General features: G+C 50.2%; 1 protein-coding gene and 3 long non-coding RNA genes across 4 annotated transcripts; all 4 read left to right on the top strand.

Moving 5' to 3' along the window:
• The first annotated feature begins 661 nt into the window (after window positions 1-661).
• On the top strand, window positions 662-5,425 carry LOC123825172. Its single transcript, XR_006786853.1, has 3 exons — window positions 662-780; window positions 2,387-2,655; window positions 5,325-5,425. It is a non-coding gene; the product is annotated as an uncharacterized LOC123825172 (long non-coding RNA).
• Window positions 5,426-11,717: 6,292 nt separating this feature from the next.
• Window positions 11,718-22,455, top strand: LOC123825151. Its single transcript, XM_045848471.1, has 6 exons — window positions 11,718-11,751; window positions 14,396-14,504; window positions 16,111-16,379; window positions 19,064-19,184; window positions 20,065-20,330; window positions 21,975-22,455. The coding sequence occupies exons 1-6, from the start codon at window positions 11,740-11,742 to the stop codon at window positions 22,053-22,055; spliced, it is 858 nt and encodes a 285-aa protein (XP_045704427.1). The 5' UTR covers window positions 11,718-11,739; the 3' UTR covers window positions 22,056-22,455.
• Window positions 22,456-43,141: 20,686 nt separating this feature from the next.
• Window positions 43,142-46,943, top strand: LOC123825169. Its single transcript, XR_006786852.1, has 3 exons — window positions 43,142-43,165; window positions 45,187-45,295; window positions 46,889-46,943. It is a non-coding gene; the product is annotated as an uncharacterized LOC123825169 (long non-coding RNA).
• A 19-nt stretch (window positions 46,944-46,962) lies between these two features.
• On the top strand, window positions 46,963-48,698 carry LOC123825162. Its single transcript, XR_006786851.1, has 2 exons — window positions 46,963-47,157; window positions 48,389-48,698. It is a non-coding gene; the product is annotated as an uncharacterized LOC123825162 (long non-coding RNA).
• The last annotated feature ends 10,918 nt before the right edge of the window (window positions 48,699-59,616 follow it).

The following is a 59,616-nucleotide window of genomic DNA, read 5'->3' as shown; positions in this document are numbered from 1 at the left end:
CCCACCAGGGCCCCCTGGAAGGCTCAGCTCCCTGAGGATGCTGTCAGTTCCTGACTCTCAGGTCAGCAGCTCCAAGGGTGGGTGTCCCGGAGCCACGGGTAACAGAGTGTGAGGCGGGGCCTGTTGGGGCCACTGACAGCCAGGGCCAAGGCGGGATGGAGCCGTGAGGGTCCGTGTGTGAAGGGCAGAGAAGCTCCAGGCTCAGCTGTGGGACTGCCGGGCGTGGGCCTTAGGCCCCAGGCTCAGGGAAAGGGTTTCACGTGGTGGCTGTTGTGTCAACACCCTCTGCACATGAGCACAGTGCACCTGGGTGTGCACGGCTGTGCTCTGGTGTGTGTGCACAAGCACACAACACACATGTGCACAGCTGCCCTGTAGTGTGTGTACACGTACATGCAGCACACACACACACACCTTATACTCATCCAGACAGTCCTCGTTTCTCCCTGTCCAGACGATTATTTTTCAGAGTCCTTTCTCCTGGTTCTTCCTCAGAGGGGACTGTTTGAAAGCAAGATGGGCTTGCTCGGGCCTCAGGTGTCCTCCGCCCCCACTCTCACCAGGTGGTGACCAGCAGGAAGGCGGTCCCCAGGCCACACTGCAGCTCCCCGGCCAGCACCTCTGCTCTGGCCAGAAGTCTGTCCGTCACATCTCTGGTTTTTGTCTCGCAGTTTTCAGAAGAACCGAGGCCTGGAGACATTATTGATATTTTTCACATTGGCTACAAGGACTGGGCCATCTACGTGGGAGACGGTAATGTGATCCATCTGACGCCTCCAAGTAAGGACTGTTGAAGATATCATTTTCAAAAGATTTGTCAAAGAGACAATGAGAGCAATTGCAATGAGACCCGGCCGAGGGGAGCCTGAGTCGGGAGACACATTCTCCCTGGGCAGAGCTTGCGCAGAGGGTAGTCCCTGCCCACACACTGGGCTCCCAGGGGTCCAACAGGTCCTGACGTAGCAGACGGAGGCTCACTGCCTTCCTCTGGGGCAGCTGGGCTGCTTCGGTGCTTAGATTCCTCCAGCTGCAGGCTGATGTAGCTTGTTTTTTGCAGACTCTGATGGTATGATTTAAAGCAGCAAAGTTCATCAGAAGCTCACAGTCTAAGTCTTATGTAAGAAGGGCTCCCGTGTTGTGTTTTTCAAAAGTATACAACTTCACAAACCAGGTGTATGTCATAGGTGCTCCTTAGCACAAGCAGCTTTCACTGGTGCCCCTCCAAAAGGAAAACTCTTATGAACATCACATAGCAAGCACCTGTGAATAATTTATTTAACTCATAAATATGCAAGGGGGAGAATGACCAAGTCAGTTAAACGGGAGATGAATGAAACTGAAGTCCGCACCGTCAGTGGAAGAGAACCGAGGGGGCCAGAGCGAGCCTGCTAAATCAGATGCACCTTGGTTCCCCCCGACAGAGCAGTGGCCACATCACCTCTGACGCTCTGTTCTCATCGAGGGAAAGATGCTTGTCATCAGTACCAGAATACTGCTTTTGCCCCTTATGTATTTCCCATTAGTTATCATTTATCCTGAGGGTGTTGTGAGAACATAGGAATTGATTACTTATAGTCAATCAGGCTCATTGAATCCAGATGGCACTTAGGGGCCTTGTAAGGGGAAGCATTACTGTGAGGACCTGTAGTCCTTTTTATAGCCAATTTCCTGGGTGTGGACAGCTTTTCTGAAGAATATGGATTTCAAGTGCTTTCATCATACTTGAGATCAGAAACAAAAACTTCGCGTGCTTAGAAAATAAAACCTGGACTCACCATGACAATGGGATGGGCACCGCATAGGCTGATAGCTCTTCTGCGGACCCCTCCCTATGCCCTGCATGTGCCAGGTCATGGGAGAGGAGACACTGTGTGAAGGGTTCTCTAAGCCTTTGCTCACTGCGTTAGTAGGAGCCTGGCCTTTGTGCCATGCAAGAGGCCGTTTCACAGTCCAGTTCTAGGAGTTTCACAGCACAGAAGTGCCTGTTCACGTCTCTCTGGGCCCAATACAGGGAGAACAGTCCACAGAGGGCCTAAGCAGAGTGGGTACTAATAAAAATAAGTCTGTTTCTGAAGTTTAAAGCTGAACAAGGATATCAGTGTATTGCTAACATAACTTTTTCACGGCTAAGCTTTGGATGAACCCCAGTGCTCAGTAGAAGGGGATCGGTCAAATTTACTATGTAAATGTTGATAACACAGCACTAAGATATTGTCCTGTGACTCAGCCACTCACAACTGTGACACTTACAACATGTAAAAATAATTCATGATGCCTTGTCAACCAGGAGTTACATCCATAACCGGTAGCATTTTCCCTTTTCTCTTTTCTTCTGCCTTCTGTCTCCCTGCCTCATCTTCCCGTGACCCCTCTATGTGATTCCCAGGGGGGTTTCCCAGGATCGGCTCCTCCAATATGTTCATATTTCTGACTGGCAGAGCACAGGTGACGGAAGAGCCCCTGGGGTCGGCGGCTTGGGGCTGCTTATATCGGGTCAACAACTACTTGGATGATAAGTGCAGACCCCGGCCTGTGGATGACATCATCAGTTCTGCCAGGGAGATGATTCATAGCGAGAAGACATATACAGTTCTTTCTGATAACAGCAAAACTTTTGTCACTGATCTCAGATATGGCCGGCCCCGCCGTGAGTTGGTAAGGCCCTCTGCAGGGTGATCCTTCTCCCTCTGCAGTTCTTCTTGGAGTGGGATGGGAAGTGGGGCTTTGGGAAACCACCACTTGAGCCTGCTTGGTATTTGTTATGTTAATACTATAGCATTACGTCTCATATTAATGCTACAGTATTTCTACTGTACTTCTTCCCATTACCATTTCTCCCCTTTCTGACCCTCTCCCCTCTGCAATCACCACACTTGTTGTCAACGTCCGTGGGAATATTAATTCTCATAGCGATGATGCAACGGCAGGCACTTGAAAGCTCTTAGCTAATTAAGTCCTGACAACAAGCCAGTCTGCACATGGGGGCCTGGGCACACAGGGTTTAGGCGACTCCTCCATCATGTCCAGCATCAGATGAGCAGTGACCCAGGTGTAGCACATCCTTGAAGGGCACCTTTCAGTCTGGAAAAACATTCCAAATGATTGTCAGCATGCAGCACCGGATGTCGGGAACCATTGCTCTGAAAGTGCTGAGTAGCCAGTCCCCGGTCTCACACCGCCACTGACTGGCTGGGAGACCTTCCCAAGTCACCTCGCCCTACCATGTCTTGGTTGATGGTCTGGTCCTAAAGTCGGAGGGTGATGGGCAGGCTGGTCCTCATGCTGCTGCTCTTACCATCCCTCAGTCGATGCCAAACCCAGGGGGATGAGCCAGATAGGTACAGAAAATTGCATCAAAAGCAATCTCTGTATAGAGAGGAGGGGCAGCTGGTCCAGCTTGTGGCACTGAGGTGCCCAGGGGAGAGGGTGTCTGCTGGGAGAATAGTATTGTTAAAGGCAGAGGGTCTGGGAGGGTGTTTGGAGGACAGAAAACATGCTATCAGAGGAGCAGAGGCAAGAGAAAGCATGAGACGAAGGGGGGAAAGTTGCCCAGTAAGTGCAGAGCAGAGGGATGAGGATGAGGAGGGATGAGCGTGAAGATGGATGGGGGGGTGAGGAGCCAGATCAGGAGCTGTCTGTGGGTATGGACAGCATTCTGAGGCTCCACATGGGTCATTGCCAGATGTTCCCTTTGAAGGACCCACCGGATGACGTGAAGTGGACAAGGAGTGGTGGAAGAGTTGAGGGACAGCATTCTCTGACCCCAGTTAGAGGGAAGGAGGTGGGCAAAGATGTTATTGAAGGCACTTGGTAACTGGATGCGGGGCTGAGGGAAAAGGAGGCGTGAAGGGGTGACTCTGGGCCTCTGACTGAGCAATCTGGGCTGAGTGGCACCAGAAGGAGAGGCACAGAGAGAGGAGAGAGACAGAAAACAGGCCTCATTCCATGGGGATTGAATGCAATGTGGGGGAACGCCCACCCAGTCTCTGGAAGGGAGGGTGAATGTGCAGAAAAGCAGCCAGTAGAGGGGGAGTGCTGGTGGGGTGGGAAGAGCAAACTGCTTTCTGGCTGAGTGATCTCGGGACGTCCCTAACCTCTGCAGTCCCAGCGCCACAGTCGTGCGTGCGTGGGGATTCGTCCCGCTCTGTAAGGCCAAGGTGCTCCTGGGTGCGTGTGATGAAACGCTCCCACTGATAGCTGTGTGGTCACCACCAGGCTGGATGCTCGGCCCAGCTGCCCACCGTGTCGCCCTAAGGAGCTTCCGTTTGTGTTTCACGTGAATGAGTGCCCAGAGGCTTGGGAGAGACCCTGAGGAGGAGGCTATTCAATGAAACTGTGGACAACCTGCTTTGAAACATGTTCTGTCCAAAAAAAAAGTTTGTAGGTTCAATCCCTGGTCAGGGGGCACGTGTGGGAGGCAACCAACTGATGGTTCTCTCTCACATCAGTCTCCCTCTCTCTCTCTCCCTTCTTCTCTCTCTCAAATCAATAACCATGTCCTCAGGAGACGATTAAGAAAAAAATACCTAGAAAACATGTTTCATTAGTAGGCTATTTGAGACTCAGTAAGGACAACAGATCAGGAGACAATTTCAATGGGAAAGACAGCTTGTCACAGTTCCCAGGAGGAGGGGACACGCCACACCACACGGGCCTCATGAGAAAGTGCCGGGTTGGTGGGAGGCAGAGAAAGTGGGCGAGAGCCTTTCCTGTGGTTTCTGTGGGAAGAATGACTGAGGCAGGACAGGCAGGTTTAGGACTAGCTAGTTAGAATAATTTCTGCTGGCTCTGGGGGCAGAGGGGCTGGCCCTGGGCAGATTAGGGCACCTGAATAGGTGGCCTGGAGTATGAGAACCTCTTAGAGGAGGTCTCTGGGGCTGTGGGCTCTTTGCATTTGGTCCATTTGCATTTGAAAAGCACCTTTAGGGCCCAGTCCTTTTCTGTCATTAGGGGTTGGCTAGCCCTGGTGGGGCAGGGGGCAGTCTCTCCTGGTTCCTTAAGACTGAGGATGTCAAAGTGTCAGAACAGATCAAAGACAAGGTTAATGCCCAACAATGGGGCAGGACAAATGTGCTAGGGCCCATCCAAGGAGAAGGAAAGACAACTTTTCCCGCTAGACAACCTTTGTCTAGGCTTCCTGTCCCTCCTGCCCCCAAAGGGGGCTCTGGGAGAGTGACATCAAAGCTGCTGGTCCCAGCAGTCCCCAGGGTGTCTCGTCCCTGGGTCACCCTAGGGGTTGTGTGGCAGTGAACACAGCTCTCCCATCCAGGCCTCTGCTGTTTCCTAGAGGCCTGTCTGCACTCTCTCTGCTTCTTCTGTTGTAGTCACGCGAAGACCCGATGCCTGGAGACCTGATGGAAATATGTCGAGGCCTTTATGAACGAACACTGGGCCATCTACGTGGGAGGCGGTCATGTGGTCCACTTGGTCTGTGAAGGTAAAGATACATTATTTGTTTAAATAGCAGCTTTATGTTGAGAAGAGGGAAGAAAAGACAGCTCACTGCTGTGGGGATTAGCCTGCTTCCTTTTGAATTGTGACCTGTTTGATCTTCATTCACTGAGTCAGGGAAAGCGATGGAATGCGGACTCCATTAGTTGACAATTCTGTTGTGACTCTTAGGTGTCCGGAACTATGCCAGGTGATAGGAAGTAAGAAAATGATGGAAAGTTCTGTCTTGCCATGGAGCCACACAGTTTTTACACCATGGGGCAGAAATGGCCAGGGCTTTGGAGTTGTTTCAAATCCTTCCTCCACGACTTTTGTCTCTTGGGTGTGTTACTTAAGTTCTCTGGCGCAAAGTTGCTTTATGAAATGGAGACAGACATTTTCACCTGGGAGGCATTGTAACAGGATCAAATGACACCTGTTCCTTCCTGGGAGGCACTCAAAAAACTCAAAAACTGGTCTGAGTCAGACCCATGCCCAAAATGCATAATCTGCAAGGATTGTTACCATGTCTTTATCTTAAGTCAGGAACAAGTTGAAACAACTGAAATGCCTGGTAACTGGGGATGTGTCTGTAAATTAAAGTCACAACATCAATGGAATGCCATGGCTGCCATTCCAAGTTATGAAGTGGTTCCCCATTTGTTGCTATGGGAACATGTTTCCAATATTGTTAAGTATGTAAGTTATACAAGTTATGGATCAAGCAATTGCACTCCTGCTGAATTTAACGTCTAACAACAGGAGAGTAGGAGGAAGGGACCCCCAGAGGTCAGTAGTGGGGCTTTTCGGTTTTCCTTCTCCTCCTCCTTCTCCCGCCTGCACTGCTAAGCATGGCAGCACCTTACAGTGACTGTCTGTGATCTCAGATCAGTACTCCTGGCCTCACTCTTCCAACAACAGTGAGCATGAAGTAAAAGCTGTGGTGAAATATGAACCTCTGAAGGATGTGGCTAACAACGACAGTTACAAGGTCAACAACTACTTGGACAGGAGATATAGGCCACATCCTGTCAAGCTGGCAATGCAGAAAATTGGTGAAATCAGGTGCTGCAGTGTTTTGCAGCCCAATTGTGAACATTTTGTCACCGAACTGAGAAATGGCCACAGCCACAGCGAACAGGTAAGACCCTCGAGCGATTCCTTGTGGAGTTCAGTTCACAGAAGTTGTGAGGCAGCTGTGGGTAACTATCAGAGGTGCCCTCCTGACATCTCTCACCCAAACACCTAAGGACCAAGCACCTAACTCACCCAAGGTCACCAAAGCTAAGACACACTTCAGAATGTGAACCAATAGCTTTGACTCCAATGTTAAAAGGACTTATCTAAGAAAGAGAAGAAGCTGAAAACTATGAATAGTAGTAAGATGACAATGAACTCATAGCTATCAACAACCAAACCTAAAACACAAAACCAAAAACAAACTAGGCAAACAACTAGAATCACAGAAATGGAGATCACATGGAGGGACATCAGCAGGGAGGGGGAGGGGGAGAGAGGGGGAAAAGGCACAGACAATAAAAACCAGAAGTTGTAGGTACAAAATAGACAGGGGGAGGTTAAGAATAGCATAGGAAATAGAGAAGCCAAAGAACTTATATGTACGACCCATGGACATGAACTAAAGGTGGGCAGGAATGCTGGTGGGAGGGGCATGCAGGGTGGAAGGGGTTAAAGAGGAGAAAAGAAATGGGACAACTGTAATAGCATAATCAATAAAATATGCTTAAAAACTAGTACTTTGTCCACTGAGTCCCAGTAGTTCTCCTCTGTGGAGAGAAGTTTCAGTGGGGGGATCTTTTCCAAAGGCTCCCAGTGCATTCCGGGAGGGCTCGTTGCCCTGCACTCATGAACGGCTGACTCAGGTGCCTGCACCACCACCCATCAGCCAGGAGATCTGCTCAAGGGCCACTGTACTGACTAGACATGGATTTCTCATCTGGAAACCAGCAGGTGCCTCTGTCCCATCCACTTCACAGTCTGTTGTGACCGTTAAGTGCCTCAAAAGGTGCTGTGACAACTGGGAAGCTCAGCTCAAACATGAACTGCTGTTGCGAGCAGTTGCACCTCCCACAAGCCTGTGGGTGATCGGGTCAAGTATTTCCTGTCCCTTCTACAGAAGAGGAGCTCCGGGAAGTCACGTGGTTTACCTTAAGTTTATCAGCATCGTTCCTGTGACCCCCAAGTTGCCAAGTTACAGTTCTCCTGCCACCACCAGGAAGCACTGGGGTCCTCTGGTCCCTAATTCTGCAGCAGCCCCTCACTTGGGCCTCTGTGCTCTCAGAGCTCTGGGTCCCTTCCAAACACTGAGCTGCCTGTAAACAGAGAACACCAGAGCTCAACTCCCTGCTCAGCTTCCACCCCCTGAGGGTTGTGGGCAGGTCAATCCCCCTGTTGGGCCTCAGTTTCCCTGTGTGCAGGATGAAGGGCTGGGTAGGGGACATGGGAGGAGGGCCTGGCTGGCCCTGCCCATAGGCAATCCCTCACCTCTGGGCTCCGCTCTGAGGGTAGATCCTGGAAAGTTCTGTAGTTGTCCTGGAGAGATAGGGTCACTGTATCCCCCCGAGGGTGGAGGATGGTGAAGGCTGACCTCAAAGCTCAGGTTAAATGCCAGCAAGGCCACACTTGACCACTTGTGTCTGCAAAGCAGAGTAGGCCAGTAGCTGATGGCAGCCAGAACCTGTGTGGGTTGAGAAGGAAATAGGTAACCGCAAGATTCAGCTAAGTGTGACCACAGCTCTTGCAGAAGACGTATTTATTGTTTAGATTCACCTGGGAACAAAACGATCTTTGCCCCCAGTGTCTCCCTAAGTCTGCAAAACATACTTGACCTTTATATAACCAACCCCTACAAAATAATCGTGGATGCCATGTTCAGGGTCATTCTCTCTCCATCCAAGGACAATGGCCCCCGCTTTTACTTAACCTGTGTCCTGTTGTGTTTTCTTAATCTCCCGTCGCCCCCACTCAGGGACCTCCACCCCGCGCTGGTCGCGGCACCCGAGGGTCCTCAGAGTCAGATCTCCTGGGACACAGTCCACTGCTTCCTGGGAGAAGGCTCTGTGAACGAGTCCATGCTGCCTTCAAGGCAGTGAGTGCACCATACGATTCGGTCCCAGAGAATCAGGGAGTCACCCCGAGAAAGCTCCTTCAGAGCACCGCTCTGGACAGGAGGGTGGCAGTGCTCAGCCCCCGGGAGCGTTTGTATCACTTGGGCTCAGAGCCTGAGAACACTGACGCTACTCCCTGCGACCAGGTCTGGGTTGGGTGTCTGCAGGCGCCTCAGAGAGCAAGACCTAACAAAGCTGCCGCCCCTTTACTGCTGGAGAGGAACGTGGGTTTAGGGCAGGTGCACATGAGAAAACGAGCGGGCTGTGGAAGACTGGGGCCCTTACTTGGCCTCCTGAATGACCTCGAGGAGGGGGACTCTGAAGCCTGGTGATGAGCAGGAGAGGGGGCTGGGGTGTCCAGACGATGGGGACTTCTGCTGGGCAGGGGGAGCTCCGGAGCTCTGAATCCCGTGCCTCGTGCCGGGGAGGACATGCAAAGCCAGCCCGGAGGAAACGCCCATCTCAGTGGCTGGCAGCGGAGGAAGGACGGGCCGGGGGGGCCCCTGCTGGACGCCGTCATGCACATTTCTGACGAGGTCAGCCCCAGTGAGCATGCTCTGGCCCTGAGCGTACATCCCCTCGTGCGCCCCCTGAGCGTGCGAACCTATTCTGCGAGACTTGGGTCCGTGCCACAGAAGATCTTTGCCCTCACAACCTCGGGCAGTGGGACCAACCCCACAGCCGGAAGACAGTTCAGTGCCTTTACTGACCGATGCTGCTGACCAGTGCACGGACAGACCGAGGAGCTCCCTCCGAGTGAACTGGAGTAGAGCGTTTCTGGGCTCATCTGTCCTCTCCTCTCTGCCTGGGTTCCTGCCACAGCCAGGCTCCCACGTCTGCTGGTGAAACGGTGCTGCAAGTCCCTCTGGATTGAGAGGGAAGTCTTGTCTACACTTAGCAAGACACACTACTACCAAACATGGTTGCTTAAGCCAGACTGGTAATCATTTATAAAGCATATGGACGTGACGTTTTTCCTCTGCTGGACACAAACAATGACAGCATAGTTCGTGTTCATGAATCACCTCTCAGAGATTTGGGGGGGAGCCGCCTTGTTGCCTGTCACCGATCAAGTGTGTTGTTTCACTGTTCAAGATGTTGATGGTTTCAATAAAACACCACGTTGTCCGTGGTTATAAAAAAAGCATTAACTCGTAAGTTAATAAGAAACGGGGACCGTCTCTGTCTCAGGGTTGTCAGTGTGGGGACCTGCCCGGGTGCTGACCGAGCCCAGCAGCAGAGGCCTTGAAGAGGAGACGGGTCAGGAAGGTGCACAAGGGCCGTGTGTCGTGTCCCACGCCACTGGGTTTTCAGAAAGGGGACGGGAAAAGTCCTTGGCTGCCGAACCCGGCCGACAGCCTTTCCCCCGAAGATGTGTCCCAGAAGCTGGAGCCCATGGCACAGGCAGCTGCAGCTGGGCCCGCGAGGGCCAGGGTCGCAGCCCTCCTGGAGTCCAGGCCTGCAGCTGCCCAGCCTCTCGCTGACAGGGATGCAGCCCTCACTCTTAACCAGATGGTCGCTGTGTCGAGAGGAGAGCAGGCAATGGCCCAAAGGGCCACTCCCTGAAGGGGACGACACCTTGCAGCTTACCATTTCCCTTCCATTCCGCACACGAGGTTAATGGGGGGAGAGGAAGGCTCAGTGACTCCTACTTGGAATCACAATGGCTGGTCCGAAACTGCCATCCCGCCACCCTGGCCAGAGGAGCCAAGGAACGTCGACCACTGCAGGCAGCTCTGTCTGCCCAAGGGCCCCGGGAGCCAGGGGCTCCTGCTGGGAGAGGCGGTCCCCTTCCTGTGTCCCCCACAGCAGCGCTTTCTGATGGGGGAGCAGCGGGGGGCTCTGCCACATCCTCAAGCTGGCGGCACCCTCTCCCGTTCTCCACGGAGGGCTTCAAATCTGTTTTCAAGCACCTCCTGCGGGGTCCACTGTGCTGTCTGAGAGCGGGCTCCAGCCTGTCTGCAGCCTCCAGGCGTTACTGTGGACAGAAGTAGAGGAGGTCGTCTCACGGGCTGGTTGTTTAGCTGGTAGCTGTCTGCCCCGGCCCCACCCTGCCGCCACACCTGGGCACCCCTGTCACTCACCTCCACCCACGCCACTGAGCCCTGCTCTTCGTTGGGCAGCACTAACCCCCCCACAGACCCAGCTGAGGCACTGTGAGTGGTGGGAGCCTTTCCCCTTTGCCCGCCACTGGTTTGCAATGGAAATGGGACCCAGTTCATGGCCCGGGTAGAAGGGGGGCCAGGGAGAAGAGGATTATGGGAAAGGTATTCTCCCTTCAGAAAAAGAGACAAATGATGGACCACACCTGTCTTTACTGCTTTTAACCATTGCCAGGTGAAAATGTGTCCCTCGTGGCTGCTGGACCCAGAGCGACCATCACAGCAGACACAGGATCAGCGTGGTGGAGAAGCCTGGGTCTTCGGTGGCCTTGGTGCACTGCTGAGCTGACCCTGAGTCACCTGCCTCCATCCTCCTGCTCCAGGGACAGGGAGCGTCCAGGCTGCTGAAGCCCCTTTTTCATGAGTTCTGCTTCTCGCAGCCCATGGTACCCAAGGGCCATGAGCTCCTGGGCCACCCAGGGACAAACGCACCCACTTTCTAGAAGCTTCCCCATGGAGTACAGCACCCCGACAGTCTTGCCCACGGCTCCTGTACTTCCTGGAGTTGCTACGAGATAAGGGCCTGTGTGGCACCTGGGGGTGGACAGCTCTGTGCGCTCCTGCCTCCCCTTCCTGGTGTCGGGACACTTAGGCGGGGCCTGGGCAAGTTGTAACGTGGCTTCCAAGCCCCAGTGACCCCATGGTTTCATGTATGTAATTATGGGCCTGTCCCTTCAGAGAAATCCTGAGTCTCCCTTCAAAGCACGTTCAGCCCTGGCTAGTGGCTCAGTTGTTGGAGTGTCAACCTCAGGCACTGCGGTGGCCAGTCTGACCCCCACTCGGGACACACACAGGGAGCAACTGAAGTGCATGGATGAGTGGGGGAACAAAGCAGTGCTTCTCCCTCTCTCTCTCTCTGTCTCTCTCCCTCCTTCGTCTTGTGCTGGAATCCACAAATTTAAAAAAATATTAAACCTATTTAGTAATCAGTTGTTCTTAGTATCATAAGGAAAGTGAAAGTGGAACTCTCAGCTTCCATATAAAGCCTGTCCCACCAGCAGCACCCACCATACAGCACCATGAACTCCCGGGTAAGTCCCTGTACCTTCCTGTCGGTGGCTCTGGGTGGTGGGAAGCTCCCCTCCTGTGAGGGCCCTACCTGTGCACCCAGTCCTGTGACCTCCAGAGCTTGTCTTTGGAGACTTTTAGAGAAAACTATGCTGTTTCATAGTCTCTTTTTTGGCAGGACGGTGAGGTCCTCAGGCGAATGAGCCTTGTCTCTTCATCTGGCACCGTGGGGGGACCTGGGGCCCCCAATTGGGAGGGTATTGGGTGTCCAGGCTGATGGGGGGACCTGGGAAGCCAGTGAATCCCTGGCCTGTCTCCCTCAGCTGCCGCCCAAGGTTGGGGCCTTCTCAGCCCCAGTCTGTCCTCTCCCCTCTTTGCTCCAACACAGGCGGCCCCGCCTGATACTGTGCCCTGGAATTTTAGCGTGCTGAGTCCACAGCTCCCCTCCTGTCACCCTGGGGTCCAGACTCAGACCCGTCCCCGGGGGGGCAGGCCGAGCTCCGTTTGTGTTTAACTGAGAAGGAGCCGCTGGTCTTGGGCTACTCCTGGAAATGAGGTGGTTCTAGGAAGGTGCACTGCACACTCCAGAGCCCGTCCATCTGCATCCAGGGTCCAGGGGCAGAGCTGTGTTGGGAGAAACACAAAACCGGGCAATTCCTTGGGGAACCGTTTCTGACCCAGACAGGGCCCAAGCCCACCTCCGTCTGTCCCCGGCTACTGTGGACAGTGCCCTGGCCTGGCCTTAGTTAGACATTAGATGCAGAGTGAGAAATTTCCTCCTGTCCCCCAGATGGAGCCAGCACTGGGCCCGCCCTGCCCTGGGCACAGAGAGGAGGAGCTGGGGAATCCTGGCCCTGCTGACTGCCCCACTTTCCTCCTCCTCACACACTTCCTTCCCTCCTACTGCACACCAGGCCCCCTGGGGGGATCCTGCAGATGCAGGGAGACAGGGCTGAGCACACAGGGACCTCCCTGACTGGAGCTCAAAGCCCAGAGGGGTGCAGACAGGCACAGGGACCTGCAGTGCCATGTGGTCCTTGTGGGGAGACGTGCAGGGTCCAGGGCCTGGGGACCCAGAAATGTCAGCTGAGGCAGGCTGGGGACTTCAGGCGGCTTCTCAGAGGAGGGGTGTCTGTGTGTTGGGGGTGGGGAAGCTGGTGGAGGCAGGGAAGCCGATGGGCTGATGAGGATGTGCGTGCAGAGGGGCAGAAGTGTGAGTGAGCTGCGTGGTGGGAAGGGAAGTCCTGCAGTCAGCCTGGGGGTGGGGGGGGCGGGCACAGTGCTGGGGGGGGGGCCGGGGGTGTCAGGAGCTGCACAAGGGCGAACCTTGCCTTGAGGCCTGAGGAAGGTCATGGCCAAATGGTCCCTGTGGGAAGGCCCCAGGGGATCTTGGGGAGAATGGAGGTGGAGGGTTAGGGACAGGAGGCACAGGGCTGCTCAAGAGACCACAGAATTCAGGAAGGCAGGGACTGAGCTTCGCTGAAGCAAATGGTGATGGGCAGGGTGTGGACAAGGATGTCAATTCAGGGAAAAATTTGTAGGGTCAACAGCAGTTGTTGGGTGTTGGCAAGGAGTGAGGGCAAAGGGAAGCTGACCCCTGACCTCAGATCAGGAGGCCTGGCGTGAGGGCTGCAGGGGGTTGCCATTTGCTAGGTCATTCACAAAGTGAGAGAAAAACTGAAAAATCCCCAAATCGTGCTCTGTGGTGACCTAAGCAGGGACATGGAAGAGCATGGACAAGTTGTTGCAGAAGGGAGGGAGGCAGGGACACACAGGGCCAGGGACAGATGTGGCAGAGAAGACCCAGCACAGACACCTCCTACTGACTGTTCTTGAGGATTTCCTTCCACCACTCTGAGCCTGTTTCCCCTCCTGCACAAATGGGTGCTGCCTCCTCCCCTGGACACTGGGAGGGTGGCAGTGACGGTAGGAAAAGTGCCGGCAGAGCCTGCTGTGTGACAGCATCAGCCCCCTCCCAGTGCGGGAGGCTGGGCAGCCCCACCAGGGCCCCTGGAAGGCTCAGCTCCCTGAGGATGCTGTCAGTTCCTGACTCTCGGGTCAGCAGCTCCAAGGGTGGGTGTCCCGGGGCCAGAGGTAACAGAGTGTGAGGCGGGGCCTGTTGGGGCCACTGACAGCCAGGGCCAAGGCGGGATGGAGCCGTGAGGGTCCGTGTGTGAAGGGCAGAGAAGCTCCAGGCTCAGCTGTGGGACTGCTGGGCGTGGGCCTGGGGCCCCAGGCTCAGGGAAGGGGTTTCACGTGGTGGCTGTTGTGTCAACACCCTCTGCACATGTGCACAGTGCACCTGGGTGTGCACGGTTGTGCTCTGGTGTGTGTGCACAAGCACACAACACACATATGCACAGCTGCCCTGTAGTGTGTGTACACGTACATGCAGCACACACACACACACCTTATACTCATCCAGAGAGTCCTCGTTTCTCCCTGTCCAGACGATTATTTTTCAGAGTCCTTTCTCCTGGTTCTTCCTCAGAGGGGACTGTTTGAAAGCAAGATGGGCTTGCTCGGGCCTCAGGTGTCCTCCGCCCCCACTCTCACCAGGTGGTGACCAGCAGGAAGGCGGTCCCCAGGCCACACTGCAGCTCCCCGGCCAGCACCTCTGCTCTGGCCAGAAGTCTGTCCGTCACATCTCTGGTTTTTGTCTCGCAGTTTTCTGAAAAACCGAGGCCTGGAGACATTATTGAGATTAGTAACAGTGACTGCAAGGACTGGGCCATCTACGTGGGAGACGGTCATGTGATCCATCTGACGCCTCCAAGTAAGGACTGTTGAAGATATCATTTTCAAAAGATTTGTCAAAGTGACAATGAGAACAATTGAAATGGGACCCCGCCGAGGGGAGCCTGAGTCGGGAGACACATTCTCCCTGGGCAGAGCTTGCGCAGAGGGTAGTCCCAGCCCACACACTGGGCTCCCAGGGGTCCGACAGGTCCTGATGTAGCAGACGGAGGCTCACTGCCTTCCTCTGGGGCAGCTGGGCTGCTTCGGTGCTTAGATTCCTCCAGCTGCAGGCTGATGTAGCCTGTTCTTGCAGACTCTGATGGTATGATTTAAAGCAGCAAAGTTCATCAGAAGCTCACAGTCTAAGTCTTACGTAAGAAGGGCTCTCCGTGTTGTGTTTTTCAAAAGTATACAACTTCACAAGCCAGGTGTATGTCATAGGTGCTCCTTAGCACAAGCAGCTTTCACTGGTGCCCCTCCAAAAGGAAAACTCTTATGAACATCACATAGCAAGCACCTGTGAATAATTTATTTAACTCATAAATATGCAAGGGGGAGAATGACCAAGTCAGTTAAACGGGAGATGAATGAAACTGAAGTCCGCACCGTCAGTGGAAGAGAACCGAGGGGGCCGGAGCGAGCCTGCTAAATCAGATGCACCTTGGTTCCCCCCCGACAGAGCAGTGGCCACATCACCTCTGACGCTCTGTTCTCATCGAGGGAAAGATGCTTGTCATCAGTACCAGAATATTGCTTTTGCCCCTTATGTGTTTCCCACAAGTTATCATTTATCCTGAGGGTGTTGTGAGAACATAGGAATTGATTACTTATAGTCAATCAGGCTCATTGAATCCAGATGGCACTTAGGGGCCTTGTAAGGGGAAGCACTACTGTGAGGACCTGTAGTCCTTTTTATAGCCAATTTCCTGGGTGTGGACAGCTTTTCTGAAGAACATGGATTTCAAGTGCATTCATCATACTTGAGATCAGAAACAAAAACTAGCGTGCTTAGAAAATAAAACCTGGACTCACCATGACAATGGGATGGGCACCGCATAGGCTGATAGCTCTTCTGCGGACCCCTCCCTATGCCCTGCATGTGCCAGGTCATGGGAGAGGAGACACTGTGTGAAGGGTTCTCTAAGCCTTTGCTCACTGCGTTAGTAGGAGCCTGGCCTTTGTGCCATGCGAGAGGCCGTTTCACAGTCCAGTTCTAGGAGTTTCACAGCACAGAAGTGCCTGTTCATGTCTCTCTGGGCCCAATACAGGGAGAACAGTCCACAGAGGGCCTAAGCACAGTGGGTACTAATAAAAATAAGTCTGTTTCTGAAGTTTAAAGATGAACAAGGATATCAGTGTATTGCTAACATAACTTTTTCATGGCTAAGCTTTGGATCAACCCCAGTGCTCAGTAGAAGGGGATCAGTCAAATTTACTATGTAAATGTTGATAACACAGCACTAAGATATTGTCCTGTGACTCAGCCACTCACAACTGTGACACTTACAACATGTAAAAATAATTCATGATGCCTTGTCAACCAGGAGTTATATCCATAACCGGTAGCATTTTCCCTTTTTTCTTTTCTCCTGCCTTCTGTCTCCCTGCCTCATCTTCCCGTGACCCCTCTATGTGATTCCCAGGGCTGTTTTCCAGGATCGGTTCCTCCAATATCTTCGCATTTCAGACTGGCAAAGCACGGGTGACGGAAGAGCCCCTGGAGAGCGCAGCTTGGTTTGGCATGTATCGGGTCAACAACCACTTGGACAATAAGTGCAGACCCCGGCCTGTGGATGACATCATCAGTTCTGCCAGGGAGATGATTCACAGCCTGAAGACACCTTTATTTCTTTTAAATACCAGCAAAAGTTTTGTCACTTATCTCAGATATGGCTGGCCCTGCCGTGAGTTTGTAAGGCCCTCTGCAGGGTGATCCTTCTCCCTCTGCAGTTCTTCTTGGAGTGGGATGGGAAGTGGGGTTTTGGGAAACCACCACTTGAGCCTGCTTGGTATTTGTTATGTTAACACTACAGCATTAAGTCTCATATTAACGCTACAGTATTTCTACTGTACTTCTTCCCATTACCATTTCCCCCCTTTGTGACCCTCTCCCCTCTGCAATCACCACACTTGTTGTCCACGTCCGTGGAAATATTACAGCATTAATTCTCATAGTGATGATGCAACGGCAGGCACTTGAAAGCTCTTAGCTAATTAAGTCCTGACAACAAGCCAGTCTGCACATGGGGGCCTGGGCACACAGGGTTTAGGCAACTCCTCCATCATGTCCAGCATCAGATGAAGAGTGACCCAGGTGTAGCACATCCTTGAAGAGCACCTTTCAGTCTGGAAAAACATTCCAAATGATTGTCAGCATGCGGCACCGGATGGCGGGAACCATTGCTCTGAAAGTGCTGAGTAGCCAGTCCCCGGTCTCACACTGCCACTGACTGGCTGGGAGACCTTCCCAAGTCACCTCACCCTACCATGTCTTGGTTGATGGTCTGGTCCTAAAGTCGGAGGGTGATGGGCAGGCTGGTCCTCATGCTGCTGCTCTTACCATCCCTCAGTCGATGCCAAACCCAGGGGGGATGAGCCAGATAGGTACAGAAAATTGCATCAAAAGCAATCTCTGCATAGAGAGGAGGGGCAGCTGGTCCAGCTTGTGGCACTGAGGTGCCCAGGGGAGAGGGTGTCTGCTGGGAGAATAGTATTGTTAAAGGCAGAGGGTCTGGGAGGGTGTTTGGAGGACAGAAAACATGCTATCAGAGGAGCAGAGGCAAGAGAAAGCATGAGACGAAGGGGGGAAAGTAGCCCAGTAAGAGCAGAGCAGAGGGATGAGGATGAGGAGGGATGAGCGTGAAGATGGATGGGGGTGAGGAGCCAGATCAGGAGCTGTCTGTGGGTATGGACAGCATTCTGAGGCTCCACATGGGTCATTGCCAGATGTTCCCTTTGAAGGACCCACCGGATGACGTGAAGTGGACAAGGAGTGGTGGAAGAGTTAAGGGACGGCATTCTCTGACCCCAGTTAGAGGGAAGGAGGTGGGCAAAGATGTTATTGAAGGCACTTGGTAACTGGATGCGGGGCTGAGGGAGAAGGAGGCGTGAAGGATGTCTCTGGGCCTCTGACTGAGCAATCTGGGCTGAGTGGCGCCAGAAGGAGGGGCACAGAGAGAGGAGAGAGACAGAAAACAGGCCTCATTCCCTGGGGATTGAATGCAACGTGGGGGAACGCCCACCCAGTCTCCGGAAGGGAGGGTGAATGTGCAGAAAAGCAGCCAGTAGAGGGGGAGTGCTGGTGGGGTGGGAAGAGCAAACTGCTTTCTGGCTGAGTGATCTCGGGAACGTCCCTAACCTCTGCAGTCCCAGCGCCACAGCCGTGCGTGCGTGGGGATTCGTCCCGCTCTGTAAGGCCAAGGTGCTCCTGGGTGCGTGTGATGAAACGCTCCCACTGATAGCTGTGTGGTCACCACCAGGCTGGATGCTCGGCCCAGCTGCCCACCGTGTCGCCCTAAGGAGCTTCCGTTTGTGTCTCACGTGAATGAGTGCCCAGAGGCTTGGGAGAGACCCTGAGGAGGAGGCTACTCAATGAAACTGTGGACAACCTGCTTTGAAACATGTTCTGTCCAAAAAAAAAGTTTGTAGGTTCAATCCCTGGTCAGGGGCACGTGTGGGAGGCAACCAACTGATGGTTCTCTCTCACATCAGTCTCCCTCTCTCTCTCTCCCTTCTTCTCTCTCTCAAATCAATAACCATGTCCTCAGGAGACGATTAAGAAAAAAATACCTAGAAAACATGTTTTATTAGTAGGCTATTTGAGACTCAGTAAGGACAACAGATCAGGAGATAATTTCAATGGGAAAGACAGCTTGTCACAGTTCCCAGGCGGAGGGGACACGCCACACCACACGGGCCTCATGAGAAATTGCCGGGTTGGTGGGAGGCAGAGAGAGTGGGTGAGAACCTTTCCTGTGGTTTCCGTGGGAAGAATGACTGAGGCAGGACAGGCAGGTTTAGGACTAGCTAGTTAGAATAATTTCTGCTGGCTCTGGGGCAGAGGGGCTGGCCCTGGGCAGATTAGGGCACCTGAATAGGTAGCCTGGAGTGTGAGAGCCTCTTAGAGAAGGTCTCTGGGGCTGTGGGCTCTTTGTATTTGATTCATTTGCATTTGAAAAGTACCTTTAGGGCCCAGTCCTTTGCTGTCATTAGGGATTGGCTAGCCCTGGGGTGGGGGTGGGGGTGGGGGGGCAGTCTCTCCTGGTTCCTTAAGACTGAGGATGTCAAAGTGTCAGAACAGATCAAAGACAAGGTTAATGCCCAACAATGGGGCAGGACAAATGTGCTAGGGCCCATCCAAGGAGAGGGAAAGACAACTTTTCCCTCTAGACAACCTTTGTCTAAGCTTCCTGTCCCTTCTGCCCCCAAAGGGGGCTCTGGGAGAGTGACATCAAAGCTGGTGGTCCTAGCAGTCCCCAGGGTGTCTCGTCCCTGGGTCACCCTAGGGGTTGTGTGGCAGTGAACACAGCTCTCCCATCCAGGCCTCTGCTGTTTCCTAGAGGCCTGTCTGCACTCTCTCTGCTTCTTCTGTTGTAGTCACGTGAAGACCCGATGCCTGGAGACCTGATTGAAATACATCGAACCAATTGGATGCGCTCTTATGAACACTGGGCCATCTACGTGGGAGACAGTTATGTGGTCCACTTGGGCAGCCCAGGTAAAGATAAATTATTTGTTTAAACAGCAGCTTTATGTTGAGAAGAGGGAAGAAAAGACAGCTCACTGCTGTGGGGATTAGCCTGCTTCCTTTTGAATTGTGACATGTTTGATCTTCATTCACTGAGTCAGGGAAAGCGATGGAATGTGGACTCCATTAGTTGACAATTCTGTTGTGACTCTTAGGTGTCCGGAACTATGCCAGGTGATAGGAAGTAAGAAAATGATGGAAAGTTCTGTCTTGCCACGGAGCCACACAGTTTTTACACCATGGGGCAGAAATGGCCAGGGCTTTGGAGTTGTTTTAAATCCTTCCTCCACGACTTTTTTCTCTTGGGTGTGTTACTTAAGTTCTCTGGCTCAAAATTGCTTTATGAAATGGAGACAGACATTTTCACCTGGGAGGCATTGTAACAGGATCAAATGAGACCTGTTCCTTCCTGGGAGGCACTCAAAAAACTCAAAAATTGGTCTAAGTCAGACCCATGCCCAAAATGCATAATATGCAAGGATTGTTACCATGTCCTCATCTTAAGTCAGGAACAAGTTGAAACAACTGAAATGCCTGGTAACTGGGGATGTGTCTGTAAATTAAAGTCACGACATCAATGGAATGCCATGGCTGTCATTCCAAGTTATCAAGTGGTTCCCCATTTGTTGCTATGGGAACATGTTTCCAATATTGTTAAGTATGTAAGTTACACAAGTTATGGATCAAGCAATTGCACTCCTGCTGAATTTAACATCTAACAACAGGAGAGTAGGAAGAAGGGACCCCCAGAGGTCAGTAGTGGGACTTTTCGGTTTTCCTTCTCCTCCTCCTTCTCCCGCCTGCACTGCTAAGCATGGCAGCACCTTACAGTGACTGTCTGTGATCTCAGATCAGTACTCCTGGCCTCACTCTTCCAACAACAGTGGGCATGAAGTAAAAGCTGTGGTGAAATATGAACCTCTGAAGGATGTGGCTAACAACGACAGTTACAAGGTCAACAACTACTTGGACAGGAGATTTAGGCCATGTCCTGTGGATGACATTGTCAAGCTGGCAATGCAGAAAATTGGTGAAATCAGGAGCTACAATGTTTTCAAGTCCAATTGTGAACATTTTGTCACCGAACTGAGAAATGGCCACAGCCACAGCGAACAGGTAAGACCCTCGAGCGATTCCTTGTGGAGTTCAGTTCACAGAAGTTGTGAGGCAGCTGTGGGTAACTATCAGAGGTGCCCTCCTGACATCTCTCACCTAAACACCTAAGGACCAAGCACCTAACTCACCCAAGATCGCCAAAGCTAAGACACACTTCAGAATGTGAACCAATAGCTTTCACTCCAATGTTAAAGGGACTTATCTAAGAAAAAGAAGAAGCTCAAAACTATGAATAGTAAGTAGTAAGATGACAATGAACTCATAGCTATCAACAACCAAACCTAAAAACACAAAAACAAAAACAAACTAAAGCAAACAACTAGAATCACAGAAATGGAGATCACATGGAGGGTCCTCAGCAGGGAGGGGGAGGGGGAGAGAGGGGGAAAAGGCACAGAGAATAAAAACCGTAAGTTGTAGGTCCAAAATAGACAGGGGAAGGTTAAGAATAGGACTGGAAATGGAGAAGCCAAAGAACTTATATGTACGACCCATGGACATGAACTAAAGGTGGGCAGGAGTCCTGGTGGGAGGGGCATGCAGGGTGGAAGGGGATAAAGAGGAGAAAAGAAATGGGACAACTGTAATAGCATAATCAATAAAATATACTTAAAAACCAGTACTTTGTCCACTGAGTCCCACTGGTTCTCCTCTGTGGAGAGCAGTTTCAGTGGGGGGATCTTTTCCAAAGGCTCCCAGTGCATCCTGGGGTTGGGAGATCATTGCCCTGCACTCAGGAACGGCTGACTCAAGTGCCCGCACCACCACCCACCAGCCAGGAGACCTGCTCGAGGGCCACTTTACTGACTAGACTGGGATTTCTCATCCAGAAACGAGCAGCTGTCTCTGTCCCATCCACTCCACAGTCTGTTGTGACCCTTAAGTGATGGGGAAGGTGATGTGACAACTGGGAAGCTCAGCTCAAAGGAGAGCCTCTGGTGCTAGCAGTTGCTCCTCTGACAAGCCTGTGGGTGATCAGGTCAAGTAGTTCCTGTTCTTTCTACAGGAGAGGAGCTCTGGGAAATCTCGAGGTTTACCTTAAGCTTATCAGCATCATTCCTGTGACCCCCAGGCTGCCATATTACAGTTCTCCTGCCACCACCATGATGCACTGGGGTCCTCTGGTCCCTAATTCTGCAGCAGCACCTCACCTGGGCCTCTGTGGTCTCAGAGCTCTGGGTCCCTTCCAAACACTGAACTGCCTGTAAACAGAGGACACCAGAGCTCAACTCCCTGCTCAGCTTCCACCCCCTGAGGGTTGTAGGCAGGTCAATTCCCCTCTTGGGCCTCAGTTTCCCTGTGTGCAGGATGAAGGGCTGGGTAGGGGACGTGGGAGGGAGGGCCTGGCTGGCCCTGTCCATAGGCAATCCCTCACCTCTGGGCTCAGCTCTCAGGACGCATCCTGGAGAGTCTTGTAGTTGTCCTGGAGAGTCTGGCAGTGGCAGGAGACAAGATCCAGATAGGATCACCGTATCCCCAGAGGAACTCCAAGGTCCCATCTCCTGGGGACACAGTCAACTGCTTCCCTGGAAGAGGTTTCTGGGATGAACAGAAGAATTCATATACCTCTGTGTGACTTGAGGGAGGGAACACCAGTCTCGCATTTTCTTTCGACACTGAACAATGCACTATTCTATTTTTCAGGCTGAAAATATAGATACCTTATCTATGATAACACTTTCACTGGCCTTGTCTATGTCACGCGCACCAAGTGCATCAGCATAACAACTGCTTGAAAAGCCACTAAATATTCTCAAGTCAGAGGCTGCTTCTCGGACCAGCTGCTCCTCTCTGTGCCTGATTCTCTCTCACTGGTGGATGGAAGGACCAATTATAACACGGCTGCAGCTTCTGGGAGAATGAGATGAATGAATCCAGTGTCCTCCTTCATCAAATATTTCAGCTACTTTCTTGTAGACTAAGACTCTCTGGAAAAGAGGTACCTACAACTCAGTGCTTCTGGCGCACTTCTAGAGGCATAAATCTTGAAAAGGCTCTTGAAATCTGAGCCTCAGTTCCTACTCCTGCGATATGGGGTAATCACGATGGCTTCGCTGTGTGTGGTTGGGGTGGTGGGAAGTGCCTGAGCACAAGCCCTGACCAAAGCTGATGCTCAATAAATTCGCTGAATGCACTTCACGTCCACCTTGCTTAACTGTACTCTCCAGGGCGGGCAAGGGACTGAAGTTCCGCCGGTGACCCCAGCACCGGATGAAGGAGTCCAACAGCCCCGCCAGACAGACACCTTGCCCTGTCCCCGCCAGGCCCCCGCAGGCCAGCCGCCATCGGGTGAAGGGTGCTCTCTGAAAGGAGTGCTAGCCTCTCGCTCCCTGTGACTGAAATGTGAAGTCACTGTCACTGTGTGGGCTCGGATCGGCATGCATCGATCTGCTCCAGGTCTGATTTCTGGAAGGCTTCTTCCCTCGAAATCAACCTGACCTATTTCCCTGCAGGCCTCGTGTGTAGTCTCAGAAGCGGTGACCCCTCCTTCTTCCCTCCCGCACCCTCACTCTGCAGGCTGCTAGGCTGCTGTCTCTACCCCGGCAACCTCCCCCACAGAGGGGTCCCCAGGAGAGAGTCATCTTCCAGTGGGGGTCACCATGGCCACCACCACTCTGGCTCTGGGGGACAGGTGACACTTTCCACTTTGCTCCCCATCCCAAAGACGTGACAGGCTGGATCCCCAGTCTCCACAGGCAGCAAACACCAGCCTGCAGCTAGTAAGAACTTACGGGAAGCTCAGGGATACTAGGAAGGAAGAGCAACTAAGGAGGTGACTTGTTGCTGCCACGAGGTAATGTGGCTACGCTCTGACCCCAGGCCCACGTCAGTTCACGTGCTTACACAGTTGCGAACGGTGGTCCCTGCATTGGTCCTGGCCTGCCTCCCATCGATGGGCTCAGCTCACCTTACACCAGGTGATGCTCTGACATGGCTGCTTCTCCGGGCCCGGGCCCAGATCACGTGGCCACACACAGCAGGGGAGGACCTTCTCTTTCCCAGTGTGACTCACTTCCCTGACACTGTAGCTGCCCCAGGATCAGTTGGCTCCCAGGGCACCTAGCAATGTGAATGTCCATCGCTTGGACAGAAACACTGGACCTTTCCTATGAGGACCGTGTCTGTTCTCTATGGTGGGTCGAAGCTCTCAGCTCTCCATGCACCTCTCCTTAGTAGCACTCATCATACCCCAACTTGACTCTCACCGTGTGCTCTTGTGACAAGGATGTGTTTTCATTACAAATGTGGTCCTACAGAGCTAGCCTCATGACTCCTTTTCCTCTCCATGGCCAGCTGAGCATCACACGTCTCACATATAAAGGTATCACCACTAATCACTTAGAAGGGCCTAATACACGGGCCACTGCACGTAAAAGAAAGAAAAAGGATACACCCCATTGCCAGGAATGAAGGGGAAGCTTACAGCTGGAGCAGAAAACGTGAGCTGATGCCGTGTGTCAGGGAGGAGGGCAGGTGTGTGGGGATTTGTACAGGGATAGACCCTCAAGGTTTCAGCCTGGAATTCGAATGCCTGTGTACCGACAGGAGTATCAGTGGTGGACCAGGAGGGCTATGGAATGGGGACTGAGATTCCCTACATGAAGCTGAATCCCTGAAAGAAAAACCCCTTAGAAAAAAGGGGGAGGAAGATGAAAGACTGCCTAGAGCTCTGGGTGTAAAGATAAAAATGTCTCCCAGGAGAAGCGGTAAGACTAAGCCATCTCTCGGAGTAAGTGGTAAGATGCAGCTTTGCTACCCCTGGAGGAACCCCCAATTTAGACTAGTCGAGTCCCCGTCATCGTCCTGCAGCCATCAACGCAGGACGCACGAGGCTCCCACATGAGCACCAACCTGCCAGCAGGGAGGGACAGTACACACACTCAATGGGAGAACTGGTAGCTTAAGGTTAAAAATAAGAAAGCACTCCAATACGTGTATTTCCGTGGGCATATGCAGACATTTCTCTGGCATAGACGTCCAGTAGTCCATCGCTCGCTCTCGAAGCTGAGGAGTGTGTGTTTAGCTCTAGCACCTGTAGCCAAACAATTTTCTAAAGTGGCCAAACCAATTTATTCCTCTCCCTTCTGTGAATCTAAGTGAGCCCCAGTTGATTTACTTTATTGACAACACTTACTATTGCCATTTAGAACAATGTCAGCCCCTCTGGAGGGAGCACAGCTGCCCATCCTGGTGGTTTCATTTACACTCACCTGATCAGTAACGTTACTGAACACAGTTTCATGTGATTATTAACCATTAGAATGTCCTTCTTTGTAGGGACCTACTCGAGCCTTTTGACATTTTCATTGGACTGGGTATTTCTTTGGGGTGTTTTTTTTTTCATTAATGTTTTTTAAACTTGAATTTTGAAGTCCTTGTCTGCCTACTCAGATATCTAAATCATATCTGAGTCTGCTCCTGGATCATTTTATCCTATGATTGTCAGTTACGTTTTTCTTCTTTACTCATCTAGTCATTTTTTTATTGGATGCTGGACATTGTTTGATACAGTATAGAGGCTCTGGGTTATTATCTTCCTCTACAGAATAGTACATTTTGATAGGGCAGGTTGTGAAACTACTGGTAGATCTCCTTGACCACATGGAAGCTTCAGTTTAGACTTGTTCGGGCAGGGCCATTTCAGTTTTAACTTACTCCTAGAGCAGAGCTATCAGTCTAGGGCAAGGGTGTCCAACCCACAGCCCTCGGGCTGCATGTGGCCCAGGAGGGCTATGAATGTGGCCCAACACAAAATCATAAATTTAGTTAAATATTATGAGAATATTTTTGTGATTATGTGTGGCACTGTCATGTAAACTAAACATGCATACGCTCTCGCTCTATGTACGCTGGCATGGCCTCAAGTTCTACGGCATGTGCGGCTTCCAGCGTGTCCTCTTCCAAGCATAGACAGTGGGATTGACACCATCAGATGTCCCATGTGCTCATGGTGACTCAGCGAGGCAGCGATTTTCAATAACATTTCAACCAACCTTTGCAACATTAGGCATTTAGTGTTATTTAGAAGTCGGGTGAGAATTCTTATTTGATTATTAAAGGTACTTTCACACCTCGAAGGTACCTCGCATGTTGCCCACCACGCTTTACTATCAACCCCCCGCCTCACCCTGCATCCACAGCTGGGAGGGCTGTGGAAGGGCCCAAAGGTTTGGGCTTTCTATTTTCCTGTCAATTAATTTTCATAATAAAAGTAAATAAAGTCCCTCATCTATTATTATTATTGTTGTTATTATTATTATTATTAGTTTCTTAATCCCAGCATGGCTTCTACAAGGTCTCAAAGGAAAAAAGAACCACAAAATAGAAAAATTACAGATAAAGGAAGATTGTTCAATGAAAGGTGGACAAATGACTAGTTTCTTGTCGCGTCAAATAGTAAGGCACTCTGCTTCATTTGTAGGGATTTTGTGCAAGTTTTCAAAGACTATATCCTGCAAAAGCATTATATGTAAAAATGTTGCCAAATTCAATGTATATGAAGGATTGTATCATAAGGACAAAATAGCAGAGCTGAAAAAAGTCTGTGTTCTGAACAAAAATTTTTTTAAAAAGTTACGACTCAGGCAGATTCCATTGTAAAAGGTAATTATGTGGTAGCATATTTAATAGCAAAAAATCAAAACCCTATACAGGTGGTGAGTTTATTAAGCAATGTGTAGAAGGCATGGAAGATATAATTTGCCTTGAAAAAGGAGGGAATATTTCTAAAATCAGTTCATCTCACCAGATTATAGCCAGGCGAATTGAAGAAATTATAAAATATATCAAGAGGAGTTTGGAGAGTAAAGCTGCTAATTTTAAACTTTATGCTGTAGTGATGGCTGATGGCCCTGATGCTACAGATACGGCCCAACTTGCCATTTTTATTAGAGGTATCGATGATGAACACACGTCACTGAAAACATGACTTCTTCAGTGTTATTAAAAGACACTTAGTCAAGAGGTTTATACAAAGCAGTAAAAAATGTGTTACAGTGATTTTCTGTTTTTTACAAGATTTTATTTATTTATTTTTAGAGAGAGAGGGGAGAAAGAGGGAGAGAAATATCAATGTGTGGTAGCCTCCTGCATGCCTCCTACTGGGGACCCAGCCCGCAACCTAGGCATGTGCCCTGACTGGAAATCAAACCAGTAACCTTTTGGTTCATAGGCCAGCACTCAATCCACTGAGTCACACCAGCCAGGGCTAAAGTGATTTTCTTTGTCCATTGTTAACATAACTGGTGAACTTAGTGATGGCGCCCCAGGGACAGGAGGTAAAACAGAGGGACTTGCAAAACTAATAGAAGACAAAGCAATTGCCACCCCAAACTCATGTTTGATGAGGTATCATTTCACAGTACATCAAGAACATTTATGCACAAAAGCTTTAAAAATAAACAATGTCATTCAAATAAATCATCATCAAAACTGAATTTCATAAGAGCCAAAGGATTCAATCATCGTCAATTCCAGGAATTTCTTAGTGATGAACCATCACTTAGTGATGTGACCATCACTGACATTTTGGAAGTAAGATGGCTAAGTCAAGGCCAAATGTTGAACAAACTTTATGATTTACGACATTACGAAGTTGTTTATGATATCAAAAAACAAATCTGTGCCAGAACTTGATGATGAAAACTGGCTTACAGAATTAGCACTTTTAGTGGATTTAACCACTCGTTTAAATGAGATAAACATGCATCTTCAAGGTGAAAACCAACTTATCAATACCATGTTTCAAACTATAACAACATTCCAAAATGAAATGGAAATTATGGCAAGCTCAAATTTAGACAAGCAATTTTATGCATTTTGACACATTGGCTAAACATAGTGCTGTAAACAGCAAAAAAAAATTGCAGCCTTGGTTTTTTATTTGATACAAGAATTTGAAAACAGATTTCCTGGAAAATAAACAATATTTTGCCTAATTTTTGACTCCATTTCCAGTCGACATAAATATGTTATCTGCCAGCTTTTCAAATGGAATGCATAGAGCTGGAATCTGACATTCAACTTAAAGGAAAACTGGATCGTGTCTCTCTCCTGGACTTTCATAGGTCCTGTCTTCCCAGAGACTGCTATCCCTTCCTTCACAAACATGCCTTATTCATGTCATCGCTATTTGGCAGCACCTCCATTTGTGAGCAACTATTTTCAAGAATGAAACACATTAAGAGTAAAATTAGAGTCAAAATATCTGATGAGCTCCTTGAGAACCTCAAGTTCTCAAGGAGAACTTGAACTTATTTTGAACTTCAAATAAATTCAAAACTTATTTGAACTCACTGGGAATTGCAACTACTTCTATCAAGCCAGATATCAATGCGCTCATTTCTCGAATACGATGCCAAACATCCCAATAGTTTTATGTTGCCCTGTTTTCTTTTACTGTTATCATAAAAATATTTTCTAAAAATATCACTGATGTTTTATTACTTCAATATGCACATTTTCTATATTAACAATCACAAACTTGGGACCTGCTCCACAATTTTAAAAGATTATCAAAGGGTCACTGCATAACTAGGGTTACCATGTGAGGACTTTCTGCTCATTGGTGGTGGCAGATATCACAAAAATTATGCATGGACCTTTTATTATTACTATTATTATGCTCATCAGTTTGCATTAGTGATTCTGTATCTAATGTGTAACCCAAGACAACTCTTCTTCTTGCAGTGTGGCCCAGAAACACCAAAAGTTTGGACACCCCTCCTCTAGGGCATATCTTTCTGTTAGTTTGTTCCAACAGAATCTCTAGGTTTTTTAGCTATTAGGTTGTTAGTATATGGTCTCTACTGGGCCTCTTGGAATACCTTGTCCTACATATGCAAGCTTAAGTGTTGTTCAAGAACTTAGGGACAATTTTTAGTAGATGGTATTTATTTTAAAAACAGAAGAAGGGAGAGAGAAAGAGAAGGAGAGAAGTATCAATGCGAGAAAGAAACACTGATTGGTTGCCTCCCCTGGGCACTCCAACCATGGACCAAACCCACAACCCAGGCAAGTGCCCTGATCAGGAATTGAACCAATGACCTTTCATTTTGCAGTAAGACACCCAACCCACTGAGCCACACAGGTCAGGGCCTTAGGGACATTTTTTTTATCTATTTTTTTCTTCTCCTGGGACATAGGCTTCTATAGTAGCCTAACTGAATGTAGAACTCTCATCTCTTTTCCTTCCCTCACAAACCATTCTAAGGTTCCAGCCAAGACAGAGGCATAGGCAGAAACGTTTCACTTCCTTGCACAACCAAAAGAAGGAAAACAACCAATTTAAAAACAAAAAACAGCCCTGGCTGGTGTGGCTCAGTGGATTGAGTGTTGGCCTATGAACCAAAGCGTGACTGGTTCCATTCCCAGTCAGGGCACATGGCTGGGTTGCAGGCCAGGTCAGACCTCCAGTAGGGGGCCCGCAAGAGGCAACCACACATTGATGTTTCTCTCCTTCCCTTTCTGCCCTTCCCCTCTTTCTAAAAGTAAATAAATAAAGTATGTTTTAAAAAATAAAATAAAAACAAAGAACAACCAGAACTGCCAGAAAATCATTTGCATGGAACCCCAACAACCAAGGAGTTAAACAAACATTCATCCAGACTAGTGTGCCCAGACAAAGAAATATGGCCCAAATGAAAGAACAGATCAAACCTCCAGAAAAACAACTAAGTGACAAGGAGATAGCCAACCTATCTGATGCAGAGTTCAAAACACTGGTAATCAGGATGCTCACAGAATTGATTGGACTCAGTGCAAAATGAAGGAAGAAATGAAGGCTACACAAAGTGAAATAAAGGAAAGTATACAGGGAACCAACAGTGAAGGGAAGGAAACAGGGACTCAAATTAAAGATTTGGAACAGGAGGAGGAAATAAACATCTAATTGGAACAGAATGAAGGAACAAGAATTAAAAAAAAATGAGGAGAGGCTTAGGAACCTCTGGGACAACTTCAAATGCTCCAACATCTCAATCATAGGGGTTTCATAAGGAGAAGAAGAAGAGCAAGAAATTGAAAACTTATTTGAACAAATAATGAAGGAAAATTTCCCCAATCTGGCAAAGAAAATAGACTTCCAGAAAGTCCAGGAAGCTCAGAGAATCCCAAAGAAATTTGACCCAAAGAAGAACACACCAAGGCACATCATCATTAAGTTACTCAAGATTAAAAATAAAGAGAGAATCTTAAAAGCAGCAAGAGAAAAGGAGACCATTACCTACAAAGGAGTTCCCATAAGACTGTTGGCTGATTTCTCAAAAGAAACCTAATAGGGTAGAAGGTGCTATAAAGAAGTTTTCAAAGTCATGAAAGGCCTGGACCTACATCCCAGATTGCTCTATCCAGAAAAGCTATCATTTAGAATGGAAGGGCAGATAAAGTGCTTCCCAGACAAGGTCAAGTTAAAGGAGTTCATCACCACCAAGCCCTTATTATATGAAATGTTAAAGGGACTTATCTAAGAAATAGAAGATCAAAAACTTCCTCAGAAGATGAACAGCAAAATGATAACAACCTCACAGGTTCAATAACTGACCCTAAAAAAATAAAACAAAAACAAAAACTAAGCAAACAACTAGAACAGGAACAGAATCACAGAAATGGAGATCACGTGGAGGGTTATCAGTGGGGAAGGGGAGAATGGGGTGGGTGGAAAGTACAGGGAATAAGAAGCATAATAGGTAGGCACACAATAGACAGGGGGGTGGGGGGTGGTTGAGAGTAGTACAGGAAATGGAGAAGCCAAAGAACTTACACGTATGACCCAGGGACACAAACTAGGATAGGTCGGGGGATGTGGGTGAGAGAGGGAATGCAAGGTGGAGGGGAATAAAGGGGGGAAAATGGGACAACTGTAATAGCATAATCAATAAAATATATTAAAAAAGAAAAAAAGGAACTTTATAGACTCTTGGAGATTTTTATATAATCTCTAGAATATCTATTTCAGTAATAAAATATGTGTATGTAAATAGAATATAGTTATTATTTCTTTCTTTGACAACACTTCCTATGTATTTTAAGTATATTAAATAAGCCCGATTAGTCCAAAATTTCTCTTTTGTAAGGAGAAAAAATAAATCCTTAATATATTTCAATTGATTGAAATATCCCAAAGCCATTTCTAGGTTAAGAAAAAGCCTTTTGGAATGCAGACCGTGGGAAGCTTGTCAGATATACTTGACGTAAGGGTTCCACACCGTTATGCAACAATGTTAGATCATTAACTTAAGGTGGTAATAAAAGGTATGCAACATTACTAGAGGCCGACAAAACTTCAGTTCTTAGGATTGAGAGAGATGATTTTCCTAAAAGTTAAACAAGTATTTGATTAACACCTTATGTCATACAATTATTTTGGTAAAACAGAATCTTTGTTTTTTAGGCATATGTAGGAAAAACTTTCTCCCATTTATCAGACTGAAAGAACCAAACAAATTCTGTGTTAACTTTACTTTTGGTACTTAGATTCATTTACCTAATTAAATTTATTACTCAGCTTATTTACATAATTTCCTCTCAAGATTTCTCTTCACAAACCTTCAATTTGTACAGACTCTTTGCAACATACACAAACCCTCTGTGACTTTGTCTCCTTTGTTTCTTTTCATCTCATTCAGAAATAACTAATTTTAGAACAAACTATTTTTCCTTTTCTTTAACAAGTGTTTTTTCTACTTTATATCTTCCATTTCCAAACTATATCATTGCTTTCTAATTTAATGAGAATTCTTAATTTTAGAAATCTTGATGTTTAATGACAATTAATCAATTAGCATTCTTTAGATTAGTAAATATATTTCATAACTTCTAGAAACAGGTTCTTTCATTGGTAAACACTTTCACATTTTCAAGAGACAAACTTTCTAATAAAGAATAAGACATTTATTAACAGCTTCAAATATATTTTCTAGCTTTGTCTTAATTAAAAGCTAAAAGCAGATGAACTTAAGACTTGCCTAGTAATTAATATTTCAATATTTAATGTTAATAACTTTAAAAGACATTAACCAAACTTAAACCATCTTTAATATCAAATATTTTCCCAGACAACATGACCCTGAAAAAAATACACTTGAGATAGTTCTTTATATTTTCACCATGCACGCAAATAATATTATGAATAATTGTAGAGAAGACAAGATTTTTCTTTTGTCTTTGACAACTTTAAGGAGGCTGGAACAGGTGGGGGCCTGGGAGATCTCTGGCTTTGGGGATCTTCAGCCACTTCAGTTTCTGAAATATAAGGAGGGGTTTTTTTGTTCATTTCTCATATGCGCAGGCAGGAGGGGGACAAGGGGGAGTATCAGTCACTTCTGTTGCTTCCACAGCCTGCACAGGGTTCGGGGCGTCTCATAGACTCGTTATTTTTTTCTTTAATTCTAACCATCCAGTAGGAAGATGTGTTGAGGCTCTCAATGAAAGTATTAAAAGCCATGAATGAGGGACTTCCAGCCATGATGGAGGCATAGGTAGACACACGGTGCCTCCTCACACAACCAAGATAAAGACAACAATAATTTAGAAATGGAATAATAACCAAAACTGACAGAAAATTGATCTGAATGGAAATTGGACAGCCAAGAGGTTGAAATAAATGCATTCATCCAGACAGGTAGGAGGGACGGAGTTGGGCAGCGGGCACAGGTCGCATCGAGGAGAGCAGAGAGCGTTGGGACCAGGCGCGTGAGGCATCTGGGACACACAAGACCGCAGCGGATGGACCCTGAGCGCACAAGCGGCAGCTGGCAGAACCTGGCTGAGGGGTGGCAACCGGCAGACCCAGTGAGGTGGCAATTGTGAAGCAAGGCACTGCACGCAACCCAGGATCACAGCACTGGGAAATAGAGCCTTGGGGCACTGATTGAGGACACCTGTGGGGATTGAGGAGCAGGGAGGGACTCCCAGCCTCACAGGAGAGGTCCTTGGAGGGTCCCACAGGGTGCACAAGCCCACCCACACAGGAATCAGCACCAGAGGGGCCCAGTTTGCTTGGTGGAGGCAGCAGAAGGGACTGAGGTCCCACGGAGAGTGGAACAAGCTCCATTGTTCCCTCTCAGACCCCGCCCCCACATACAACATTACTACCCAGTGACTGGGGTGCCGCACCCTGGTGAACACCTAAGGCTCCACCCCTCATACATAACAGGTGCGACCAGACCAAAGGGGGAAAATTTAAAAAAAAAAGAGATGGCTCAAACAGAATTAAAAGCCTCACAAGCAGTACTTTTAAGCCACCAAGAGATAGCCAACCTATCAGATGCACAGTTCAAAGCACTGGTGATAAAGATGCTCACAGAATTGGTTGATTTTGGTCACAAATTAGATGAACAAATGCAGGCTATGATAAGAGAAATGAAGGAAAATGCACAGGGAACCAATAGTGTTGGGGAGGAAACTGGGACTCAAAACAATAGAGCGGACCAGAAGGAAGAAAGAAACAACCAAACAAAAGAATGGAGTAATAAGAATTCAGACAAAATGAGGAGAGGCTTAGAAACCTCCAGGACATCTTTAAAGGATCCAATGTCTGGATTATAGGGGTACCAGAAGGAGAAGAGGAAGAGCAATAAGTGGAAAACTTATTTGAACAAATAATAAAGGAGAACTTCCCCATTATGGCAAAGGAAATAGACTTCCAGGAAGTCCAGGAAGCTCAGAGAGTCCCAAAGAAGTTGGACCCAAGAAGGAACACACCAAGGCATATCATAATGACATTAGCCAAGGTAAAAATGAAGGAGAGAATCCTAGAAGTAGCAAGAGACAAGGAGACAGTAACCTACAAAGGAGTTCCAATCAAATTGTCAGTTGATTTCTCAAAAGAGACCTTACAGGCTGGAAGGTCTCTGGGGCTGGAAAGAAGTATTCCAAGCCATGAAAGGCAAGGACCTACATCCCAGATTGCTCTATCCAGCAAAGCTCTCATTTAGCATGGAAGGGCAGATAAAGTGCTTTTCAAATAAGGTCAAGTTAAAGGAGTTCATCATCACCAAGCCCTTATATTATGAAATGTTAAAGGGACTTATCTAAGAAATAGAAGATAAAAAAAGCATGTATAGTAAAAGGACAGCAAACTCACAATTATTAACAACCACACCTAAAGCAAAACCAAAAGAAACTAAGCAAACAACTAGAACAGGAACAGAACCACAGAAATGGAGATCACATGGAGGGTTAGCAACAGGGGAGTGGGCGGAGGAGAGGGGGGGAAAAGGTACAGAGAATAAGTAGCATGGATGGTAGGTAGAAAATAGATAGGGGCAGGACAAGAATAGTATGAGAAATGTAGAAACTAAAGAACTCATAAGTATGACACATAGACATGAACTAAAGGGGGGGAACGTGGGTGGGAGAGGGTGTGCAGAGTGGAGGGCAATGAAGGGGGGAAATGGGACAACTGTAGTAGCATAATCAATAAAATCTATTTTTTTTAAAAGCCATGAATGAGGTGTGGCAACAAAAACGTCTTGGCCGAATTTAAGAATCTGCACATGTAACATTCCAAAGAGCGTTCCAAAGGGAGAAAGAGAAACCTGGTTACAGAAGATGAGATGCAGCATGACAAGAACGCCAATTTTGACAAGTTGTTGCAACTGGCATGATAACTGCTTTTACAGTAGGTATATACACATTCTGGCCATGCATGACTGTCCTCTGGCCTCAGGGCTCAGACTGGCCCTTGGGCAGCTCTCAGGACCCTCTTGCCGACCCTTCCAGACACCCCGGCCCTCCCAGCACATGGCCCCCCAGGCTGACTGCAGGACTTGCCTTCCCACCACACAGCTCACTCCCACCTCTGCTCCTCTGCCTGCACATCCACTTCTCTGTCCTCCTCGCCTTCTGCCCCACCCTGACTCCTCCTCTCTCCCCCTCCCCACCATCAGACAGACACCCCTCCTCTGAGAAGCTGCCCTGAGGGACCCAGCAGCCTCAGCTGACACTCTGTGTCCCCAGGCCCCGGGGACCTGCACCTCTCCCTACATCGACTATGGTCATATCAACTGCAGGTCCCTGTGCCTGTCTGCACCCCTCTGGGCTTTGAGCTCCAGTCATAGAGGTCCCTGTGTGCTCAGCCCTCCCTCCCTGCATCTCCAGGATCCCCCCCATAGGGGCCTGGTTTGCATAGGACAGCAGGAAGTGTGTGAGGAGGAGGAATGCCAGACGTTCAGTGGGGCCAGGATTCCCCAGCCCCTCCTCTCTGTGCCCAGGGCAGGGTGCTGGCTCAGTGCTGGCTCCATCTGAGGAAGACTAGGGGATTTCTCACCCTGATTCTAATGTCTAACACTAGGCCGGGGCACTGTTCACAGTGGCCAGGAGTACTTGAAAAGTGAGCTTTTGTGCTGTCTGGATAAGAAACGGTTACCCAGGGAATTGCTCGGTATTGTTTTTCCCCCAATACAGCCTTCCCTTGGACCCAGGATACAGACCCAGGCTCTGGAACACGCAGTGCACTTTCCCAGAATCCCCTCATTTCCAGGAATAGCCTGAGGCCAGTGGCTCCTTTCCTGCTGCACACACGGAGTTCAGCCTGCCCCTCCTGGGGACATGTGTGAGTCTCGACCCCAGGACTGATAGGAGAGGAGCTGTGGACTAAGCACGCTAAAATTGCAGTACCATTTATCAGGCAGGACAAGCTGTTTTGGAGCAAAGAAGAGCAAGAACAGACTGGGGCTGAGAGGGCACCAACCTGCATCAGCAGCTGAAAAAGAAGGGCCAGGGATTTGCTGACTTCCCAGGTCCTGGGTGCCCCTGATCAGCCCACCCTCAGCTTCCTTTCCAGCTCAGGCCAGCACAGCTGAGACACCCACTTATCCTCCTACTTGGGGACCCCAGGTCCCCCCATGGAGCCAGACTCTGCCTGAAGACCTCACAGTACTGCAGAAAAAGAGATTTTCAAACAACATAGTTTTCTATAACAGCCTCTAAAGACGAGTTCTGGAGGTCACAGGGATGGGAGCACAGACTGGGGTCCTCCCAGGAGGGGAGCTGCCCACCGCCCAGAGCCACTGAGAGAAAGGTGCAGGGACTTACCCGGGAGCTCATGGTGCTGTGTGGTGTGTGCTGCTGGTGGGACAGGTTTATACCTGTTGAGAATTCCTCTTTCACTTTCCTTCTGATACTAAGAATAACCAAATACTAAACACGTTTAACACTTTTTAAATTGATTGACTCCAGGAGAGGGGAAGGGAGGGAGGGAGGGAGGGAGAGAGAAGCATTGCTTTGATATTCCACTCATTCATGCACTCATAGGTTGCTCCTTGTATGTGTCATGACGGGGGATCAAACCGGCAACCACGGGACTGAATTGTATGGTGCAGTAATTGCCTTGATGGTAGCATGGATTCGTTCACAGAACCGTCTCCCAGGAAGTAGCTGATTGTGTCCCCAGGAGATCTCAGCCTGGAGGCCTTTGCGGGGATAGGGTGATCGTATTTGGATCCTGTCTCATGCTAGACTCTTCCGGACAACTACAGGACTTTCCAGGATCCACCTTAAGAGCTGAGCCCAGAGGTAAGGGACTGCCTATGGACAGGGCCAGCCAGGCCCTCCCTCCCAGGTCCTCTACCCAGCCCTTCATTCTGCACAGGAGGAAACTGAGGCCCAAGAGGGGGACTGATCTGCCCACAACCCTCAGGGAGTGGAAGCTGAGCAGGGAGTTGAGCTCTGGTGTCCTCTGTTTACAGGCAATTCAGTGTTTGGAAGGGACCCAGAGCTCTGAGACCACAGAGGCCCAGGTGAGGTGCTGCTGCAGAATTAGGGACTAGAGGACCCCAGTGCATCGGGGTGGTGGCAGGAGAATTGTAATATGGCAGCCTGGGGGTCACAGGAATGATGCTGATAAGCTTAAGGTAAACCTCGAGATTTCCCAGAGCTCCTCTCCTGTAGAAAGAACAGGAACTACTTGACCTGATCACCCACAGGCTTGTCAGAGGAGCAACTGCTAGCACCAGAGGCTCTCCTTTGAGCTGAGCTTCCCAGTTGTCACATCACCTTCCCCATCACTTAATGGTCACAACAGGCTGTGGAGTGGATGGGACAGAGACAGCTGCTCGTTTCTGGATGAGAAATCCCAGTCTAGTCAGTAAAGTGGCCCTCGAGCAGGTCTCCTGGCTGGTGGGTGGTGGTGCGGGCACTTGAGTCAGCCGTTGCTAACGTGCAGGGCAACGCGCCTGCCCGGGATGCACTGGGAGCCTTTGGAAAAGATCCCCCCACTGAAACTGCTGTCCACAGAGGAGAACCAGTGGGACTCAGTGGACAAAGTACTGGTTTTGCCGCCAAGGCTATTGGTTCATGCTCTGAAGTGTGCACTTAGCTTTAGCCACCTTGGGTGAGTTAGGTGCTTGGTCCTTAGGTGTTTGGATGAGAGATGTCAGGAGGGCTCCTCTGATATTTACCCTCACCCGCCCCATGTCTTCCTATGAACAGAACTCCAAAACAAATCACCATGTGGTGTATAACCAAATGCACGTCCAACTGCCCGCTGCTTCAAACCAATACTCGAGAGGCAGGTGCTGGTGAAAAGGAAAGTGGTTTATTCAGGTGCTGGCAACATGGAAGATGAGGGGCTCTCATCTCAGAGACCCACTCAGCATCTCAGTGCAGGCAGGGGTTTTCATAAGGAGGGTGAGGGAAAGCAGAACAAAGAGATCAAGGGGAGAAGCTGTGAATGTGCTGGCAGTGTCCTTGCTGGTCCCAATACGTAGCATCATTGTCAGCATCCTGGAACTTCTCAGTGCCAGCCAAATGCCTGCAGGTGGGCCATCTGTGTCAACAGAAGTCATAGTCAAACTGCTGGCACCTGCTATGTGCTTACAGAGAAATTGTCAGTATGTGAGTTCTGTCTTCAGTTTGTTAGGACACTTTATTCTAATCCCATATCATGGGGAGTCAGTGTAGTGTAAAGGTTTTATTCCCTGTTATACTCAGGTCTTATCTGTGGGCTACAGGACGGCCCCTACCTCAATTCAGTGAAAAGGCGCTCACAATTTGACAACACAAGGTTGTAGTTCCAAATCTCATGAATTTTTTTGAGTGTGAATTTTTATGGAGTTTAATTCAATTATTGGTTAGGTGTCAATATTAAAAAATTTACCTTAGTTAAGAAAGAGGCACATTTAAATAATTTTGAAATGGGTTATTTGAGTGTTTCTAAAATATATTTTATTGATTGTACTATTACAGTTGTCCCTATTTTTCCCCCTTGCCCCTCTCCACCCAGGTCCCCAAGCTCCCTCAGGCCATCCCCACAATGTGGTCCATGTCCATGGGTCCTGTGTATATAAGTTCTGTGTCTACTCCATTTCCTCTACTGGACTTTACTTCCCCAGGACTATTCTGTGACTACCTGTTTGTACTTCTCAGTCCCTCCACCTTTTTCACTTATCCCCTGACACCCCTCCCATCCAGCAACCATCAAAACACTCTGTGTATCTATGATTCTGTTTCTGTTCTGCTTGTTTGCTTATTTTTTAGGTTCAGTTGTGATAGGACTTCCAGCCAAGATGGAGACATAGGTAGACACACTGTACCTCCTCAGAAACCAAAAGAAGGACATTTAAAAACAAAAAACAACCAGAACTGACAGAAAAATGAACTGTATGGAAGTCTGACAACCAAGAAGTTACAGAAAAAACTTTCATCCAGACCAGTAGGCGGGGTGGAGACAGGCAGCTGGGTACAGAGCACTCGTGGCATGGTGGTGGTTGGAGGACGTGGGCGAACAAAGCACCTGGTGGACTGGGCAGTCCCACATTCGAGTGCAGATAAACCAGGAGGAACAACCTGGGAGTGAGATAGACCGCACAACCCAAGGTCCCAGCTAGGGGAAATAAAGCCTCAAAGCCTCTGCCTGAAAACACCTGTGGGGGTTGAGGTGCCTAGAGAAACTCCCAGCCTCACAGGAGAGTTCATCGAAGAGGCCCACAGGGTCCTAGAATGTACACAAACCCACCCACTGGGGATCAGTACCTGAAAGGGCCCAATTTGATTGTGGGCAGCCAGGGAAGTGACTGAAAACCAGCAAAGAGCGGAGCAAGTGGCACTGTTCCCTCTGGGACCCTCCCCGAACATACAGCAGTGATGCAGGTTGCCCCACCCTGGCTAATACCTAAACTCCATCCCTACTATAGAACAGGTGTGTCAAGACAGAAAAAAAAAAAGGCACAAATGAAAGAACAGTTCTAAGCTCTAGAAAAAATACGACTAAGCAACAAAGAGACAGCCAACCTATCAGATGCACAGTTCAAAACACTGGTTACCAGGATGCTCCAAGAACTCACTGGGTACTTCAACAGCATGGAAAAGACCCAGGCAGCAATGCAGGTTGCATTATGTGAAATAAAGAAAAAACTACAGGGAACCTACAATGATGGGAAGGAAACCAAGACTCAAATCAATGGTTTGGAGCAAAAGGAGGAAAGAAACAATCAACCAGAACACAATGAAGAAACAAGAATTCAAAAAAAAAAAAGAGGAGAAGCTTAGGAACCTCCAGGACATCTTTAAACATTCCAGCATTTGAATCATAGGGGTGCCAGAAGGAATAGAGGAAGACCAAGAAATGGAAAACTTATTTGAACAAATAATGAAGGATAAATTCCCTAATCTGGCAAAGGAAATAAACATTCAGGAAGTCCAGGAAGCTCATAGAGTCCTAAAGAAGTTGGACCCAACAATGCACATGCCAAGGCAGATCATAATTACATTAGCCAAGATTAAAGATAGGGAAAGAATCTTAAAAGCAGCAAGAGAAAAGGAGACAGTTACCCACAAAGGAGGCCCCATTGGACTATCAGCTGATTTCTCAAAAGAAACCTTGCAGAGAGAAGGGGCTGGAAAGAAGTATTTGAAGTTATGAAAGGCAAGGTCCTACATCCACGATTACTCTATCCAGCAAAGCTTTCATTTAGAATGGAAGGGCAGATGAAGTGCTTCCCAGATAAGGTCAAGTTAAAGGAGTTCATCATCACCCAGCCCTTATTATATGAAATGTTAAAGGGACTTATCTAAGAAAAAGAAGATGATTGAAAATATGAACAGTGAAGTGACAACAAACTCACAGCTATTAACAACTGAATGTAAACAAACAAACAAAAAAAAACACCTAAGCAAACAACTAGAACAGGAACAGGATCACAGAAATGGAGATCACATGGAGGGTTATCAGGGGGAGAGTGGAAGGGGAAGAGAGGGGAAAAGGTACAGAGAATAAGTAGCACAAATTGTAGGTAGAAAATAGACAGGGGGAGGTTAAGAATAGTATAGGAAATACAGAAGCCAAAGAACTTATATGTATGACCCATGGACATGAACCAAAGTGGGGAATGAGGATGGGAGGAGGTATGTAGGGTGGAAGGGAATAAAGGGGGAAAAATGGGATAACTGTAGGAGTATACTCAATAAAATATATTTTTTTAATTAAAAAAATAAAATTAAAAAAGATTCAATTGTGATAGATTTGTATTTATTGCCATTTTATTATTAATATTTTGCTCTTTTTCTCTTTCTTAAATAAGTCCCTTTTACATTCCATATAATAATGGCTTGGTGATGATGAATTCCTTTAGCTTCTTCTTGACTAGGAAGCTCCTTATCTGCCCTTTGATTCTAAATGAGAGCTTCGCTGCGTAGACACCAGTCTTGGTTGCAGGTTTTTGTGCACAGCGATCCCTCTGTCTGTGTCTGGCACATGGGAGAGAGGGGTGGTGTCTGGGGCCCCCTATGTGGGGGGACATGTGGGTGTCTGGGTTGTGCCTGCCTGAGCTGGGGAAGATGCTGAGGGTGGGCTGATGGGGGACCCGGAACCTGGGAAGCGAGCGAATCCCAGGCCTGTCTGCCTCAGCGGCTGCTGCAGTTCGGTCCCTTCTCAGTCCCAGCCTGTTCTCTCTCTGCTTTGCTCCAAGACAATGGTCCTGTCTGATAGTGTGTATTGGAATTTCATTGATCTGACTACAGCTCCCCAACCAGTAGCCCAATCATGCTGAGTTAGAGAGGTGCGGTCAGGGACAGGCCCATGTCTGTGGTGCCAGCCAGAGGGACACAGGCTGGATTCCTTCAATTATTGAAAATGGAACAATTCCGGGAAGGCATGACTCATGTTTCACCGGAAGGGAGAGGACCTCTGTCCTCCACCCAAGAACTCTACCTCTGTCCCCAGCCTGCCCCTTTTCTTTCTCCAGTCAGGAACTCAAGCTGACAGTTTTGCTTTCCACTGGCTACTCCTGAGATTGCTCTGGCTGTGACCTTAGACTCGGAGGTTGGAGTCACTGGTCCTCTCATTCTCCTTGGAGAGAGCCGGCTCAGGGCCTGCCCTGGCCTTGGGACAGACACAAGGACCTGGGGAAATCCTGGCCCTGCTGACCGCCCACCTTTCCTCCCCCTCCCACAGTTCTGTCTCTCCTACTGCCAACCAGGCCCCGTGGGGGGTCCTGGAGATGCAGGAAGCGAGGCCGAGGAGCCGTCCTAACATCTCTCACCCAGACACCTAAGGGCCAAGCACCTAACTCACCCAAGGTGGCTAAAGCTAAGTGCACACTTCAAAACATGAACCAATAGGCTTGACTCCAAAACCAGTACTTTGTCCACTGAGTCCCACTGGTTCTCCTCTGTGGACAGCAGTTTCAGTGGGGGGATCTTTTCCAAAGGCTCCCACTGCATCCCCGGGTGGGGGGGATCATTGCCCTGCATGTCAGGAACGGCTGACTCAGGTGCTGGCACCAACACCCATCAGCCAGGAGATCTGCTCGAGGGCCACTTTACTGACTAGACTGGGATTTCTCATCCAGAAACGAGCAGGTGCCCCTGTCCCATCCACTTCACAGTCTGTTGTGACCATTAAGTGACTGGGAAGGTGCTGTGACAACTGGGAAGCTCAGCTCAAAGGTGAGCTGCAGTTGCAAGCACTTGCTCCTCCCACAAGCCTGTGGGTGATCAGGTCAAGTATATCTTGTTCTTTCTACAGGAGAGGAGCTCCGGGAAATCACGTGGTTTACCTAAAGCTTATCAGCATCATTCCTGTGACCCCCAGGCTGCCATGTTACAGTTCTCCTGCCACCACCAGGAAGCACTGGGGTCCTCTGGTCCCTAATTCTGCAGCAGCCCCTCACCCAGGCCTCTGTGCTCTCAGAGCTCTGGGTCCCTTCCAAACACTGAGCTGCCTATAAACAGAGGGCACCGGAGCTCAACTCCCTGCTCATCTTCCACCCCCTGAGGGTTGTGGGCAGGTCAGTTCCCCTCTTGGGCCTCAATTTCCCTGTGTGCAGGATGAAGGGCTGGGTAGAGGACCTGGGAGGGAGGGCCTGGCTGGCTCTGCCCATAGGCAATCCCTCACCTCTGGGCTCAGCTCTGAAGGTGGATCCTGGAGAGTCCATAAGTTGTCCTGGAGAGTCAGGGTCATGGTGTCCCCCTGATGGCCCCCAGAGTCAGATCTCCTGGGGACATACACAGTCTGCTGCTTCCTGGGAGAAGGCTCTGTGAACGAGTCCATGCTGCCCTCAAGGCAGTGACTGCACCATACGATTTGATCCCAGAGCGTGAAGGAGTCACCCCGAGAAAGCTCCTTCGGAGCGCCGCTCTGGACAGGAGGGTGGCAGTGCTCAGCCTCCGGGAGCGTTTGTATCACTTGGGCTCAGAGCCTGAGAACACTGACGCTACTCCCTGCGACCAGGTCTGGGTTGCGTGTCCGCAGGTGCCTCAGAGAGCAAGACCTAACAAAGCTGCCGCCCCTTTACTGCTGGAGAGGAGCGTGGCTTTAGGGCGGGTGCACGTGAGGAAACGAGCGGGCTGTGGAAGACTGGGGCCCTTACTTGGCCTCCTGAATGACCTCGAGGAGGGGGACTCTGAAGCCTGGTGATGAGCAGGAGAGGGGGCTGGGGTGTCCAGACGATGGGGACTTCTGCTGGGCAGGGGGAGCTCCAGAGCTCCGAATCCCGTGCCTCGTGCCGGGGAGGACATGCAAAGCCAGCCCGGTGGAAATGCCCATCTCAGTGGCTGGCAGTGGAGGAAGGACGGGCCGGGGGGGCTCCTGCTGGACGCCATCGTGCACATTTCTGACGAGGTCAGCCCCAGTGAGCATGCTCTGGCCCTGAGCGTACATCCCCTCGTGCGCCCCCTGAGCGTGTGAACCTATTCTGCAAGACTTGGGTCCGTGCCACAGAAGATCTTTGCCCTCACAACCTCGGGCAGTGGGACCGACCCCACAGCCGGAAGACAGTTCAGTGCCTTTACTGACCGATGCCGCTGACCAGTGCACGGACAGACCGAGGAGCTCCCTCCCAGTGAACTGGAGTAGAGCGTTTCCGGGCTCATCTGTCCTCTCCTCTCTGCCTGGGTTCCTGCCACAGCCAGGCTCCCACGTCTGCTGGTGAAACGGTGCTGCAAGTCCCTCTGGATTGAGAGGGACATCTTGTCTACGCTTAACAAGACACACTATTACCAAACATGGTTGGTTAAACCAGGCTGATAATAACCAGGTGGCTTTCAAGCCCCAGTGGTCTGAGATAGGTAATTGTGGGCCTGTCCATCGGAGAAATCCCAAGTCTCCCTTTAAACCCTATGCAGCCCTGGCTAAGTGGCTCAGTTGTTAGACTGTCAACCTGAGGTGCCACAGTTGCCAGTTTGATCCCCAGTCAGGACACACACAAGGAGTGACCTATGAATGCAACGTTTGTCTTTCTCTTTCTCTCTAGGATCAATAAATTTTAAAAAAAAATTAACTGCATTTAGGACTTGGTTATTCTTAGTATCAGAAGGAAAGTGAAAGAGGAATTCTCAACAGGTATATAAACCTGTCCCACCAGGAACACACACCACACAGCGCCATGGGCTCCTGGGTAAGTCCCTGCACCTTTCTCTCAGTGGCTCTGGGCGGCGGGCAGCTCCCCTCCTGCCAGGGCCCTGCCTGTGCTCCCGGCCCTGTGACCTCCAGAGCTTGTCTTTATAGGCTTTTATAGAAAACTAAATTATTTCAAAGTCTCTTTTTCTGCAGGACTGTGAGGTCTTCAGGCAGGGTGGGCTTTTCCTCTGTGTCTGGCACCTCAGGCAGACCTGAGGCCCCCATGCGGGGGACATGTGCATGTCTGGGCTGGGCCTGCCTGAGCTGGGGAAGATGCTGAGGGTGGGCTGATGGCGGGACCCAGGACCTGGGGAGTGAGGGAACCCTCTGGCCCCTCTGTCTCAGCTGCTGCTGCAGGTCGGAGCCTTCTCAGCCCCAGTCTGTTCTCTCTCCACTTTGTTCCAACACAATTTCCCCCGCCTGATAATGTGCATTCGGATTGTAGCATGCTGAGTCGGACAGCTCCCCTCCTATCAGCCCTGAAGTCAGACTCGCACACGTCCCCAGGAGGGACAGATGGAGCTCCCTGTGTGCCGCAGGAAAGGGGCTGCTGGGCTCGGGCTACTCCTGGAGATGGGGGTGGGGGGACGGTTCTGGGAAGGCGCACTGCATGTTCCAGAGCCCATCCATCTGCATCCTGGGTGCAGGGGAAAACAGTTTGGGGTTTTTTGCCTGGGTTACCATTTTCTTATCCAAACAGGTACCATGCTCACCTTCATCTGCCACTGGCTACTGTGGACAGTGTCCAGGCCTGGCTTTAGTTAGACATTTATTTTCAGAGTGAATAACCCCTTCCTGCTCCCCAGATGGAGCCAGCGCTGGGCCCGCCCTGCCCTGGGCACAGAGAGGAGGAGCTGGGGAATCCTGGCCCCGCTGACCACCCCACTTTCCTCCTCCTCACACACTGCCTTCCCTCCTACTGCAGACCAGCCCACTATGGGGGCGATCCTGGAGATGCAGGAGGGAGGGACGAGCACACAGGGACCTCCCTGACTGGAACTCAAAGCCCAGAGGGGTACAGACAGGCACAGGGACCTGCAGTGCCACGTGGTCCTTGTGGGGAGAGGTGCAGGTCCCTGGGGCCTGGGGACCCAGAGAGTGTCAACTGAGCCAGGCTGGGCAGTTCAGGGCAGCATCTCAGAGGAGGGGTATCTGTCTGATGGGGGTAGAGGGAGTGGGAGTCGGGCATGTGGTGGGGCAGAGAAGCAGAGGCCCCAGTGAGCTGTGTGGTGGGAAAGTAAGTCCCTCTGTCAGTCTGGAGGGCAGTGTGCTGGGATGGGAATGGGGTCAGGAAGGGTCAGCACAAGGGGACTGACAGCTGTCTAAGTGTGAGCTGGTGTCCTGAGGCCAGAGGAAGGTCATGGCCAGATGGGCCCTGTGGGAAGCCACAGTGGGTCTTGGGGAGACTGGAGGAAGAGGGGAGGCACAGGAGGCAGGGGGCTGCTCAGGAGACCATGAGGGTCACACAGTGGGGAACCGGGAGGCCCTGAACCAAGTCATCTGTGAGGAGATGAACAAGGACGTGAATCAGGAGAAATTCCAGGGTCAACACCAGTGTTGGGTGTTGGCAGGAAGGAGGGCAAAGAGAAGCTGACCCCTGGCCTCAGATCGGGCGTCCTGGGGTGAGGGCTGTGGGGGGGCTGCTATTTGCTCAGGTCAGGCAGAAAAGGAGAGTAAAACTGAAATATTGTCCAGTCACGAAACGGCCACTCCCTGCGCAGTACACTGGGGCCCAGGAAGGGGATGGAGCTGTCAGAGGGGAGGGGGCAGGGACGCAGGGACTGGGAGACCCGGGGCAGAGAAGACCCAGTGCAGCTGCTTTCCCGCCAGGTGCTCCCTGCACTCCCTGCCCCCTCTCTGAGCATCAGTCTGTAAACCAGCGCAAACGGGTATTCCGCACACCCTCACCAGGTGACGAGCACCAGCCAGGGGTCTCCAGGCCAAGCAGCAACTCACCAGGCAGGGCCTTTGCTGGGGCCTAGAAATCTGTGTACACCCTTCTGGCATTTTCTCTTACAGTTCAGTAGCGAATACAATCCTGGAGACCTGATTGAGATTTTCCGTGTTGGCTACCAGCACTGGGCGCTCTACGTGGGAGGTGGCTACGTGATCCATCTGGCTCCTCTAAGTAAGGACTGTGAAAGTCTGATTTTCAGAAGTTTTGTTAACGTAATGAGAATACCTCAAAGCCCAATGCCACCAGGAGAAACCCGAGTTGGTTTCTCCCCGAGCAGTGGGTGGGGTCACCCTCCATCCATGTCCCTCTGAGTCACCCCAGTGGGTCCCACAGGGCCTGACAGGGCAGGTAAAGAGGTTCGTGGATGCCCCAGTGCAGCCAGGTGGTTCAGCACTGGGGGCTCCGCCGCTCGGTGCCCAGTTACCTGGGCAGGTGGGGGCTGATGTCACTTAAACCAGCAAAGGCTCTGAGTGTCTGTGGTCACATAAAGGACAAGGTTCCTCAGTGCTCTGTCCTGGACACTCATGTGATTTCACAGAAAAGGTGTCCTGAGTGTGGACTTAGTTGCCCTCAACAGAGGCAGCTCTCATGGTGACATGTCACCAAGAGCATCCTCTCACAGCCGCACCTGAGGGCCCCGAGCTCTCTCTTCACCTCCTGGAGAGCAGGGGAGGCAGGACGGCCCGGCAGGTCCGAGGGGAGTGCGGGACGCAGGTGTGCGTGCCGTCCAGGACGGAGGGATGCTGGGGTGGGACTGCTGACTGAGGGCCAGGGCTGCGTGTCCCCCAGAGCCCGTCACCCTAACCTTGGACACGAGGGTTTGCACTGTCCCCAGAAGGAGTCTGTTGGCAGAATAATCTTTGTGTCTTGTCCATTTTCTGTAAGCTCTCAGCTACTCTGACAGTCGTAACAGTGTCTGAACGGATGGAAACCAGTGAATGCAACCCCCCTAATCAGGGCCACACTTCGGGAGGCTTGGAGCAGAGAGCAGGGCTGCAGCCCCCAGGGTGTGGGCTGTCTGCACGTGTGGGGGCAGGGGGTCCTTAAGGGAGGGGCGCTCAGTGGGAACCTCAGCCTTCAGATGGGAACCATAAACTGAGCGTGCTCAGTTGCTGTGCACACTGTTGCCCCCCAACCCTCCCAGAACATGACCCCCGGGACCCAATGGGATGGACTTGGGGCCCCCAGGAGCTGGCGGCTCCGGTGTGGGCCTCTCCACTGGCCACAGCTCTGTCAGGAACGCCCGAGAATGTGTCCCAGGTCCAATATCTGTCATGAAGGGACCATGATTATCTTTACTCTGAAACTGAAGAGGACAATGAGGTTGGTGCTGTGGGAACAGTCGCACTGCAGAGGGTCTGACATACTGTGGGTGCTGACTCCAGGTCCATCCCTCCCTGAAACTACAGGTCACCAGGATGGACACAGGACACGTGTGACACATGACCACTGTTCATGGTGGCTCAGCCGTGGAACAGCCTGTGTGCCCAGTGGCAGGAGGGGGCTGGTCAGCTAGATGGTGACCATTCATGTAATGGAACACAAGGCAGCCACTGACCACCCCAACTTTATGACATGAACATAGTCACAAGTTTTAAATCCAAAAGAGCAAAACCCATGAATCCTCCAGTCACATCTGCGAAGGGACAGACACCAAAAGCTCACGAGGGGGTTCCCTGCGCCCTGCCTTCTCTTCTCACTCTTCTCCCTCTTACGCTGCCCCGCCCCCTGCCTCCATGCTGATCCGAGTGTCTCGGATTCCAGATGGGTTCCCCTCAGCTGACTCCATCATGATCGCCTCCGGTATGACTGTCAGGGGGAGGTGAAAAAGGGAGCTCCTGACCGATGTGGCCAGGAACTGTCACTATCGGGTCAACAACAAGTTGGACGAGGATCACCCACCACGGCCCATGAGGGAGATTGTCCGTGCCGCCCATAAGAGGCTTGGTGAGAAGGCAGAGTACAATGTTCTGAGGAAGAACTGTGAGCACTTTGTCACCGAACTGAGATACGGCGAGCCTACAAGCCGGCAGGTAAGACCCTCTCTGGGGTGGTCCCTTTTCTCTCCTGCAGGTGTGCTTTGGGTGGGGGTGACCGGGCTGTGCGCCCAGAGGGAATAGTTACCCCGAATATGCAAAGGCAGGCTCTGGAGGCCATGCAGGCTAGGAAGCAGCGTATCTTAGAGCAATTCTCAGGTCTGCTTCCAAGCCTTATAGGGCCATTACACAGGTCACTCCCTTTCTGAGCCTCAGATTCTCCATGCCCAGAAGGACAGGTGGTAGGAGGAACTCTGGGGATCTCACCAGCTCTCTCCCCTTAGGACCCTTCACCTGTAAGACCCCCTAAAGGCAGTCCCTGGGGCCCCTGTGTGTGGTCAGGGAACATCTGGGCCCACCCAGCACCATGGCAGGCCAGCTCTCCTAGGGCCCCAAAGAGCACTGGGGCAGGAGGTGCTCGGTCAGTGGGCCCACGTGCCAGCTCCAGGACACCTTTGTGTCCCACCTGGGCACAGTTTTAACCCCTCCCCCTTCCCCTCCCTCTCTTCCCAGTGTGTTGTCCCAACACACCCAGCTAGTGAGGGCAGGAGCAGGATTCAAAGCCCAGTTTCCCTGCTCTTCACTGTTGAACCACAGCGCCCCCAGGGCTGGAGGCCCCCGAGACTGGGTGGGTGGGGGCCTGGGTGAGAGAGAGTGGGGGCAAGAGGTGCAGGTGTGCAGGGGGTAAGGGTTCCGTGCACAGGTGGGGTGTGTATGGCCAGCCAGATGTCCAGATGGGCATGTTGAGCAGCAGATGGACATGTGAGTCTGGAGGTCAAGGCTGAGGGGCACTGGAAGGCAAAGTTTCCAGGCTGCACTTGTGAACAGTCCACAGTGTGGCCATGGTTTCCCAGGGTCTCCTCTCAGCCTCTGCCACAAGCGTCCCCCTGCAGGGGCAGCCCCAGGGAGAGCCCAGACCACACAGCCATTCCCACCTTGACCCCAGAGCTCTGGGCCCAGGACCCCAGGCACAAAGCCTCCTCCCCACCCACCCAGGCCGGGAACACACGGCCTCCCCCAGGGAGTGCACACAGAGGACTCCCTCAGCCCCTCCTGCCGGTGGGCAGGACAAATCCAGACAAGCCCACACTGAGAAGTGGTCCCCACTTCTGTTTCCCAGGGAATGGGGCCTCATCCTCTGAGGGAGAGGACCCTGGGCTCGCCTTGGGAGGGAGGGAGGACCTGCCTGGTTGGGCTGTGGACTCTGACAAGGGCTGCCCACTTTCAGGTTCAAAACGCCGCAATGGGAGCAGGGCTGGTGTCAGCCTTAGGTGCGGCTGCTATTGGAGCAGCCACCCTTGCTAATTCTGTAATGAGGAACTGATCCCACACCAGTGACAGCCTGAAGAAACCACAGGATCCTGCCCTCGAAGCCGCTGACCAGCCAGAACCCCCACCTCCGCTGCCTCCCTGACCCCGGCTCCCGTGCAGCCTGCAGTTGTGTCCCTCCTTCTCTCCCGCTCGCTGACCGAAGGATGGAATAATTGTACCAAGACCTAGAATGAATAAATGTATCTGCCTTTCCCTTCACAGAGGAATTCCACTGTGTGTTGTGTAGACTTCTAAACCATATGGGAGGAGCTTCAGCGCCTATGGGGACACCAGCAATCTCTGGCCATGTGGCCCTGGGTGACGTTCCTGACTCCCAGGCCTCAGGTCCTTCTCTCCCAGATGGGCCGGGGTCCACGTCCCCAGTGACAGCGTGAGACAGTGGGTGAGAGATCCCCTACCCCTGTCTGGTCTGCAGCAGGAGCTCAGAGGACCGTCCCCCGAGGTTCTGTGCAGACCGACCCTTGTTCCCACTGGACATTACTCCTTTCATTCTCAGGGGGCAGAACGCGAACATGAGATTCTCCCCCCATCACCATCCGCCCGTGGAGTCCCGCCCTCTGGTACCTGGGGCCCCTCACAAGGCATGGCCCTCCCCGAGTGACCTCCCTCAGGCAGCCCCCCTGGTAGAAAGTGCTGCTTTTCTCTTTGAACTCAGGGGCCTCCTCCTCACCACCTGTGATAGCAGAGGGAATGCTCTCATCTCTGGGCGCCCCCTTGCCGAGGCTCCAGCTGCCCCCGGGGGGGACGCTGAAGACCCCCACCCCCACACTGAGGGCAGGACACCCCTCTGTGGGACACTGGGATGGGGGTGCGTGATGTCACCATTGGCCCAAACTCGTAGAATGCGCAGCAGCGAGAGCGGCCCCTGAGGTAGACTAAGTACCTGGCTTATGATGCTGTGTCACTGCAGGTTCAGCGATTGTGACAACAGTGTCTCCCTCCGGGGGCTGTGGACAGCGGGGAGGCTGTGCATGAGTGGGGGTTGGGGGGACGGGACATCTCTGTACCTTCCCTTGGTTTTTCTGTGAGCCTAGAACTGCTCTAAAAAGTAAGTCTTTTTAATAAGGTAACAGAAATGATATATTTGACTTTAAAAGATTTGGTTTTCTTTATGGCAAAATATTCTCATTATTCTCTTATGTATTCCCAAATACTCAGTTTCTTTTATCAGATCTACTCAATCATTTAAAAATATTCCTTTTCCCCTCATTGAAATGATTCACATGTCCAATCCCTTTTTTCATATAAATATATATTAAATATACCTATTTTATAGTCTGTGTCTAATAATCCCAATATGAAAAGGCTTTGTGAGTTATTCAGTTCTGTTTTTCTCCTACCGTCTCTTTCTCAGTGGCTTGTTTCTTGTTTTGGTTTCCTTTTGCCTGTTAGCTTTTACATTTTTGATGTGATCATGTATTTCTTGAACTTTTCTGAGAAAGTTCTCCTTTAGAGAAGACTTACATTCCCATCAGCAGCTCCCAAGGGGACACACTCATTTTATTATAATTATTAGTATTTATGCCCAAACAAGGACTTTTTTTTTTCATTGCTTTTAGAGAGAGGGGAAGGGAGAGAGGGAAGGAGAGAGAGAAAAATCAAAGTGAGTGAAAAGCAGTGACCTGCTGCCTCCTTCCTGCACCTGGACTGGGACTGTGTGCAATCCAGCTGGGGAACCTCACACACCCCAGCCAGGAATTGAACCTGCAACCTAGGTGTGTGGCCAGACAGGGAATCAAACCCACTGCATTTTGGTTACAGAATGACACTCCAACCAACCGAGTTTATCAGTTGTGGCAGCACAATCATTTTACACAAAATATTCTTTCTTTTTCTTTTTCTTTTTAAAAATGTCTATGGAATTTATGGGGGTGACACTGGTTAATAAAATTATATCGGTTTCAGGTGTACCGTTCTACAACACATCATCTGTGTGTTGGACTGTGTGTTCACCACCCAACATCGTCTACTGTTACAGGGTGCAGCCAAGAGGGGGCCCCAAATAGGGATTTGTAATGGGGCCCAGAACTCAGGGTGTCCAAGAAATATTAGAAAAATATATATATGATGTCCTCACCCTCCACCAGTCTGAGCTGAGGGATGGGACACATGGAGCAGGGGCCATGGAGAGCTGTTTGGTACAGCAACAGCTTTGCAGCGAACCTCTGGCATCGTCGCTTTACAGTATCTGTAACCTTTAGCTGGTTTCACAGATATGTTAAACAGCTGTGGCCATGCTTTGAGCCAGGGAGATGGAAGTGAGTTCTACCCAAGATGTAACTGGGAGGCAACTGCCCCTGGGTACAGAGCCTGTGTGACAGCTTGCAGATGATTGTCTCCACACCACACGACCATGCCTGCCCGGACTTACTATGGCAGCCCAGTAAAGCTGGAGGAATGAGGGAATGTTGGCAGGTGTGACTGGTTGTGGGAGGAGTCAGAAATGGGGCTGCAGAGGAAGATTAGGGTGGGCATTTAAACCCAGGGTCAGCGGCCATACCAAGAGGGACCACACAGCTTTGGCAGAGTAGGTTGTGACCACAAGGCTTGGGCGAGAGTTAGGACCATGTGGCTTTAGGGTGCTCCCGCTTTTCCACGTGGCTTAGGCATCAGGAGACACTTTGCCTGGAAGGAAAGGGGTGAAAGGACTCTTGCTGGTGGCTCATGAGAAGGTGCCACATTGCTTTGGATTAACTGGAAATTGTGGTGGCGACACAGCGGATGGTGCCAGAACCGAGGGGCTGCCTGAACCACAGACTTTTGCTTCTTTCCCTGAGATACTGTACCCTGGACTGGGCAAAGGGAAGAAGAAAGAACCTTGTCCATTTGTGGGTATTCTAAAGAATTTTGGTAATTTAATGAAGACATTAAGTCATTACTCTAAGTCTGTATAACTTTTAAATAAAGAATTCCTTCCCTTTTCACCAGTCTCTGGTATTAAGAGACGTCTTTCCCCTGGCAGTGGGCAAAGCGAACCTAGTAGATAGGGGGGAACCCTTGTTGAAAAGGGGGGATCCTTCTGGTAATAGTACATCGTTCACGCCCCCCAGGTCTGCTCTGTAACACTACCACCACCATTTATCCCCCTTTACCCTCTCCTACCTCCCCTCCCCTCCCTTCCCCTCTGGTCACCACCCTCTGCACTCCAGCCCTGCCCAGCCTTTCCCCTCTGACAGCGGTCAGTCTGTTCTCTCTGTGGGCGTCAGATTCTACTTTGTTTGTGTTGCTCATTACATTCCACATGTGAGTGAAATCGTGGTATTTGTTTCCTCTGACCAGCTCATCTCACTTGGCTTAATGCTCTTCAGGACCATCCATGCTGTCCCAAAAGGGAAGATTTCTTTCTTTTTTTATTCCCAGTTGGTATTCCATTGTGCAAATATACCACAGCTTTTTTATCTACTCATCTACTGACGGGCACTTGGGCTATTTCTAAATCTCAGCTATTATGAATAACTTTGTGATGAACATAGAAGTGCAAAAAAAATAAATCTTTTAAAAAATTAACCACCTCAGGCCTCGCCAGGTGGCTCAGTTTGTTGGAGGGTCGTCCCATCACCAAGAGGTTTTGGATTTGATTCCTGAGCAAGGCATGTCCCTAGGTTGTAATTTTGATCCCCGGTCCGGGCATGTACAGGAGGCAATTGATTGATGTTACTCTTTTTCTCCTTCCCAAACTGTGGCTCTTAAAAGCAAAATCAATAAATATATGCTCGGACAAGGATTAAGAAAAAAATTCACCATGCAAAATTACCCTCCGCTACTTCCTAGTGTGGCCTGGGCAAGGTCTCAGAAGGTCCAGGTCCCCAACTTCTCACACTTCCTCCCCATCCTCTGCCACCAGCGACCCTACTGAGCAGCCACTCCATCTGGCCATTCTCCATGACCATCACCACAGCCACCACCACTCTGACTTGGGAATTCGGGCGTCACCTCCCCTGGCTGTACCTGCCCACACAGGAGGAAGCTGGCAGGCCCTTGACCCCCTCCCTGCAGGAGAGACCAGGCTGGACCCTCGCACAGGGCTCCCCTGGAAGCTCAGGCTCTCAGAGGCTGAGAGACAAGCGAGGAACCCATCCACACTGCTACCAAAGGGGGCCATGCGCCGACTCCCAGGCTGAGATGTCAGCCTCCATGTGGGGGTTCCAGAAGGGCCCGTGCTTGCCTGGTTGCTGCCAGGCTCCCTCCGGTTCAGGGGCCCAGCTCTGTGAGGCCCAACAAGCAGGAGGCTGACACGCAGGAGGAGGGTTCCCACCTGGTGCAGTCTAAGACCCCCCAACAGGAGAGGGAGCTTGGGGGTCAGACCCTGTGAGTGTGGTGACCTCCAGCCTCTAATTCCAGGGAGCAAATCTCCCCTGGGACAAGACCCAGGGTGTCAGCAGCTCTGGAGGGACCAAAGGTCAGTGCCAGCTCCACCCCACCCCCAAGTGCCCCAGTAGCACGGGTGCTTAAAGGTGGAGGTGGCTCACCCATTACCCCTCCGAGTGAACCTGCCTCTGCAGTCTAGCCTAAGCTGCATCGGCAGAGCTGACTGGCCTAGTGAGATCACCTGTTCTCTGTTCACAAGCTGAAGGACCTTGGGTGGTTTTAAATTTTTTTTTGCATTTTATTTTTTAGTTTATTTTTTGATTGTGCTGTTACAATTGTTGCATTATTTCTCCCCTTTATGCCCCTCCTCTTGGTACTCTCTTTCCCTCTAGCACTTCTCCCCCTTAGTTCATGTCCGTGGGTCGGACGTGAAAGTTCTTTGGCTTCGTTTTCTGTTCTATTCTTAACCCCCACCCCATCAACTGTGTGCCTACCTGTTATGCTTCTTATTCCCTGTACCTTCCACCCCCATTCTCCCCTCCCTCACTGATAACCCTCCCCATGATCTCCATTTCTGTGATTCTCTCCCTGTTCTCGTTGTTTTCTTAGACTATTTATTTTCTTAAGTTCAGTTATTGATAGTTGTGAGTTTGTTGTCATTTTATTATTCATAGTTTTGGTCCTCTTTTTCTTAATAAAGATAAATCCATTTAACAGTTTACCTAATAAGGGCTTGGTGATAAAGAACTCCTTTAACTTGACCTTATCTGGGCAGTACTTTACCTGCCCTTCCATTCTAAATGATACCTTTGCTGGATAGCTGTCGGAGGTAGGTCCTTGCCTTTCATGACTTGGAATACTTCTTTCCAGCCCCTTCTTGCCTGCAAGGTTTCTTTTGAGAAATCAGCTGATAGTCTAATGGGTACTTCTTTGTAGGTAACTGTCTCCTTTCCTCTTGTTGCTTTTAAGATTCCCTCCTTATCTTTCATCTTGGCTAATGTAATTATGATGTGTCTTGGTGTGTTCCTCCTTGGAACCAAATTCCTTGGGGCACTTTGAGGTTCCTGGATTTGCATATCTAGTTTCTTTGTCAGATTTGGGAAGTTTTCCTTTATTCTTGTTCAAATAAATTTTCAATTTGTTGCTCTTCCTCTTCTCTTTCTGGCACCCCTATGATTCAGATGTTAGAACATTTAAAGTTGTCCCAGAGGTTCTTAAGCCTCTCCTCATTTTTTGAATTCTTGTTTCTTCATTCTGTTCTGAATGAATGATTATTTCTTCCTTTTGTTCCAAATCTTTCATTTGAGTCCTGGTTTCTTTCCCTTCACTGTTGGTTCCCTTTATTTCACTGTGTGTAGCCTTCACTCTTTCCTCTGTTTTGGAACCCTATTCAACCATTTCTGTGAGCGTCCTGATTACCAGTGTTTTGAACTCTGCATCAAATACGATGTCTATCTCTTCATCGCTTGGTTGTTTTTCTGGAGTTTTGATCTGTTCTTTCATTTGGGCCATATTTCTTTGTCATGGCTTGCCTGTTATGTAGGAAGGGGCTGAGCCTTAGGTATTCACCAGGGTGGGGCAACCAAGTCCCTGCTTTGTGGCGCTGTGTGTGGGGGAGGGGTAAGAGAAGGAACAATGTCCCTTGCTTGGCTCTCTCCCCGATTTCAGTCACCTCCCTCACCTCTCACAAGTGGCTGTACCCTTTCTGGTGCTGATTCCCAGGTTTGTGTGTGTTCTAGGACCCTGTGGGTCTCTCAACAAACTCTCCTGTGAGGCCGGGAGTTTCTCCAGCTTCCTCAACCCTCACAGGTGTTTTCAGTCAGAGGTTTTGAGGCTTTCGTTCCCTGCGCTGGGACCCTGGGTTGCTCGGCCTGTCTCGATCCCCACTTGTTCCTCCCGGTTTATCCACATGGGAATGTGGGACTGCCCAGCCCACAGCTGCCGCCTTGCTTGGCATCCTCTCTGCCCCAGCTCCAGTCCCCGCCCCTCCCACCAGTCTGGGCCAATGTTTCTTCATCAGCTCCTTGGCTGTCGGACTTCCCGGCAGTTCTATTTTCTGGCAGTTCTGGTTGTTTTTGTTTCTAAATTGGTTGCTGTCCTTCTTTTGGCTCAGCAAGGAAGTGAAGCGTATCTATCTATGCCTCCATCTTGGCCAGAACTCCAATTTTTTATTTTTGACAGTCATTATTAGAGCCATAGTAAGTATTCCCATACAGGTCTGTTTTATACGTGTGAACATCCATTTTCATCTCTTTTGGGTAAATAGGCATCCTAAGGTAAATTGCTGACATGTGCAAGTAGCTCCCAGTAGTTTAGGAGAGGACGCCCTCTACTGGCAAGAGGATGAAACTCATCTGCCTCCCCAACGGTTCCAGGGCCCACGGAGTTGCCTTCTCATTCCAGCTTCCCTGGAAGCCTGGGTGAGCAGGAGGCTGAGGTCTCCTTTAGAAGCCAATCAGAGAGCTTAGAGCTGGGGGAGTGTGGACATCACCTCATCCAGTGCCTTCAATCTGTAACTGATAAAAGAACCGTGACAAGAGAGGGACTTGTCTGAGGCCACGTAGTGAGTGGGGCACTGGGTTTGCAGGTCAGGCCTCATCTTGCTCACTGGCCGCCTTTCCTACTTTTTAAGAAATGTCACTGTAGCGTGCTGAGGTCCCCCCGGCTCTGGCTCAGAGGGGACCGGTGACAGTTTCTAGACCACAAGCCAGTGGGGGAAGCTGGGACTAGGACCTGGATGTCTGCCCTGCACCGGTCCGCCCCATCCTGAGTCTTGCAGGGACATCTGAACACCCGTGGTCCATGAGAAGAACTCATGTCCTCTGGTTTAGGAAGGAGGAAGCCAGCTCCCAGGGATGCTCCATAGTCCCCCAAGCTCAGGTCTGCCCTGTCTTTGAGGTTGAAGCCAGGCAGGGTGGCCAGGCCCTTCCACAGCTCATCCTATACCCGATGATGCCAAGGGCAGTGGGGCAGCCTGCTTGCCTGCTCCGAGCCCTGGGGCCATTCAGTGCTTTTCTCAGGTATCTCTGTGGGCGGGGGGAGGGGTGAATGCTCTTTTTATGGCCTGAGGATGCAGGAGGGGCAGGGCAGGCACACCTGGGGTGGACAAGACCAGGAAGCACTGCCCTGCCAGGGGCCAGGACCTCAGCAGCTGGAACTGAGAGGAAGAGTCTTGGCCACGCACGTGACCCACAACCTGTGACTGAGGCTCGCAGTTCCTCCTGTTACTCTGTGTCTCTCGGTTCCAGAAACAATCAGTACCATTATGGCCCCCACCATGCTGGGCCTTCTCCTCCTACATCAGTTCAACTGCATGTCCTGCAAAGCCTGCAGCGCCTGGTCCGGGTTCAAGTTCCTGAGAGAGACTCTGACTGGCTCAGCTCACTGCAGCCTGGCTCAGGGTGGTAATTGGTAGCTGATGGGTCAGGTGACCTCACTAGGCCAATCAGCTCTGCCGATGCATCTTAGGCTTGACTTCAGAGGCAGGTTCACATGGAGGGGGTAATGGGTGAACGACCTCCACCATTCAGCACCCCTGCTACTGAGACACTTGGGGGTGGGGTGGAGCTGGCACTGACCTTTGGTCCCTCCAGAGCTGCTGACAGCCTGGGTCTTGTCCCAGGGAGATTTGCTGCCTGGGATTAGAGGCCAGTGGTCACAGCACTCACAGGATCTGACCCCCAAGCTCCCTCTCCTGTTGGGGGGCCTTAGACTGCACCAGGTGAGAAGCCTCCTCCTGCATTTCAGCCTCCTGCTTGTTGGGCCTCACAGAGCTGGGCCCCTGACCCAGAGGGAGCCTGGCAGCAACCAGGCAGGCACGGCCCCTTCTGGAACCCCCACATGGAGGCTGACATCTCAGCCTGGGAGTCGGCGCACGGCCCCCTTTGGTAGCAGCGTGGACGGGTTCCTCGCTTATCCCTCACCCTCTGAGAGCCTGAGCCTCCAGGGGAGCCCTGTGCGAGGGTCCAGCCTGGTCTCTCCTGCAGGGAGGGGGTCAAAGGCCCGCCAGCTTCCTCCTGTGTGGGCAGGTACAGCCAGGGGAGGTGACGCCCCGAATTCCCAAGTCAGAGTGGTGGTGGCTGTGGTGATGGTCATGGAGAATGGCCAGATGGACTGGCCATCTGGGGTCACTGGTGGCAGAGGATTGGGAGGAAGGGGGAGAACTTGGGGACCTGGCCCTTCTGAGACCCCACCCAGGGCTAGGAAGTAGCAGACGGTAATTCTGCATGGTGAATTTTTTTCTTAATCCTTGTCCAAGGATATATTTATTGATTTTGTTTTTAAGAGTGAGAGAAAGGGAGGGGGAGAAAGAGAAACATTGACGTGAGACAGAAACATCAATCAATTGCCTCCTGTACATGCCCTGACTGGGGATCAAAATCACAACCTAGGGACATGCCTTGCTCAGGAATCAAACCCAAGACCTCTTGGTGATGGGAGGACCCTCCAACCCACTGAGCCACTTGGCGAGGACTGAGGTGGTTAATTATTAAAAGATTTATGTTTTTGCACCTCTATGTTCATCACAATGTTATTCAGAATAGCTGAGTTTTAGAAACAGCCCCAGTGCCCATCAGTAGATGAGTAGATAAAAAGCTGTGGTATATTTGCACAATGGAATACCAACTGGGAATAAAAACAGACAAAATCTTCCCTTTTGGGACAGCACGGATGGTCCTGGGGAGCATTAAGCCAAGTGAGATGAACTGGTCAGAGGAAATAAATACCACGATTTCACTCACATGTGGAATGTAATGAGCAACACAAACAAAATAGAATCTGACGCGCACAGAGAGAACAGTAAAGGGGGATAAATGGTGGTGGTAGTGTTACAGAAGAGATCCGGGTGGAGTGAACGATCTACTATTACCAGAAGGATCCCCCCTTTTCAACAAGGGTTCCCCCCTATCTTCTAGGTTCGCTTTGACCACTGCCAGAGGAAAGACATCTCTCAATGCCAGAGACTGGTGAAAAGGGAAGGAATTATTTATTTAAAAGTTATATAGACTTAGAGTAATGACTTAATGTCTTCACTAAAGTACCAAAATTCTGTAGAATACCCAGAGATGCACACAGTTCTTTCTTCTCCCCTTTGCCCAGTCCAGGGTACAGTATCTCAGGCAAAGAAGCAAAAGTCTGTGGTTCAGGCAGCCCCTCGGTTCTGGCACCACCCGCTGTGTCGCCACCACAATCTCCAGTTAATCCAGAGCCATGTGGCACCTTCTCATGACCCACCAGCAAGAGTCCTTTCACCCCTTTCCTTCCAGGCAAAGTCTCTCCTGCTTCCTAAGCCACGTGGAAAAATGAGCACCCCAATGGTCCATGATCCTAACCTACTCTGCCAAAGCTGTGTGGTCCCTCTCGGTATGGCTGCTGACCCTGGGTTTAAATCCCTGCACTAATCTTCCTCAGCAGCCCCATTTCTGACTCCTCCCACAATCAGTCCACCTGCCTGCATTCCTGTCTTCTTCCATAGTAAGTCCGGGTAGGCATGGTCGTGTGGTGTGGAGACAATCATCTGCAAGCTGTCACACAGGCTCTACAACCAGGGGCAGTTGCCTCCCAGTTACATCTTTGGTGGAAGTCACTTGCATCCCCCTACCCCAAAGCATGGCCACAGCTGTGTAACATATCTGTGAAACCAGCTAAAGGTTACAGATATTGTAAACAACGACGCCAGAGGTTAGCTGCAAAGCTGTTGCTATACAAAACAGCTCTCCATGGCCCTGCTCCATGTGTCCCATCTCTCAGCTCAGACTGGTGGAGGGTGAGGACATCATATATATATTTTTCTAATATTTCTTGGACACCCTGAGTTCTGGACCCCATTACAAATCCCTATTTGGGGCCCCCTCTGGCTGCACCCCTGTAACAGTAGGAGATGATGTTGGGTGGTGAACAGACAATGCAACACACAGATGATGTGTTGTAGAACGGTACACCTGAAACCAATATAATTTTATTGACCAGCGTCACCCCCCATAAATTCCATAGACATTTTTAAAAAAGAAAAAAAATACGTCGCCTAAAATGACTGTGCTGCCCCAACTGGTAAGCTCAGTTGGATGGAATCTCATTCTATAACCAAAATGTGGTGGGTTTGATTCCCTGTCTGGCCACACCCCAGGTTGTGGGATCACTTCCTGGCTGGGGCATGTGAGGTTCCCCAGCTGGGATGCACACAGTCCCGGTCCAGGCGCAGGAAGGAGGCAGCAGGTCACTGCTTTTCCCTCGCTTTGATTTTTCTCTCTCTCCTTCCCTCTCTCCCTTCCCCTCTCTCTGAAAGCAATGGAAAAAAAGTCCTTCTTTGGAGATAAATAATAATCATTATAATAAAATGAATGTGGTCCCCTTGGCAGCTGCTGATGGGAATGTAAGTCTTCTCTAAAGGAGAACTTTCTCAGAAAAGTTCAAGAAATACATGATCACATCTAAAATGTAAAAGCTAACAGGCAAAAGGAAACCAAAACAAGAAACAAGCCACTGAGAGAGAGAGACAGTAGGAGAAAAACAGAGTGGAATGGGACTCACAAAGCCTTTCCATACTGGGATTATTGCACACAGACTATAAAATATGTATATTTAATATATATTTATATGAAAGAAGGGATTGGACTCATGAATCATTTCAATGAGGAGAAAGGAAATATTTTTAAATGATTGAGTAGATCTGATCAAAGAAACTGAGTATTTGGGAATACACAAGAGAATAATGAGAATATTTTGCCATAAAGAAAACCAAATTTTTATAAAGTCAAATATATCATTTCTGTTACCTTATTAAAATGACTTACTTTTTAGAGCAGTTTTAGGCTC

This window comes from Phyllostomus hastatus, unplaced genomic scaffold (genome assembly GCF_019186645.2).
Source record: "Phyllostomus hastatus isolate PE091 unplaced genomic scaffold, TTU_PhHast_1.1 phas_contig_1286, whole genome shotgun sequence".
Taxonomy (NCBI): Eukaryota; Metazoa; Chordata; class Mammalia; order Chiroptera; family Phyllostomidae; genus Phyllostomus; species Phyllostomus hastatus.
The sequence above is the reverse complement of the archived record's forward strand: the minus strand, read 5'-3'. Positions and strand labels throughout refer to the sequence as shown.

What these genes read in the sequence shown, in the direction of transcription:
- LOC123825151 (XM_045848471.1), top strand. An exon ending in GATCCATCTGACGCCTCCAA is followed by an intron (nt 14,505 to 16,110) that starts GTAAGGACTGTT and finishes TGTGATTCCCAG; the next exon opens with GGCTGTTTTCCAGGATCGGT. An exon ending in GCTGGCCCTGCCGTGAGTTT is followed by an intron (nt 16,380 to 19,063) that starts GTAAGGCCCTCT and finishes CTTCTGTTGTAG; the next exon opens with TCACGTGAAGACCCGATGCC.